At 43.4% G+C, this 72089-nt stretch overlaps 1 protein-coding gene across 1 annotated transcript; it reads left to right on the top strand.

Moving 5' to 3' along the window:
- The first annotated feature begins 37088 nt into the window (after window positions 1-37088).
- Window positions 37089-71763, top strand: PARP1 (poly(ADP-ribose) polymerase 1). Its single transcript, XM_048507669.1, has 23 exons — window positions 37089-37346; window positions 47865-48027; window positions 49253-49371; window positions 49680-49894; window positions 52131-52227; window positions 53261-53377; window positions 53701-53877; window positions 54701-54842; window positions 55480-55620; window positions 57231-57473; window positions 60329-60397; window positions 61092-61224; window positions 62138-62333; window positions 63299-63427; window positions 63990-64073; window positions 64716-64838; window positions 65299-65427; window positions 65822-65920; window positions 66952-67104; window positions 68672-68799; window positions 69140-69201; window positions 70319-70433; window positions 71292-71763. The coding sequence occupies exons 1-23, from the start codon at window positions 37227-37229 to the stop codon at window positions 71371-71373; spliced, it is 3036 nt and encodes a 1011-aa protein (XP_048363626.1). The 5' UTR covers window positions 37089-37226; the 3' UTR covers window positions 71374-71763.
- Window positions 71764-72089: the final 326 nt, after the last annotated feature.

Genomic DNA, 72089 nt, shown 5'->3' with positions numbered 1-72089 from the left:
CTCTACACCCTATTGTTGGACCTCCAGAGCAGTGGTTCTCAACCTGGGGGTCGGGACCCCTTTGGGGGTCGAACGACCCTTTCACAGGGGTCGCCTAAGACTCTCTACATCAATGTTCTCCATCTGTAAAATGGATAAATGTTAGGATTGGGGGTCACCACAGCATGAGGAACTGTCTGTCTGTCTGTCTGTCTGTCTGTCTGTACTTACTTACTTACTTACTTACTTACTTACTTACTTACTTACTTACTTACTTACTTACTTATTTATTATTTATGGGATCTTTATAACGCCCAACCCCCGAAGGGCTGTATAAAGGGTCGCAGCATTAGGAAGGTTGAGAACCACTGCTCCAGAGGAACTGGCTGGCTATAATGAGACAGGATGCTGAACTAGATGGCTCACTGTTGTGATCCTGCAGGGCTCTTCTTATATACGTATGTTCTCTGTGCAAGGCAGATTCATGAATTTTAAATGAAGCTCTCTTTTTTTTTTGAGCAAAGGTTAGTGTTTCACTATGTGGCTCCTTCTCATATTATACCCCAAGCCAAAATCTACCAGTCTTCATTTTTACTGTGCTCCAGATCACATCTACTAAAATTTCAGAAACCAAAACATTACAGCTACATTGGGAAAGATTTCCCCATACCTTACTCTGTTGGAGGAACAGATGCCTTCCCCTATATACCAACAGTCAAATATAGCATGAATTGACCCTGAAAGTAAACAAGTTGGAAGAAAATGATACTATTTCAAATGTATTTATGAATTATATTGCTCATGTTAGTAGAGGATTCATGTGAACTGAGAAATATACATGCCAGCTGAATCAGCCCCAAAATAAATTAGAAGCCAAATTTCATAATAATATTCATCTATAATCTAATAGGTTGAAATGTAACAGCTTGAACTGTTTCATGTGTAAAACAATCTTTTAAGAGAAGATAGGCTGTCAATTAGTACAAATGCACCCTTTGCCATAGTTTTGCCTAACAACTATTACAAATGAAAGACTTAATAAAATAACAGCAACATTCTTAGCTGGATCTTTCTTCTGTCGTAGGAATGTGACACCATTTGATATTTAGGGAAAGGGATAAAGATACTTATAAGTAATTTTGCATGATGAATTTGTAGCTCCAAATAATTTTGGTTTTACTGCTATTTGTTTATCATAATTCTCTTCTGATTCTGCAACCTGAGTCCAGAGTTTGTTTCCTGACACCACCTCAGGTCTCATCAGCTGAAACCTGTTTGATAACCTGGTGGTTTTCTTTGGTGTGAAGAAGCTTGTCTGTCTTCCGGAGGAATTCTGGAGGAATAGCTCTCTCATTAGATTCCACTAGATGTAATGTCCATGGGGTGTATGTGAAAATGGCCATGGTAGCCCCATAGAAGAGATCTGCCAACCCATCTGAGCTATAGTATTTTATTAATGTCATCTTTGCATGACTCTCCAAGGACAGCAGAAGCAGAACATGCTGTACGGTTGTGCGATGTGTTTAGCTATTAGCAATATTTATAAATGAATTCCAGAGGGGGGGAAGAGGCTGATTAAAGATGATGCCGCTTGCTGAACAGTTCATCACTTTGAAGAAAGCCTGCAGCAAGTGGGTGGATGTGCAAAGGGGGAAGGAGTGTGATTGATGCAAAGTGTCCTGTCTTCACAGGAGATCCCCCTCAACCTCCTGATAGCATGATTTGAATCTTGCATATCATTTTGTCTCAAATAACACATATCACTATGATCTGCTTGTTTTTCAGATCATGAAATATGGGATTTGGAATAACATCCATGAAAATTTGAATGTAGGGTTTGGGCCATTTTGGCTGACCAAGCAGGCAGGATGAAACTGTATGCTGAAGATGATCCACATGAATTTGATTTACAGACTTGGATCCCACAGAACGTGTCTACTGACAGTTGGGTGAAGATGGTGAAGCTTTCTCACTTTCTCCCTCCCACTGCAGCCCAGAATGCCCCCTGAAATGCTCCTTCTGGCTAACAGGAAATGCCCCCCTCCAGGAACACCAGGGGGAATCAGAGGTCTGCAGCAGGAGGGGTGAATTTTAAAAAATCATCCCTTCTTCCATTCATGGAAACTCTTCTGGATTCTTTCTAGGGTATTTTACATAAGCTATTTCTGTTGAGATGTGTGATAGGTCGCAAAGGGGAAGAATGTTTTCTGAGCATCAGCCTATACTTTCTGTCTGAAAAGGGCTCAACTTACAGGTTTGGTTAAGTGACAAGAACAATAACAACCTCATAAAAGAAGCACTAAGGCCATTTTTTCCACAGCAAAACTGTACCATTGTTAGCATGGGGTATACCTCTGTGCAGCCAGGAATTCTCCATGGTTCCCGAAGCTGCACAGTGTCTGCCCCCATGTTGCACCACCATTTTCCCTTTTCCCTAGGGCTTTCAAAAACCATCAAAATTGATATTCTTTTGAAATGCCCCATGTGACTCCGCTGCCGTTGAAAACACCACTGGGACTATTTTTCTCGCCTTGCCACTCTGGCCCTCCCCACCAATCAAAAGGCACTGGGTGTTTGACAGAATCAGTGCCATCCACCCCTTCCCTCCATCAGAAATCCGTGTGCTTTTGAGAGGGAGTGCACCCCCACCCTTCCCCTCTATCAGAAATCCGTGTGCATTTGAGAGGGTGGGCGACCTCCCATGCCTCCTCTCCATGAGAAATCTGTGTGCTTTTGAGAGGGTGGGTCCCCCCCTCCTTCCCCTCTGTCAGAAATCCGTGTGCTTTTGAGAGGTTGGGCGCCCCCACCCTTCCCCTCTGTCAGAAATCCGTGTGCTTTTGAGAGGGTGGGCGCCCCCACCCTTCCCCTCTGTCAGAAATCTGTGTGCTTTTGAGAGGGTGGGCGCCTCCCAAGCCTCCTCTCCATCAGAAATCTGTGTGCTTTTGAGAGGGTGGGTCCCCCCCTCCTTCCCCTCTGTCAGAAATCCGTGTGCTTTTGAGAGGTTGGGCGCCCCCACCCTTCCCCTCTGTCAGAAATCCGTGTGCTTTTGAGAGGGTGGGCGCCTCCCATGCCTCCTCTCCATGAGAAATCTGTGTGCTTTTGAGAGGGTGGGTCCCCCCCCTCCTTCCCCTCTGTCAGAAATCCGTGTGCTTTTGAGAGGGTGGGCACCCCACCCTTCCCCTCCATCAGAAATCCGTGTGCATTTGAGAGGGTGGGCGACCCCCCCATGCCTCCTCTCCATCAGAAATCTGTGTGCTTTTGAGAGGGTGGGCGCCCCCACCCTTCCCCTCTGTCAGAAATCGGTGTGCTTTTGAGAGGGTGGGCGCCCCCACCCTTCCCCTCTGTCAGAAATCCGTGTGCTTTTGAGAGGTTGGGCGCCCCCACCCTTCCCCTCCATCAGAAATCCGTGTGCATTTGAGAGGGTGGGCGACCCCCCCATGCCTCCTCTCCATCAGAAATCTGTGTGCTTTTGAGAGGGTGGGTCCCCCCTCCTTCCCCTCTGTCAGAAATCCGTGTGCTTTTGAGAGGGTGGGCACCTCCCATGCCTTCCCTCCATCAGAAATCCATGTGCATTTGAGAGGGTGGGCAACCCCCCATGCCTCCTCTCCATCAGAAATCTGTGTGCTTTTGAGAGGGTGGGCGCCCCCACCCTTCCCCTCTGTCAGAAATCCGTGTGCATTTGAGAGGGTGGGCGACCCCCCATGCCTCCTCTCCATCAGAAATCTGTGTGCTTTTGAGAGGGTGGGTCCCCCCTCCTTCCCCTCTGTCAGAAATCTGTGTGCTTTTGAGAGGGTGGGCACCTCCCACGCCTCCCCTCCGTCAGAAATCTAAATGGAGAAGCCATGGACTCGTGGAGATACAGCTGGGGCATAATGTGCCGGCCCTGCCTCAACTCCTGGGAAGAACTGAGGAGCCATGGTGAATCAGAAGCAGGGCACGGCAGGTACGCTCCTGGACCTACTACGGGGCATTTTTGACCGTGAAAAAAAGTCCTAACTTTCCCAGAATACCCCTGATTTGCCAGAATAGATGAAGCAATCCGGTTTATTGTTTAAAGCAGTAGCTGTGTCAACCTCCTGCAACTAAATCTACTTCTAAGTTGCTGCTCCAGCCTTCTTTTTCAGATAATAGGGCAGCATGATTTCCCAGTAAAATCTTTAAATAGGTTTGAAAATAGGTATCTGAATAATAGCAACACTTAGCATTTATACAGTACTTAAGAATGTTCAAAGAGCTTAACATACATTACCCAAGTAAGTTTTATGAAAAGGAATGAATAGAACACTGTCTCTTGGTCTTAGTACAACCATACACAGACTTCAAAGAGGCCAACAGAACTAAAAAGAGAGAGTGATGGGACTCTCTACACTCATTTTACTTTGATCTGCTATGAAAGTTGCAACCTCCAAATGTGGCCCGGTAATCTCTTGGAATTACAACTGATCTCTGGACTACGGGGGCCTGTTCCCCTGGTGACTGACAATGGCAGCTTTGGAGGGCAGAGACTCTATGGGTCACACCCCTCTGCAGGCTCTACCTCCAAATCTCCAGGAATTTTGGAGCCTAGAACTGGCAACTCTACATGTTCTCTCTGTGTCTTTAGACTGCTATTCTCGGGGAAAGTTCCTTCCAGCTGATCCTCTCGTTTTCCTCTTCTTTGTCTACCATAGGATCAAGATGTCCGCCTCTCTGTCTCTAGCCATCTTAACATAGACAAATAGGGTAGGATGCCATCTCTACCCCTTCCTATAATAAAGGACTACTATTTTCATTCTGAGGCAGCCTGCCTCCTGTAAACTGAATCCCTAAGCAGCAAAGCAATCCTGCTGTGCAAACACATACCCTAGCAAACAGTTTTCACAAACTTTAAAGAAAATGTATTGCAGATGCAAGGAGTAGAGCCAAGAGAGGCTGGCTTGCCTAACTAAGGGAACAATAATTCACACATGATGGTTTACACATTTTATGTCTGGATTTCTGCTCTGTCTTTCAGTCGGATGTGGCATGTGGCTTCCTTCAATTCCCACATGTGTTGTACCTAATTTGAATCAGGATACAGAAAGAAAGGGCTTCAGCCTCCCTCTGCCTTTGCTCTGTTTTCCCCACCTGATCAGCCCCAGCAGGCAGCACAGAGATCCTTGAGTTCCATATTCTGAGACCCGACACATTTCCTTTTCAAACTGAAGCTCCATTGAGCAGACTGGGCCGCCATAACTCCCACTGGATCATCTTCTCCTCTGTTCTTATCACATGAAGAAAAGTGTCGAATACAAGTGGATTACTCAAAATAAATTTTACATAGGTCAAACCAGCATTGTGGGATTACTTTCAAAAGGTTAATATTTATTAAAATATAATTCATCATTCATGATCTGTAAAAAAAATGCTGAAGTTCATATTAAAAGCACTAAAAGTTAAGTTGTTGGAAATTATGTTCCATTTATCGTTAAGAAGAAATGGCCTTCTGATGCAACATTGGTAATGAGATCAAGGAAGTAGAAGGGAGAAAGGACTTTTATATATATCTATATCTTGCTTTGATTATATTTTAATTTGGTTAGGTTTTAATTGGATCATCTGGTTGACTTGGACAGCTTTCAAGAACCTTAGATGTTATGCGATATTATACAGAACTGTCACTTCTAGACAACTGCTTTCCTCCCAATTGTAACACTAATCAGGAAGCAGGGGAAATATACTTCAAGATTCATACAACTATAGATGTGTCACCTTTTCTGAGACCTCTAGTCCATTTGAACTGCAAACTATCAGCATGGGGAATATCACCATGTCCCATTCAGATCTAAGGTTATCAGGTATACTGATTTGGCATGCTGTCATGCACAGAACTGCCATGTGGAAAATCTGTAAGTATGACGAAAGTATATAATTGTAATTCTTTGCTTTTATTCCCAGTTGTGCCCATTTTTGCATGGTAAACATGTTGCTTACAATTACTATAGAGGTAATAAGGCCTCCCATATGGAATTGAAGTGTGGCAATTAAAAAATGACAGTTTCTGAAAACTAATCTGCATCTGGGATCTACCAGATGTGGAAAAGTTAGTTAGCTGTTGACTGGAGCTGGATCAAAATAGACCAAATTTAATTCTTTTTAAAAATTGTATTCATTTATAGCCTGCCTTTCTCCCCAGTTGAGACCCAAATCAGCTGATATCATTCTCTTCTTCATTTTACATTCCCAACAACCCTGTGAGGTAAGTTAAGTGACGAGTATGTGAATGATCCAAATTCACCCAGCAAACTTCCACGTGGGGATTTGAACCTGGGTCTCTCAGATTCTAGACTGGCACTTTAACTAGTGTACCACATTGGTAAATTTATGATCAAAGCCATGGTTCTTTTTATTCTTGCAGCAATTCTGTCAATCTTGTATATTCTACCCTTGTTTCTTTTTCTAATTCTATCCCTATTTGGTTTTTTTACTATTCCTTTCTGTCAAGTTCAATAAAATATTCACCTCATTCTACCTTAAATGTAAAGCATCCAAGGAGCTATCAGTTTAGCAGTTGAAATCTTCTTCAAAATGAGCACCTTCCTTCATTATAGTCCTAATTCCTGCAGGATCATAATGCTAAGCATGTGCCACTACCACAACTATGAAAAATGAGGCAGCTTCACCTGAGACATCCCCTGAGAACAATGGTAGAGCTGACAGACTAACAGACACTCTAATGCTTTAAATCAATGCTGCAAATGTAGGATTAAAATGAAAAGGTAACTGGAAATGATATTGATCATAGGAAAGATGGATGTTAGTAATTTTCAGTTTGTTGCTTTTCTATAAATCACTATTTTTTTCCCAAGGTGATATGTGGATTCTCTAGAAAATTGTCCTTTTGAATCATGGTTATACTCCTCACACTGCTTCAGTCACAAGATACTGGTTGCCGTTTAAGTCCCAAAGTTTAGGAGATACAAAAATTAATCACTCTTATAGGATCAGTTTAGGTTTGCGTTGGAGTGTGCAAGGTTTCAAGCTTCACATCTATAGACATCTGAAAATTTGGATCTTAGTAAAACAACTTTTTGTGCATGCAGCTCATTATTTGGTGTTGCAGACAAATGAGGGATTAAAACCCCTCGCCCCCTTGTGAGAATCTGAGCCCATCCCTAAAAGAGGAGAGTATTTTTCTTTTCTTTTTTCTGGGAAGGAGAAATAGGCACTCGGGACAGCCCAATCAGAAATAATGAAGTCCTGCTTTCTGGTGGAAATCTTTCAGCCTAGGGGGGAAATGCTAGGTCAAGAAGACTTCCATCTACAAGCACTCCATGAGGTAGCTAGAGGTGACTGAGATAGGACAACATGTTTCAATAGGCTGTTTTTCAATCTCCTGTTATTTTTTAAATGCAGCATCAAGTCCCACCTTGTTGTTCTCCTTCAGTGAAATTTGTTGGCAGTGGAGACTGTTCAGAATATCCTTCCGGATATGCATCTGCAGCCAAGACAGAGCAAGAGAAAATAGGAAGTGAATTACTAGCAAAGCAAACCAGTGGCATTCCTACCACCATGAAGCAAATTTGTGCACTCGCTAATGAGAACAGTTCTCTAATATGTCTCTTGGGCTGCTGTTATTGAATTATTGCTGATTTTACAGTGTTTGGGAAAAGAAATTCCATCCAGTGAATCTTAATGATGGTGCAAACTTACCCCGCTGAGGCCATTTGAAATCAGGGTCATGTCCAAGTTCCCAACCTTAGGAGGACTACTAGCACCACCAACATTGCCTGCACAGGAGTGAACATAAGCAACTCAGCTTACTGGTCAGCGCCTGGACAATATTAATGTACTTAAGTAATCCATATTTCAATAAAATTTCTTACTGGAATCCACAGGCATCAAGTAAAGCAGATTTGCTTGATTTATTGCTGGGAGGACATGCAAACAAAAGTTCCTCTGATCCTGTGGCTACCTTCGTGCACACTGTGATGGATTAGGCTCTTATGGGGTTAATTTGCAAAGGTGCAGTTAGCCAGAGCAAAAGCATCACAGTAACAGCCAAGTGCAACCTGATTGGCTGGGCTCTAATGCTATAGCTGGTAGCCACAGATGCGCTGTCTGCTATAAAAGCAGGAAGAAGCCTGTCAGGAAGGAGTTGGGGAATTGAGACTGTGTGGAGAGAGACAGTTTTGAGTAGTCAGACACAGATCCAGAGGTGGGATCCAGCAGGTTCTCACAGGTTCCCGAGTGTAAATTACTAATTATTTGTGTGTGCCGAGAGGGGGTTACTAATTGGTGATTTTGCCACGTGATTTTTGCTTTAGTTACGCCCTCCTCTCAGCAGTAGCACGCATAACTTGAAGCAGTCTAGCAGGAGGTGCACCAGCGTGCGTGGCAGCCTGCGCCTGCGTTCATTCGTTTCCCGCCCAAGGGCCAGCGCAGCAGCTGCATCCTTGCCACAGCCCCGCCCCAGGAATGCCCCACCCCAGGAATGCCCAGCCACGCCCCCGCCCAGCCACACCCAGTCCCATTGGTGCTACGCCACAGTTTGAATCCCACCACCATGGGAACCTGTTACTAAAATTTTTGGATCCCACCACTGCACAGATCATGTCAGCCCACAGATCCTTCAGTCTGAGATCTTGTCTAGTGGCAGTGAAGCAAATGAGAGACAGAGGAAGGCCAGGTGGCCAGATTCCTCGAAGTGATCTCTGAGAGACTGAGAGGAAGGATCAGTTAACACCAGGGGCTACAGGCCTAGGCGGTGGGAGACGAAAGGGAAACTTATTACACGGAGACCCTCCTAACCCAGTGTAAAATTCCTTTGGAGATAAGGGTGGGCATTTTAGGAGAGGGTTTGGGACCGTGTGTGGAAGGTTTGCCCTTACAGAGTCACCTGTGCGTGTTAACACTAAAATTTGTACTGAAAGCCATCTTAGTGAAACTGCTTGCTCTGTAACCACTAAGTATCTACCTAAACTTATGTGCCTCTCTGAACCATCCTGAGAAGAGAAGTCTGTAAAATAAAAATTCAGTTTTTGTGTTTTAAACTTTCAAGAGCCTCTCTATATGTTCCATTTACTTCAGCTTATGGTGGCAGCATTTTATATTTATAGTTTAGTGTCCCCTGACAGGATTTCTGTTTAAAGGCCTGTGTGTGCGTGAGTTGAGGGCCTTAGGCCAATAAAGTCAGCTATCCTAATATCCACTCTCAGGAACAGGTTTCCCTCCCTTTTGGATGGCCTCTGTCTTCCCTCGGGGAGTGGGTGCTGTTACTCACACCCCTGGGTGCTCAACTCAGGGGTTGAGGCTCCTCACCACTCACATTAACACTATACTGGCATCTCCATGAAATATGTAGTGGAACTTGTTGTAGTACAGGCAAATCACTGGTGAATTTCCAGATATGTTTTATGCATGACCATCCTCTTGTAGTCTTGGTGAAGGGCTTTCGGTTTGGTGCAGCACTCAGTCACAAAGCACTTGTGACTCCTGACTGTCATCTCTGCTGCTACCCCCTCTAAAATTTCAGTGTTTCTGTGGGATGAGCCCAAGGCCTCCTGCTCCTGATGTTCACCCCAGATGGAGAGGAGATCTAGAGTGTCCTGCTCTCTTTGGGAGACCCCACACCGGCCTCTTGCTTTGTTGGTGATTGCCATTCTGGTCAGCATACACAAGTTAGCACTGTCCAATGGATGAGAGGATCACAATTAAAATGGCATATGAAAAACAAAATAGAAGCCTAGTGATTTTCCAGTTCCATGCCTTCAGATTTGCCACCTTCTCCCAGGGAGTCTCCCATTGGCTAGTGCAGCTGCAGAAGGTCTGGGCAGGGCCCAACATGGGTCTGAATATGGTGCAATGTGCCCTTGTGGCAATTCATACTTTTATGATTGGCCCCTTTAGAAAACAGCAAACAACCACAACAGGCCAAGATATCAGGGAACACCAATGACATGGCCACTGCTTTGCCCATGAAAAGCTCAGCAAAAGTAGCATGAAATCACACACACCTCAAACTAGCATCCCAGTAAGAAACACTGTATCCATTGTAAGAAATCTTACTGAAAGTCTCAAACAATAAACTGTAGCTAGGGCTGAGCTTGGTAAATTTTGAGTTTGGGTTTTTAAAATCTTGAAAATTTTGGTAAAGCTGAATAAAGCCAATACCCATCAGCTTTATTTTGCTTTTTACCAAATTTTTTAGGGTTTAAATAACCAAAATTTACTAAGGCGGTTGCTTGCAGAAAGCAGAACTTTCTGCTCTCTGCCAGAAACTGTCTCCCTCCCCAATCTGAAAGCCAGAAACCAGGTTTAATGAATCACCACCCCTAACTGTGGCTACTCTTGTGCCACCAAACTGAAAGCATCCAAGGTGGCGGGAGCCTGCTCAATAGTGTCAATAAGTGGGGTTTGGAGGTGGACAATTGAATTGGTGGTATCTTGCACAGTTTCTTGATGCCTGCATGGCCATACTTAATGGGTGGCTCATGGCCTGCATGGCCATACTTAATGGGTGGCTCATGAAACTACCACCTCAGAAGCATGTTGGCTGCCTGCACCAACCAGATACATGCAGTCAGGCACTTTCATCAATGAACAACCAACCAAAAACATGTCACCTTTCCCCTGCATACCTACGCCGGAGCACCAAGTGTCTGAGCCACAACCAAAGTACATCCACTTGCTGATTGATATTTTATCCTCCTATCGCTAGTCTGGAACCGCAAAAAAATTAAAAAGATGAAATAGGAGAGGGCACCTCACAAAATGTGGCTGCAAAATGAGGCTCCTAAAATGGAGGACAGTCTGCAACTGACCCACTGGAATGGAACTCCCTCCAGATCCAAATTTGATCAGTGCCTGGCTAATGGAGCTACCAGGTCCCTCCCCAAATGTCCTTTCTTGAGAAAGGAAAAGGGCCACCAAGATTCCTGTGTGACCGAGGAGGACTCCCCCTTTCCATTTTGGCAGGATCAAAGGGGGAAGCTGCACTGACTGACTTCTGGCAGGCACCGGCACTCAAGTGGCATGGGGGTGCTTGATCCATTAATCAAGCCTTTTCAGTTTCCCTCAGTGTTCAACATTCTACCGCTAAACTGTCTTCACTAAATTAAAAAAAATCACAGGTACTGGAAGAACCTCCAAAAAAACATCAAAAAATGGAGGTGGAATGGCAGTGAAAGTGGGCTGTTGAATGGGAAGAATAACTATGGTGTGTGGGGGAGAGGCAGGGAGAATGGAAGAGGAAAACATGTGGAAATTTGTTCACATCAGGATTTTCTTCACCTTCCCTGTGAAAGTAAAAAAAGTGTTTTGTGGGAAATTAGAAAAGTGAAAGTGTGGTCTGTGGTGAGGAGGGGAAAACACATGCATAAAGAAAAAAATTCAGTGGAAATGTACACTCAAAACAAAGGATAAGATGCATGCACAAAAGGCCTGTGTCTCTACTCCCGCAGCAGCAGCTGCTGCTGCTGGGATATGAGCAGCTTTATTATTTAGTACTGAGCTAATAAGTACTCTGAACCCATGGGATAAGCAAGGGGTAGTTTCAGGTGGAATATAAAACAAGTAGTACCCCAATGCTCTATATAATTTGTCTCTGAACAACTCCAAATCCCACTCTGAGGAAATCAAAGAATCTCAAATATACTTGTCATTCAAATCTATTCAAACATGGTTAATCTGAATATTCTTATTGCACTTGCATGCTTTCTTCTGAGCCTAGTATTTTTGAAGAATAACTGTATGATGCGTAAGAGGAGGATGAATGACTGAAAGTGTACAGTAGACCAACTGAAAAGTTGTCCAAACTTGTGCCTAGATGGTTCTGGAATGCAATGTTGATGAAATGCACATGTCCCAGAAGGCTGGAGAGCATCTCAAGTATGTGTACCTTTGTTCATCTGGGAAGATTGTTGTAGCAGCTGTCAGCCCTACACTGAAATAGGATGTCTCTGTGGCATTCTTGGGAACTGCTTCCTCCCACGGGAACATCATCCTTCGTTTGAAGCTACAGAGCATATTGAGCCAGACAGTCTTTTGGTTTGCTCCTCTTTCTTTCATCATTTGGAGAGCTGTGCACCAAATCTGACCATCTTGTCCCACAAGATGGGTAGTATTTATTAATGATAGGCAATTAAATTTTTTAGAAGTCCACACATTTACAGCTCCAAAGAGGTGTAAATATAACAGATCACAATATCAGATTTACTCTAAAGATCCCTTCCCCCAGACAGTTTATCACACATATTTTACTCCATTAGTGACATTTATGCAACTTTGGCTCTTCTGGTAGGACTTCAATAACAGACTAGTGTCCAAGTGCTAGCTGTAGATGCATGTTCTTCTATCATTCGTTTCAGCAGCAAGTGATGAGTTAGATATGTAAATTAGTTATTAATCACCTCAGAAAACACTTTCAACTGACAACAGAAAAGCAGTACTTTTCTGTGGAGATACATCACATATTTGGTTGAGAGACATTAGAAGTGAGTAATCAAAGCCCTGTGCAGACAACAAGCTGGAAAGACAGAGTTTGCTTCTACATGGAGGTTTTGCTCCAGTTTGACATCCAAGACAGTTGAAGTAAGGGTTTTTGTTATTGTTGTTGCTGAGCATCCACATTACACTCCCTAATAATCCACTATCACATCTTCTGGACTTGAGCATGAGTCACTGGGGGCAGTTGTGGGGGGAAAGAGTGAGTTGTGAATTTCCTCTAGTTGTGAATTTCCTCCATTGTGCAGGAGATTGAACTAGTTGACCATGCAGGTCCCTTCCAACCCTATGTTTCTATGATTTCTGTGACTGAGGCTCACCACCTGTTTTGTTCGGATCTTTTCCAAACCTGGGTATGATATCTGGGGAAAAATAGTCAGAATGACTGTGTAGATGGAAAGGTGTGTTTGCTAAGGTCTCACATATCTCAGCACTATTTTCTTTGCCTCAGCCCCTATGACTACAACTGAAAAAGTACAGAGCCCCCTAAGATTTAGGGGAATCAGCCTTGTGCAACCTTCCCCCTACTTCTTGCCCTCAATTAAAATATAGGATAGTGTGCGTAAAAGAGAGTATTTATTGCTGTGAGGTAGGTTTTGGTGTGTGATAGTAGGACACTATGATCTGAGGCAAGCGTTAAAAAGAACATGGTATGGTCAGAATTATGAGATCAGAGACTTTATGCTTGACAGCATAAAGACTTTATGCCTGATAGCTGTTCAGAGTTTTAACCTTCAGGGCTTTTCATAAGAACATAAAAAGAGCCTTGCTGGATCAGACCAGTGCTCAATTTAGTCCAGAATCCTGTGTGACACAATAACCAGCCAGTTACTCTGAAGGTCTAATAACACATTTGGCTGCCAAGCCCCCACTGAGGCAGAAGATCCATTACCTTCAGCTCCTGTTTCCTGCCGAAGAAAACAAATGGTCATTACATCAATGGCATTCCCCATTCTGGGGAAAACCTGAAAGTGATGTCAGTTCTCTCTAGGAATCACCAAAAACTCTGTTTTTACCATAGAGTTTCAGGCAATTCCCAAAGAGCTATGACATCACCTCCAGATTTTCAGCAGCAGCAGTTGGAATTTTCAGCAGCAGCAAGGAATTTTCAGCAGCAGCAGCAGGGAATTTTCAGCAGGGAATTTTCAGCAGCAGCAGCAAGGAATGCTGGGATACCTCTACCAACATTCTAAAGATAACAGTTAAAAATGTTGGTAGTTTTCTTCTCCTGCTCCCTGACTGACTGAGAGAAAGATGTTCTCTGTGTACTGCTAACCGATGCTATGTAAAATTGCCTTTGACTAAGATAAGCTTACTATCACAACGGAAATTGTAACAATCGATGAGCTGTGAATGAAACAATGTATTTGTGATACTTTGTTGATATGTACCCTGTTTATTTTTCTATCTTGGTTAAAAGTAAAGTTCTCTATGTTTATGAACTTCTGGGGTAAAAATGGCTGGTCTTCTGAAAGATAACTATTCTTATTTAACATGCCACACAATCCACATTTCTGCTCGTTACTCTGCTTGACAGTATTATATATTGTAAATATACCTGTTGCCCTTCACACTCCAGGTCTTGGCAGACCATATCTAGTGGTAACCCTAACAGGGCATAGAAGCCATAGTCTTCCCTTAATTTTGACTTCTATGACTGGTATTCAGAGGTTTACTGCTTCAAGGAGATGTGGTCCCCTTGAACCAGATAGTTTCTGACAGGCTTTTACAGCCTAAACACCAAGTTAGACCCTCTCACACACAGGGGTTATAACCACACCAGTCTGCCCTTTCCCAAAAAGTCAGACTGAATTATTACTGGTCTGCACATCACCAGAGACAGGTCTAACACTGTCACTCTATCTTATTCCTAAAGTGGAATTAACCTTACTCTGCACTGCTTTTGAGGCAGAGCTACATTCTTTGACTGCTCCCTTGCTGAGGCAGGGCAAAAACTGTAGACTTCAGCACCCAATTCAATTAGGTCTCTAAAAGGAGATTGGATGTCATGGCAGCATTCAAACAGGTTCAGGCAGCTGACTGGCTATTTTACCTTCAGGGGCTTGACAGCATCCTATAGAACAGTGGTTCTCAACCTGTGGGTCGCGACCCCTTTGCGGGTCGAACAACCTTTCACAGGGGTCGCCTAAGACTCTCTGCATCGGTGTTCTCCATCTGTAAAATGGATAAATGTTAGGGTTGGGGGTCACCACAACATGAGGAACTGTATTAAAGGGTCGTGGCATTAGGAAGGTTGAGAACCACTGCTATAGAAGCAATCTTGATGTGTAGTGGGGGAAGGGGACCTGTAGAAGCCAGGGTGGGGCCAGGTGTCCTGTTCTTGCTGTCTCCCTATATTCAGTATAGTCTACTGGTTGTATGAACAGGGGTTGAATGATGAGGGATTAAACATTGTACATAGATGTGTTAACTTGCACTCGCAGTACTTGGGTGTTTTGAAATAAAGTATGTGAGTGACACCTGATGACTGGGAAATGTTTGTTGCTATTTCTGTTTCTAAAACATTGGTGAGGATCTGTTTACAGGTACAGCATCACACGCTCATACAAAATCCCTCTTCCATATGCACACGCACACACAATTTTTGCTTAAGGCAGGTAGATAAGCCATCCAGTGGGCATGGTGCTGAAGGCTTGATCTATGTCTTGATCAAAGATCCTGCTGGAAAAGAAGCTGAGAAACCTGTAGCATCATTCTCTGATCCTAGGCTCTACCTGCTAAAAGCAACTGTCACTCAGGGCTTACCCCAGAGAGTTTTAACGTGGGCGTACCCTTTTGTTTCAAATCCCAAGTAACAATACTGTCCTTGAAATTAGATTGTTTCGTTTCATCAAGAAAATCCTTGGAGTATCTGGGTTTTCCCCCGGCAGGTCTTGTGTAAGTCAAAATTTTCTTTATGCATTAATGTAGAAAATTCAAAGCCTGACATTAAATATTCCCTTTTTCCACACAAAAAAACCACCCTGAATTTGACTGATTATAGTCAATTAGAGTCTCTTGCCGGAAAAAAGGCTATTAACTACAGCAGTGACATTTCCTTTTGTTGAAAGCAAGCATTTCCAAGTCTCTGTGATAAAGGCTAACTGGCAGTAATCTAAAAGCAAAGGAATTAGGCTTTATATATCATTCCAGTCCTGTCTAATGAACTAAAACAATATTAACCTTATTGTTAAATAACAGCACCAAACTTCATTATATGATGAAGAAACTATAGAATAAAGTGGGGAAAAATCTGGTTCATCTGAAGAGATGGTCCACAGTATTTCCAAATATTCTATTTATGCATTTGCATGAATGAGTCAAGTCAGCATCTGTGAAAGAACATGGTGATCCTGTAAATTTGAAGACAAATATATGCAGCCAATGCACATCCAACCCAAGCAAATCTACACATGCAGGTGCCTCTCTATTTTGCAAATAGCAGCAGGTGAAGGTCTACCATGCAGTATACACAAACCATATGGCAGAAATTGCATTGATATCCCCCCATGTTAATTTCAATTTAAAATGTAAAGGTTAGCCTCTTATAGAAGTTTGCCGTCTTTCTAGTGGTGTATAGAAAAAATAATCTCATTTTCATTCTTCCATTCCAATGTGCAGCTCAGAAGAGTGTACATAGTTCTTGCTTCTTCCATTTCCTCCCTAACAGACAACGAGAGAGAGAGAGAGAGAGAGACCGACCCACCCACTGAATAGCCCTGGATCATGTTCATGTTTTGATCTTCAAGGCCTTGTGCGGTCTGGGGCCCTCTTATCTTCAGAGCCGCATCTCCCCATATTGCCCACAGACAGTGTTTTGGTCCTCTGGCAGTAAGCTCTTGGTGGTCTCTGGCCCCAAGGACATTAGGTTAGCCTCAACCAGTTGGCCCTGGCTCCAGCCTGGTGGAACTCTCTGTTGGCTGACACCAGGGTCATGCAGGACCTTAATTAGTTCTGCAGGGCCTGTCAGACAGAAATGTTCCACCAGGCTTGTGGTTGAAACCATCCACTAGTCCAGTTTGTCCATCTTGCCAGCTTCCCAATTTTTACCTTGCACATTTTTAATCTATGTACCCCCTTCCCCTCTCCCTCCCAGCAATTTTAAGAAAAGGATTAAGTCAGGATGGGGGATGAAATAGATTGTTAGGTTTGAGGTCCCAGGACTCCCAATAGGTTGCCAAAGGTATGGATTTTAGGTTTTTAGTAATAGTTTATACTATACCATTGGAATTGTTTGAATGTTTTGATTCTATAAGTAAGCCGTGCTGAGCTCAGCTTTGGCTAGGAAAAGCAGGGCATATATATAACAAAATAAAATCAATACAATACAATACAAGAAAAGTTTTGTCTGGTAGTTATGCTGCTGGAAGTTAAAATGACTAAACTGAAGCTACTGGAAAATATTCACAGGAAAAGACAATGATAGGAAACATTGGAAGAAGGTAGGAAAAGATAAAGACCACCATGAAAGGAGATGAGATTGACTCAAGTTTGGATGATCTGAGCAAGGTTGTTAACAAGAAGATGTTTGGGAGGTCATTGATTCATAAGTCAGAAGTGACTTGATGGTACAAAATGCACATGAACAGGCCCTCCGTTCTTGCCCCTCTTCCCAAGCTTTTAAAGTGGAGGGAAAAGAATGTTGGAGTTTACTGCACAGAGAACACGCTGATTAAAAGGGTAAAAGGCAAAAGTGCATGAGGCCTGGGGTCTCCCTCTCCCTTCTCCCCCCTCCTAGTAGTAGCCTAATGGGGAATGGGGCATGCATGCTGCAGAATGAGCCATCTCTCCTGGGCAGTTGAGCCTCCCCCACCTCCTAGCAGCAGTCAAATCGGGAGAATGATGTGTGCATACTGCCAAGCAAGCCATCTCTGCTGGACAATTGAGTCTTTCCCACCACCTAGCGGCAGCCTAATTGAGGGAACTGGACATGTGTGCTGCAGAATGAACCGTCTTTGTTGGGCAACTGAGCCTCCACCATCTCCTAGTAGAAGCCTAATCAGGGGAATGGAGGATGCATGCAGCAGAATAGGACACAGTGACGTAGGTATAGATTTTCATGGGGGGATTCAGGGAGGTCACACCCACACCCACCTCTGGGGGCGTGGTCACGCCTCCCCAAGCCCTGCCCCCAGCCTCAGTGCTTATAAAAGCAGCTATCCGAGGCCAGAGACAGCAGACTCCCCTGCTCCCCCGCCCTCTTGCTGGCTGGGTTTCCAGCCAGCAGTCGGCAGTCCCTTCTGCCCTCCCCTCCAGGCAGAGGCGTAGCTACGAAAAAAGGAGCCTGGTACAAAATCTGAGTTTTGAAGGGGGGGCCCCCATGGGCAGCCACTGTGATGCTGGAATCCACCCCCAAACAGCATCATTTTCAATGGTGTTTAAACTAGGGAGCCCAGATTCTCCTTTTAAATCCATCTTAAAGGGAGAATCTGGGGTCCCCAGTTTAAACAACATTGAAAGTGATGCTGTTTTGGGGTGGATTATCCCCCACCCTGAAACAGCATCATGTTCAATGTTTAAACTGGGGACCTCAGATTCTCCCTTTAAATCCAAGCCGAGGAGGGTGGATTTAAAAGGAGAATATGGGGAAATTTGGGGGGTGCCTGCTGTCAGGGGTGCAATTGTTAAGCTAGCAGCACCAAAATTTCACGGTATCTTCAGGAGACTCTCCGGATGATACCACCCAGGTTTGGTGAAGTTTGGTTTAGGGGGTCCAAAGTTATGGATGCTCAAAAAGGTAGCCCCATCTACTATTAGCTCCCATTGGAAACAATGGGGATGGGGCACCCCCTTTGGGAGTCCATAACTTTGGACCCCCTGAACTAAACCTCACCAAACCTGGATGGTATCATCAGGAGAGTCTCCCAACAAATCCATGAAATTTTGGTGCTGCTAGCCTAAAATTGCGCCCCCTACAGACCAAAAACCGAAAAACATTTTAAAAATACAAAAAACCACAAATGCGGGGGCGGAGCTTTGGACATGAATTGGGAGGTTGAACCCGAGAAAAAAAAACCCTTACCTACGTCCTTCATGGGACATCTCTGCCAGGCAACTGAGCCTCTCCCACAACCTAGCAGTTAGTCTAGTTGGGGGAACTGGATTCATGTGCTGCAGAACAAACCATCTCTGCTGGGCATCTGAGCCTCTCCCACCTCCTAGCAGCTGTCTAATTGGAGGAATGGCTGTAGGCACACTGCAGAATGAGCCACTGCCAGCTCCTCCACCACCTCTCTAGACCTATGTTGCCCCCACCATCCCCAGATCTGGCCCTGTTGTAGAGATCTGGAAAACAAACCAGAAGTGAGCATAAGTATTAACATGACATGTTAAATGAAAGCAAAAGTTACACAATAGGAATCTATTTACAGTAACAGATAATAAAAACTATACACAGTGGTATAGTCCACAGTCCCCAACATTCTACCTCAGGCCTCCCTCTGAGCCACATCATTACAGTGCAGTCCTCTTTCCCCTTTACAGTTAATAGTCAGTTTCTCCTTTATAATATATCTTAGGAGAACTGGAAGTCCTAGAGCTTCCACCTTCTGTTCTCACAGTAGAACTTCTGTTTCTTCTAGAGTCTATAGTACACCATAGACTCTGCATTCTGAAGTTGCCATTTCCTCTGTGGGAATTGGTTCTTCTAGATATCATATATAATTCTGGAAGAACTCCTGGCTCTACTTAAGTTAGCAACCCTGTATAGCACTGTAATAGCACAAGAATCTGTAATGCTTCAAAGAAAAAAAAGACCAATGAGGGTTCTTTCAACATATACTTGCTGATAAGACTTCAAAGAACCTGAAGAGAGATAATAAATATTTGACTGAAGGAACCTCAGTGCTTAGAAGGAAACAGTACTTCTGTTTGCCTATTCTGATATTTGCCTCATGAAGCCCTCCCCTGAACCTGATTTGTGTGTCTCATTCCATGCCACTAATCCAAATGATAAGGCTTGCTCTGACTGCTACATCTGAAGGTTTGTCACTGAAAGACAAGTGCAAATGATGCTGTCTTACATTCTCAGCACTTGCCAACAGTAATTTATTGCACTTTTGATGAATGATGGAGATTAGTTACACAGTGGGTGGTTAGACAAAGGCCAAGGATGTCCCACAGTTCAGCCTCTGAGATAAATGAAGCACAGCATTGTTAAAGCATTATTCAGGACTTATCTGTGGGGAACAACCACCCACAAGGAAGTCCACTAACCCTTTCTTCCATCCCTGGGACAGCTCTCAGATTACTCTCATTCAGATATTTACTGCTTGAATGCTGCCGAGTATTCTCATAAGGCTGTACCAATTAAATTTTCTCTGGTTTCAGAGTATTCCCACGTGAATAGATTGCATCATACCCATATTTACCCCAGATCACAGACTTAAAAACAGAGATAGCAATTTTGAGAGCAGGGTGAGAGTCTCATATGGGGGCACTTCCACGTGAAAATTGAATCAGCACAGAAAACTAATGGGAGAACTTTGTCACCCTAAATGAATAGTTGAATCAGCCCTGGGTTCCATTATCCATTATCTAATTTTGGCAATGCTTCCTGGCAGTCAATTGTGATTACACATTAATCTTCATTTGTCTGTGCCTTTGTAGATACCGCTGATATCATCAAGAGTTTCATCAACTCGTTGATATAGTTTCCAGTATTTTTGTAAATAATGGGGCAAATACTGGTTCCTGGGGTCTGTTTGGGGCTCAAGGGAATAATATGAGTGAAAGATGAGAAACCATCTTTGCAATGCATTACTGATGGGAATGAAGCCCTTGTGTGCCTCATTTTCAAAAGGACTGAGGAGATCTTTGGGAACCCCATTCATGCCATCTTGTCCGGCATAGCCAATGTAAATTCTTCAAGAAGTAAGAACAAAATTTAACACAAAAATGTAGCAGCAATACAAAAACACCTGGCTAAAATTTCTTTGATAATTCCTAAGGGATTGCTGTGTGAGCCTACTATAGCAAAATAAATTAGAAGTACAGTGGCCCTTAAAGACTAACAATGTTTATTCCAGCAGGTGCTTCATTGAATCAGAACTTACTTCTTCAGATGCTATCAAGAGGAAATAATTTCCCACTTCTTTATAAAGAAGGTTACAAAAGGAGAAGGGAAACGTGGAAACTTATCTAAGCCAGGTAAATTTTGTTCGCTGCTTTCTAGACATTGAGGTTTCTTTGTATGACCCTGGTCCTCTGTACTGCTATGATGTGCTGTTTCCACAGAAGTTGCATCAACAAGAAGCGCAATCCTAGTACTTCCTCAACTATCATGTATCTAGAATCATATAGCTGGAAGAGACCCCAAGGGCCATCAAGTTCAACTCACTGCCATACAGGACCAGATAATCAAAGCACCCCTGACAGATGGCCATCCAGCTTCTGTTTAAAAACCTCCAAAGAAGGAGATTCCTCTACACTCTGAGGAAGTATATTCCACTGTCGAATAACCCTGTCAGGAAGTTCTTCCTAATGTTTAGGTGGAATCTCTTTTCTTGTACTTCGAATCTATTAATCCTTGTCCTAGTCTCTGGAGCAGCAGAAAACAAGCTTGCTCCCTCTTCAACATGACATCCTTTCAAATATTTAAACATGGCTATTATGTCACCCCTTAGCCTTCTCTTTGTTAAATTAAACATACCCAGCTCCCTAAGTCTCTCTTCATAGGGCATGGATTCCAGACCTTTTACCATTTTGGTCACCCTCCTCTGGACCTGTTCCAGCTTGTCAATATCCTTCTTGAATTGTGGTGCCCAGAATTGAACACAGTATTCCAGGTGAGGTCTGACCAGAATAGAGAGGTACTATTACGTCTCTTGATCTAGACCAGGGGTAGGGAACCTGCGGCTCTCCAGATGTTCAGGAACTACAATTCCCATCAGCCTCTGTCAGCATGGCCAATTGGTCATGCTGGTAGGGGCTGATGGGAATTGTAGTTCCTGAACATCTGGAGAGCCGCAGGTTCCCTACCCCTGATCTAGACACTATGGCTCTTTCCGCATGGGCAGAATAGAGCGCCCCAGGGACGGCAAAAACGCCGTCCCTGGGGAGGGGTTCGCACGGCGGGCACTGCTGCATTGCAGCAGTGCCGGCCTTGCCACCCCCAAGTGGTGCGAAGATGCTGCTTCTGAACCTCGCTCCCTGAGCGAAGTTTTTCAGAAGCAGCGTCTTCCAACCACTACCGTGCGAACGGCAGCAGCTGGAAGGCGCCATCCCCCCCCCCCCAGTCCCTGAACGCCGTACCTCATCTCCTGGCTTCCGGCGCGTCTCCTGGCTTCCGGCCTGCAACTCCAGTTCCACCGCTCCAGCCTGTGGGGGGGGGGTGTCTCCTGGCCTCTGCGACGCGCCAGAAGCCAGGAGATGAGGTATGGCATTCAGGGACTGGGGGGGGGGGATGGCGCCTTCCAGCTGCTGCCGTTCGCACGGCAGCGGTTGGAAGACGCTGCTTCTGAAAAACTTCGCTCAGGGAGGCTACGCCACTGCCTGCACCCTACTGGGACCGTCCGTGTGAATGGTTCCGGGGGGTGCATCTGCATTGTTTATGCCGACGCACTACCGCTCGCGCCCGTGCGGAAAGGGCCAATAATTCTATTGATGCATCTCAGAATTGCATTTGGCTTTCTTGGCTGCTGCATCACATTGCTGACTCATGTTCAGTTGTGGTCTACTAAGACTCCCAGATCCCTTTCACATGTAGTGTTGTCAAGCCAGGTGTCATTCATCCTATATCTGTGCATTTCATTTTTTCTGCGTAAGTGGAATGTCTTAAATTATCTCTGCTGAAGTTCATTTTGTTAGCTTTGGCCCATCTCTCTAACCTGTCCTGGTCATTTTGAATCCTGACTCTGTCCTCTAGGGTATTAACTGCTACTCCTAATTTGGTGTCGTCTGCAAATTTGATTAGCAAGCCCTCTATTTTACCATCCAAGTCATTGAGAAAAATATTGAATAGCACTGGGCCCAGGAAAGAACCCTGTAGCACCCCACTAGTCACTTCTCTCCAGGATGAAGATGAGCCATTGATGAGCACTCTTTGGGTTCTGCCAATCAACCAATTGCAAATCCATCTAACAGCAGCATTGTCCAGTCCTCATTTTACTAGCTTTCTTGCAAAAATGTAATGAAGCACCTTATCAAAGGCTTCGCTAAAATCTAGGTATACTACATCAACATCATTTCCTTCATCTACCAAGCTTGTCACTCTATCAAAAAAAGAGATGAGAGTAGTCTGTCATGATTTTGTTTTCAGAAACCCACGTTGACTTTTAGTGATCACACTGTTCCCTTCTAAGTGCTTACACACTGTCTGTCTAATGATCTCCAGAATCTTTCATGGTACTGATGTCAGGCTGACTGGACAGTAATTGTTTGGGGCCTCTTTTTTCCCCTTTTTGAATATGGGAATAACATTAGCCCTTCTCCAGTCCACAGGAATTTCTCCTGTTCTCCAGGAGTTCTCAAAGATTATAGCAAGTGGTTCTGAGATTACTTCTGTCAGTTCTTTTAATACCCTGGGATGTAGCTCATCAGGGCCTGGAGATTTGAATTCATTTAAGGTAGCCAGATATTCCTGTACAACCTCTTTATTCTGTGCTGAATTTCCCCTACTGTATCTTCTGTTCCATTTCCCCCTGGATGACCACTATTTTCTTTTTGAGAAAAGACCAAGGCAAAAGAAGGTGTTAAGTAGTTCTGCCTTTTCCCCATCCCATTAGCATTTCGCCATCTTCTCCATTCAACTGACTCTATCCTATCTTTTTTCTTCCTTTTTCTTCCTTTTTCAAAAAAACTTTTTTGTTGTTTTTAACCTCTCTAGCAAGCCTGAGCTCATTGTGAGCTCTAGCTTTTCAGGCTTTCTCCCTACATGTCCTCGCTATTTGTTGGAATTCCTCTTTGGTGATTTCCTCCCTTTTCCATTTTTTGTACATGTCCTTTTAAAATCTTAGTTCAGTTGAAAGTTCTTTAGACAGCCATCCTAGTTTCCTTAGACAGCTCCCATTTTTCCTGCTGATTGGAACTGTTTCAAATTGTGCGTTCAAGATCTCACTTTTAAGAAATTCCCATCCATCATGCACTCCCTTCTCTTTTAGTATTTTTAACCACGGGGTCACACCCAGTAGTTTCCTCAGCTTACTGAAGTCTGCTTTCTTAATGTCTAGGATGTGTGTCTGACTACATTCAGTATCCCCTTTACATTGTATAACAAACTCCAGGAGAACATGATCAGTCCCACACAAGGACCCTACCACTTCCACTCCATTAATAAGGTCATCATTATTGGTTAGAAGCAGATATAAAATAGCCATTTCCCTTGCTGCTGCTTCCACCTTCTGGACCATGACTGTCTGCAAGGCAAGTGAGAAATTTGTTGGACCTGATAGTCTTGGCAGAGTTTGACTCCCGATAAATATCAGGATAATTGAAATCTCCGATTACTACTACTTCTTTCCTTTCTGAAAGTTTGGTCATCTGTTCCAGGAAAGCTTCATCCGTCTCTTCAGTCTGGCTTGGGAGTCTGTAATAGACCTCCACAATGAGATCACTGCTGTTTTTCTCTGCCTTAATTTTTACCCAGATGCTCTCAACATGGCTTCCAGGATTTAAGTTCACATCTGTAATCATCCCTGATGTATAACACTACTCCTTTCCTTTTTGATCTGTTTCTCTGAAATAGGTTATACCCTTCAATTATTACATTCCAATCACAAGACTTGTCCCACCAGGTTTCAGCGATGCTTATTATATTGTATGTGCTTAGCTGTGTTAAGAGTTCAAGCTCATCTTGTTTATTTCCCATGCTCTGTGCATTAGTGTAAAGACAACAAAGGCCACGGTTCATGCCCTCTGGCTGCTTATTTTAGGTTTTATCCCTCACACTGGTGAGAAAGAAGCAATAAATAATTCATTAAAAACAATGGGCATAGGTCCACAGTAAGGGCTTTGAAGTGTACACAGTGCACATCCTGCCCCTACAGCAGATAAGTACTGATTCCTGAAGCTTGCTTTAGTCCTCTGTGAACACCCATCCACATTTCAGACAAGGCAGCCTGTACAACCAAACTTTCTTACTGAATGTTTTCATTAAGTTGGGATGTATCATGAGGGCCCTACTATCTTCAGGTTCCTAATAATCCTCACTCTTCCAGTGGCTATGTAAATGAGCTGAACTGCTGTTCATAAAGTAACCGCAGGAAAAGTGTGAAAGGGGATCTGCGTCTTTGATATTTGTACTGAAGCGAAGATTTTGTTATAAAACTGTTCCTCCTGCAATTTCCTGTTTGCCTCAACCATAAAAGGCAAGGGTGTTCATGTTCTCTGTTGTAGATGGTTATCATGGTTATGTGTGTGTGCATGCATGGGTGTGTGTTGTGCTGTCAAAATGCTGCCAATTCATGATGACTCTATGAATCCATGTCCACCACAATGTCCTATCTCAGGCCATACCTAAGAACAAAGGCTCTATTCCTGCAGGATTCAACCTAAAATAGGCTTCTTGAAATCTTTTCAGTGTTTGCTGGATAATTTCCACATCTTAATACTGATACTAGCTGACCAGACTGAATCCTCTTGAACATTACTAACCCATGAGTGAAGGCTTGCTGCAATTTTAAAAGTCCTTGTATGGGGGGGGGGGGGTGACATGAGAACTTTTTATCAGATATGAGGTGGGAGTTTTGTTTCCCAGGCATATGCCAACCCTTTTCTACTTGCAGCTGTGGCTGTAGCCTCCACTCACTCACTTACTCACCCACCTACCCACTGACACCCCAACACATACACATACCCCTGCCCTGTGGCACTACAATTGACTTCATTTCAAAAAGCCACATAAGTCAGGTGGTTTCAGGAGCCACAATGAAACCAAGTCCTTAAATTGTCTACCAACAAGCACAGGGACTGTGTGTAGCCATTTTAAGTCAGGGAGTAAGAAAAAAGTATTGGCATTCCTGACTCTTCATCCTCTATCAAATTCTATAAGAAGGGCTTCTGATAGGCTTCCCTAGGGTTTTTTTTTTATAGAAATAAATATTCATGCAGAAGGGCTAACAGAAATCTGATCAGCATACACTGTGAGCATCTGGGAGGTGGAAACAGCTGTAAATCTGTAATCAGGAAATGGGTGGAACAATTTGTTATGCCTAATTTACTCTTCTATGAGACAAGCCCTTTCCAGAAGGGCAGTGACATCCTCTGCAAAATGCATTAGAACACAGTGTCACAGCTTATGGGACTAAATAAACATTCAACATACATAACTTTATGGCTACCAATCTTGATCCTCCTTGATCTGAGATTGCAAATGCCTTAGCAGACCAGGTGCTTGGGAGCAACAGCTGCAGAAGGCCATTGCGTTCACATCCTACATGTGAGCTCCCAAAGGCACCTGGTGGGCCACTGCGAGTAGCAGAGAGCTGGACTAGATGGACTTTGGTCTGATCCAGCTGGCTTGTTCTTATGTTCTTCTTATGTTCTTCTTAATCTGTTTTGAATGTACATGCTGAAGTTTGCTTTATGGGGAGCAAATTATTCAACTGCATCAGTAGTTGGACTAGAAGGTATGATCTAACGGGGAAGCAGTTGTAGTGTTTCAAGAAAAGCAATGATAACTATCTTGACCTTTTGACATTTTCAGAGCTGGAATGAAAGTCATATCTGGAGAATGAGAGAAACTGTTCTGAATCTAGCAAGTGTAAGAGGAACAGATTGAATTGTTGCAGCTGGCTAGCAACAAGTATTCTCACGGGCTGCGGAGATAAGCTGTTGCTTTGAAAATGAGCACTTGCCTATATGAGCGTCTGCCTGTTTCTCTCGTTCAACACATATGTTTGTGAATAAACAGAAATTACAAATGCTCCATAGGACTCCTACTTAGTTCCCATCACAAGCAATAGTTAGATTTGAGTCCAATACAACCTTAAAGATCAGCAAGAGTTTTAGGATACAAGCTTTCATCACAAGGAATCTGTCCGTTGAAAGAATGCCCCCAAAACTTCCCACTGCTTGGGAAGCAAGGACTGAATTATTTATTTCCATTTCTGGCATTCAGTGCTGTTTGCAACATTTTACTGTGCTTTTGGCGCCATCTAGTGCAGGACCAGTCAATTCGACCTCCCATTTAGCACGAACTCAAGGAAGATACCTGAAGTACCTTTGGATGAAATCTGGCTAATGCTTCTTTAACAGTCATGGGTTTTTCCATAATGGCTGACTCAAGTGACAGAGGTGGGTTCTGAAGAGTTGAGTGTGTGGGGCAGTAGCTTCAGACATAAAGGGCCAGAGACGAAGGAACAGAGTTGGCCAAAGGATGCAGAGTCTCTGAGAATATGATATAGATTAGCAGATGTGCTGTCTTCATCCTCTTGGTGTGTCTCTCAGCTCCCAGATTTGTTCTGTTTCCATATTCTGAAATAAGGCTAACTTTATTAAAACACCGTAACTTATCAGTATTTCCTCTCATCTAACCCCAGCCACACTACCCCTCTGAGAGGTGGGGATGCATTCCATTGTACAGATTAGTGTGCAGGTCTGCAGGATAATACTTTTTATTTCCCATTGGAGCCTAGGATTAAAAAAGATACCACGTTGGATCCTATTGATTATTTGTGTGTGCAAGAAAGAGTAGTTTTCACCAGTTCCTCCTTCCTGATGCAGATCTCGGATTCCCTCTCCCCCACCACCCAATGCTGTCCCATTGCCTACCCCCCATCCCGCACTTCCTGGAGCACCATTCTGGGGAACACTGAGAGCTGTATAAGGAGGAGAAGTTCCTCTAGCAAAAAGCCTTCAATCAGCATAGATTTCTAGCAGATCCAAGACACTATGTCAGTGATGGGCAACCTTTTGAGCTTGGTGTGTCAAAATTTGCCAAAAAACCGAGCATAACTCGGGTGGTGTGTCACTTCGAGAAAAAAACCATAATTTTGCAATATTTATAGTTTAAATAACAAAAAATGTAATATATAACTGTATTGAATAAACCAAAAACTAATTATTTAACTTACCTGCTTAGTGACTTCTTTGTTCATCCATCAGTCAGTTTCTTTTGTTGGTCTTGATATTATTTAACTTGTGTGGGGTGCCGTGAACTAAGATAAGTGAGGGGGAGGGGGAATTCTTTAACTAACCTGCCTATTAGTGACTTTTTTGTTGCTGAATTTCATTGGCTAAATCTTCAATTGAAGGTTTGTATTTTGTACACTTCAAGCCCAAGCAAGTGCTACTAACTTCATCTGTCAATCTGTTTCTTTTGTTGGGAAAAATTGTGAGTAAAGCCATTGATATATTTTTCAGGGTGCTAAAAGTGTCTGGTAATCGGTTCCAGGCACTCCAAATTTCCTGTTCGCAGTGGCCCTCCTCTTGATTCTCCAAGCGGCAACTTTCCAGATTCTCAAGCTTTGACCTCAAGTTGACAAACACCTGAGCCCAGATGCTGTCTTGAAATTCTGCAAGTTGCATCTCCAAATCATCAATTTGCATCCATTGGAAACCATTTAATTCCAAACTACTGTAGACTACTACATCAGGATACTTAATTATTTTCATGGTCTGTTCTAGGCTTCTAAATTGATTAAATCTATCACTGAACTGGTCAAGGAACGAGCCTAAAATATGCTGGTACTTTATATGCAAGGGTTCCATTTCATTTTGTACAGTTGCACTGGCCTTCTCAAAATACTTTGTTACTCAAGGAAAATACTTGTAAGTTTTAGTGTCTACATCTCGCTTGAAAATTTTAAGTTTACTTTCAAAAGCTTCTATGTATCCAAACATAATCACAATACTTTTAAGCCAAAACTCCTTGTAATCTCTTTTAAGTTCAGTTCATTAATATGAACAGAGAGATCTGTAAAAACATCGAGGGTAATTTGGACCCAATTTACTTATCATCACTGAGCTGGAAGAAGAAAAGTTTCCCAGATACTTATCCTCAAGAAATATCTTAATTTCTTCAAAGCACTCCACAAAGCGCTCAAGAACTTTGCCTCGGCTCAGCCATCTTACATTATTGTACATCAGCAGTCCACTGTAGGTGGAATCAACCTCCAGTAAAAGTGCAGAAAATTCTCGCTTGTGAAGGGGACAAGCAGCTATTAAATTAACTATTTTTGTAAGAACTGACATTAAGTTGTTTAAGTCGGTGAATCCTGCCTTGGCACATAAAGACTCCTGATGGATAATACAATAAAAAGGCACAATCGGATATCCAATAGCTTCCATAAACAATTGGACAAATCCAACTTTTTTCCCCACCATGTTTGGTGCCCCATCTGTCATCACTGACACAACTTTAGAGATATCAATGCTTAGGTCACGGAATGTTTGTATAACAACCTTACATATTTTGCTTCCTGATGTATTTGTTGGCATTGATACTAACTTTACCAACTCTCTCATTGTGAGACCATCTCTCATTGTGAGACCACCAGAATATTGACCAATAATGGCCAACTGACCATGTGATGTGACATCAATAGTTTCATCAAGAGAGATTGAAAAATATTTACAATTACTTATGACTCTCTTTAATTGACGTTGTACGTTTGTGTTCAGTCTCATTATTCGGTCTTTTATGATATTTCTACTGAGTGATAACTCAGATATTCTCTTAATAATTGCATCTTTATTCTGCATATCGTGAAACAGAACTGGTGCACATCTTAGGAGAGTTTCTTTAATAAATTCTCCCTCACTGAGTGCTTTTCCATGCTGAGCTATGGAGTGAGCAATGCTCAAACTTGCAGATGTTAAATTTGTAGAGCCTTTTACAAATTTAAGGATGGAATTAGATTGGCTCTTATAAAGGTGTAGCTGCCTGGAAATGTATTCCTTCCTTTCATCCGCACTTTTTTTCAAGAGCTGGGAATAATTAGTTCCAAAATGTCTATTCATATTCCACGTTCTGCTTACTACCATTTCAGTACATAGAATGCAAAATGATCTGCCATTTTTTTCTATAATGCCATACATCTCGGTCCATGTCTCTTGAAAGGGTAGGCTACTGCTACCACCACTTCCTTTACTTAACCTTGTTTTTTTATTTTTTGGGTTCTCCATCAGGGGGGCAGTGACAGAAGATAGAATTAGAGATAGCCTGTTAGCCCTGCAGGCAATTAGGGATTAACTAGCCTAACTGACCACAAGTTGGCACATGTAACTGTCTTTTAGGAAAGGGCAGGGTTAATAAGCAGAAATAGGGGGTTAATAAGGATGCACAATGGTAATAGGGGTGAAAAGGAATCTGCACTATGCTGCAAGATGGCATTCCTTATGTAAATTAAGATGGCTGCCGCTATTTCTAATGGCGGGAAACGGGACCCATAGCACAGGCCCTCGCCTCTCCCAGCCTCCCCCTCACTTATCTCAGTAATGATGGTCAATTAGAAATCCATGACACCCCAGAACAGTAGATTGGTTATGTGGTTGCTGGTAATGACAATCACAGGGCCCCCAGAGATGCGTCCCCCACAGCATTCCAGCCAGACCAGCTTTGTGGATTTAGTGACACCTGCAGCTGTATCTATAACTGTAAACAATGTTGTCTCCAAATAGTTATTAAATTAATTCCTCCACTCTGTTGATGCTCAGTCTTGTCTCTAGTAATTACTTGGGGTCTTGCCTAGTCATTTCTATCTCACACCTATTTCATAAGTGCACAGTAGTGGTTTTGTTCCATAGTCTGGGTGATTATGCCAATAAATCAGATGTATACTTTAGGTGTGCTGACTTTTCAAACTACTTATTTTTTAGATGGAAATTATTTTCTCTTTAGAAAGTGAAATACAAATAATATTTTTCAGCACTGGACACACCAGTCTACCATCATCTTTTATTTTATACTTAGATCTTTCCTCAGCAAGGCAAAGTGCAGCATGGCTATAGCCAAAATGGCTGAAAAAAATGTGTCAGGCAGTGAATACTATATTCATTGGAGCAAATGTTCCCTGGGTGGGCATCAGCTGGGTATAAAGGTACACAAAGCTATTTTGCTTTGCAACCTTTTGACTTCCAAAGGTCCCTCTATCAGTGTAGTCGTGCCCGCGGAGTCAGCGTAAGAACGAGATGAGACGCGGAGATATCATCTGGTGGAGAGCGCCAGCAGCGGGAGTGCGGGGGTCCGTGGTCCTGGCGACTCTACCGCGTGCTAGTACCTGGCACCTTTTATTAGGGTTATCATGGGGGCGTGTAGAAGGGCGGACCGGGGGAAACCGGGGAGGAGGCCGAGGAGAGGCGGGAGACTGAGAAGATCATCATGTGATGCATGATCTCACCATGGCATTGCCTACGTCGCGGGGAGGAAGCATCAAGCTGTCTGGGCTCTAATCCCCTCACCTGGGGGGCAAAGAGGCCCATTGTCCCTTTGTCTGGGACACACCCTGGTGGTCGTAGGAGCCAGGTAGTTCCATGACCTGTGACTCATCCCGGGGGGGTGAGGGGCAGGGGAGTTGGTCGCGACCAGAAGATCGTGAGGAAGCGCTTGGCATTCCGGCGCTCTACTTACGATGCTGCTGAATCAGGCGGCTCATCCCTACATCTCCTCGCTTTTTTACGCTTTGTAGAAGGGAGGCCGAGATTGTGGGGGGCGATTTAAAGGGATTCGCCATTACCTCCTCACCGCTTGGCCAAGCTGGCTATCGAGGCTGCTTTGTGCAACACGAGAACCTGGTTGCGATGTGGGGAAGTCAGCGGGTTTCTTACACATGTTACAGGCAAAAGTAGAATCATCTGTGATCGAGCGCAGGCAAGCTCCAATAATAAAGCATACAATCAAGCCAAGGAGGAATTGAACAGTAGTACAGTATCTGGCAACTTATGCACTTTCATATGAATCAACCATAACAAGCAATCAATAGCGGCATGATTATCTGAGGTCGCTTGACGAAGTTCCTGTTGCTCGGAGGCCAGGGCATCCAGAGCGATGGAGGTAGAGTTTGTGGACTCCGCAAGGGCGCGGGCCAGAACGGCCGGTAGTCTTGGCGTCTCAGGAGATAGGTCCGGGGACTCCCACAAGGGAGGTCGCAAGGGAAACATACTCCGTCTTGGCTAGAGCCGCCGCGTCGCTCCGGCAAAAGGGGGGCCGAGGGGAGGGGCGGAGCGGCGTGTGGGCTCCCGGGGTGGAGCCTGAGGCAGAACGATGGTGAGGCGGCAGCAGAGAGTCCCGGCAGACGGATGCAACAGCAACAAATAACACAACTTCTAAAATTAAAGCATGCAATAACTTCAACGATCAGTTGGGTTACAGTATTCAACAATTCCTTTGGAGGTCAGCTCCAAGGGGCATCATATAAATGTACACAATAAGCATAGCTGAACAATACCGAAACTAGGGGATGAAGGGAAAGGGTGGCAGCCCATGGCTGCGTACTTGTGGCTGTGAGAGAGGGCATGTTCCGACAACAGTCGGGTGGCTGGAAACAGCGGAGGGTTCCGAGGGTTAAAATCCTGCAGGGGGTGACCGATTGTCACCGGCGGGGAGTAGTCGCGCAAGTAGGTGCTGATGGCTGCGGAATCCGCAGCAGTAGTCGCAGAGGTGGCAACTTTGGGGTTCTTGGGCGTCTTGAGGCAGCCCGGTTGCTGTGGAAACCTTCGAGTTGGGCTGGTCGCTGCTCTGGCGCCTTCGTAGGTCATCCGAGCCTTCAGGCCGCTCCGATGCTGGCGGTGGGTCTGTCGAAACTACGGGGCGGGGCTCTCCAGGGTCCGTCCCGTCCTCGTGGTGGGGCCTGACTTCGTCTGGTGTCGCTCCTCGGGCTGGCCGGACATGTCGGGCTGGGATCCATAGGGGGCCTGTAGGAAGAAGGACTGAAGCATACCCCCTTCCCCAGGTTATGAGGGGGGCCGGTCCTCGCCAGGCTCGGTCTGGGAGCTGATGGTAGTAAACTTTGGCGTGGGGGAGGGGATCTGACTGCCTGAAGTGTCTTTCTACGGGGGTGATCTGCTGCCCTGAGGGTAGGGCAAGCAAATTTAAATGGTTGATGGTGAAGAGTACTTTTGATACTGTCTGTTGGATGTGGCCTAGGTGGGGGGGGCTGCCTCCCCTTTCTTTAGTTTGTTTAGCTAGGATTTCCTTAACGCTATGCATTCGCTTCTTCAACGACATTGCTTCGCCCCGTGGCTATTGTAGGGGAATCCCGCGGTGTCAGCACGTACTTCCCCCAGTTGGTGCAGAACTGGAGCATGGCTGGCGAGGACATGCGTGGTGCATTATCCGCCTTTAGGGCGGAGGGGCTGCTCCATGACGGTAATGCATGCGAAGAGGTGTTCAATGACGTGATTAGTGCTTTCGCCACGGGAGTGCGGGTGGCCATTCCAAACGCACTCGGCCAATAGGTGTCTATGCAGTTTACATGCAGGTGTTTCCAAGGGCTAGGTTGCAGGGACCAGGGTTACGCGCCCATTTGCCATAAGTCATTTGCCAGGGCCCCTCTCGGCTTCATCACCCCGGGTTCTGAAGAGGGGCCGAGGCGTGAGCTACTTTGGAGCACGCTGCAGGGATTTAACGATGGATTGTGCCTGGTTGAGGGGGGATGCGGCAGTGATCGGGCGAAAGTGCTTTTGCCCCTGGTGGAAGCAAAGCTGTGTGGACTGAAAAGGGTCGGAAAAGAGGGTAGAAACGCGGTAGCTTATCCACGCTGGGCTGGTTCCTCGCTGAGGGAGCCCGGGAGTGGTGTGTGACTTCTGGCGACATGGCCCACCAAAGCACCGCAGAGGTTCTGGATGCCAGTAGATTCCGTGAATGACTTGTGGAAGATGACTCAGGAGGTTTGAGAGCTCGATTCAGGGAGCCACAATTTAGGCCCGGTAGGTGAGCCGATTACGCAGCTACCGCATTGTGAGTCTGGCAGCCAAGAGGCTGAAGGCGTTGAAGGAAGGTTTTAAGGGCTAGAATGGCTGGGTAGCAAAGTTCGCCTCCGGCTACATGTGAGGCTTGGGCGGTGTGTAGGCGGCTCTTGCCATTGACCGCTTCTTTGTTGAAACGCAATGGCGCACGACGCTTACCCCCCGCCGGCGCAAAACGGTGGGGGCGCCTCTGGGAGTGGGGGGGGGGCAGAGGCTGCTAGAGGCCGGACGTGGGACAAGAGAGGTAGAGTGGAAGGGAGAGTGAGGCGCAGGGATCCGGGGGGAGGTGGAAGAGGACCCTCCCTCATCGGCCCTCCAGGGCCAGCTGGAGGGATGAGGAAGCATTCAAGAGATGCTGGAACTCTGGATCTGTCTACTAGAGGCATGATGATCTTTTCGGGTCCTGCACACAACCATCACTCTCATGGTGCGCTTGACGCCTTTGGTTGATGAGATCCGCTGCAAAGCTGGCCTGGGGTGGGAAAGGTTTTTTTGGCGGGTACATGAGGTGGTGGCAGAGCCACTCGACCAAGAAGGGTTCGTGGGCGGGTTGGGTGTATCCCAAACCTCGGGTCGGGAGGGGGGGTGTCTAAGAGAAAGAGGGAGAGGGGGGGGTTGATCCTTGAGGTGGGGACTCCTCGGGATCCACCCACTCGGGCGGAAAGCCAAAAACTCCCCTTTACTCGCTTCTGGAAAGGCGCCCTTGTGCTTCTGGGTGAGCTGGATCTTGTCCCCGGATCCCAGCTGCAGTGGGAGTAGCTGCAGAACAGGGGGCTGGAGCAGAGGGGTGGTGGAGGGCGAAGAAGGGCGGACCCAGCTGAGGGTTCCGGAGAAGCTGCTGTAGCTGGAGGAGCCGCGGGTGTGTCTGGGAATTTGCATTTCTGGTAGGATGGGGGCGGAATAAGAGTGAAGTTGAGCTTGTGCCCCAGGTACAAGAATGGCTCGCTCTTTGCACCTTTTCAGGAGCCGCATGTGTAGGCCTGACTGTTTTAATGGGTGGTCGGCCAGCAAGCAGTACCACTCCACTGCAGGGGATGTTCTGGTGCGGTTATTAAGATATCATCCATATAATGGATGATTATGGCTTCGGGCCTTTACGCTAAAATGGAGCCATATAGGGCGTGATGAAACAAAAAAGCTGGACACAAGGTGGGGACTGCTGGAGCATTCCCTGGGTAGTACTTTCCACTGGGTACCTCGGGCCGGGCTGGCTGATGAGTTAAGGACCGGCACCGTGAAGGCGAAACGCGTCCGGTCCCCAGGAGAGAGAGGGATGCAAAAGAAGCAATCTTTTTAGGTCAACAACCAGGACCTGATAGTCCGAGGGGATAAGGTTGGGGTTGGGCAGGCCACACTGAAGAGGGCCCATGGGTTGGATGCAGGCATTTACTGCCCTGAGATCCTGGAGCAATCGCCATCGGCCACTCTTTTTTTTATTATAAAGACGGGCGTGTTCCATGGTGATGTGGAGGCTTCAATGTGGCCCGCGGCCAGCTGCTCCTCCACGAGTTGGTGCATGGCAGCCAGCTTCTCCCTGGATAGTGGCCACTGTTCTACCCAAACCGGGGTCTCGGTGGTCCATGTGAGGGGGAGGGCAGTGGGGGCGGATTCACTCATCTCGGACTCTCCCAGGGTGACGGAGCGGGTGGTGAGCTCTGGCACAGTCTGTTCCCTCCCTTTTCCCCAGGCGCGTAGGTGAGTCCCAGCTGGCCACTGATCAGGCTGCCCGGTTACTCCGCCGACGGCTGTGTCAGTGTCATTTGTACCCCGGGGTTTACCTGGGCCCTTGGTTTTTGTGGAGCGGGCGGCGGGTTGCTCCCGGGGCGGAGGGATCCGCGACGCGCAGCTGGTCTCGCGAGGCTGTTCCTGCAGGACACCCGCCCACATCAGGGTGTGAGCAGGTTCCGGGCAAGCGAGGTCAGTGGCCCCTGAAATGACAGGTAGTTCCTGCTTAGTGGCGGGGGTTCCATGAGAGAGCCCTGGGGGAAAGGCTCGAGGGGCGGGTGTTGGTCCTGGGCCGGGAGAGTGCCCAGATGGGGGGCATCCGACCCCAAGCCTCTCTGCGGGCCTCCGTCCCTTGGGGGGAGGCCCTCCGCCGTTCGGGCTGTGGGCTCCCCTGCCGGAGCCCCGTCCTCCTCCCCACTTCCGTGTAGGCTGACTCCTGAGCCAACCTGCAGGGAGGCAGTGGCAGGACTCAGTGGGGTGCGGCTAGAGCGCACACCCTTTGGTCACATGAGGAGGGGCCTGTGACCAAAAGGCATGCACCTGGGAACATGGGTGACCCCATGTCCCTATAGGCCGTAGGCCTCTGCATGGAAGTTCCTCGCTTCCACCAAACCCAGCTCCCCTCAGACTCCACACTTCAAATCTCCTGGTATTTCTCAAACCAGAGTGGCAAATCAAAGGCCAATAGATGTAATGATAAGCCTATGCCTAATAAAGGTAATGAATGAATGAATGAATGAATGAATGATAAGCTTGGATGGATTTAATGAAGTGTTGTACAGATTCTTGAAAGAAAGATTCAGCTGGGTAGCCATATTAGTCTGAAGCAGCAGAAAAAAAGTTTGAGTCCAGTGGTACCTTTAAGACCACCAAAGTTTTATTCTTGGTATAACCTTTCATGTGGCTGCTTCCAAGGTCACCAACCATTACCTATAATTGAGGAAGGGTTGGTTAGGGTTAGTATGTACAAGTAACTGAGCATTGAGTATGACTGGACTAACACCAATGGTGAAACATTTGAATGGCAACAAACTAGCATACAGCAGAGTAAGAGTTTACAAACAGATGCAGGAACTGAATGACATTAGCGAATGTGCAAAATAAATTATGAGTGTGCAAGGGGGGCAGAAAGGCTGTCCAGATCATGCAGAAAAGAACGTAGTGAAAGGGAGGCCCTTTCCGCACGGGCGGATTATGGCTCCCTGGGACAGGGCAGCAAACGGCGAGCCCCAGAAGCCCGTGCGCTCCTGCGGCCGCGTGCACCGGCTTCTGGGGCTCGCCGTTTGCCGCCCTGTGACAGGAGCCGGTGCGCTGATGCGGCTGTGCGGGCGCGCGCGGGCGCGCACAGCCTCCCCGTCCCGTCTGGTCACTTTAGCAATCTGGTCACCTTAGCATACAAACAAAAAAAAGGTAGTATGATGAATAAAATTTTGCTAGCTTTAAGGATGCCACTGGACTCAAAACTATTTTCTTGAAGGAAGGCCCATCAATGGTAATGGGGACTAAAAGGAAACTCCATTTTCAGAGGCACCAGTTCTCTGAATACCAGTGGTAGGAGGCGGGGGGGGGGGGGGGGCTTCGGTTTCTGTGTTGTTGGTTGGTTGGCTGCAGGGTGAAACGTGCTGCTGGCCTAATTGGACCATTGGTTTGGTCAAGCCAGGCTCTTATGTTCTTCACAGGGGAAGACATGAGCCTGGAGCCAGAAGTCCTATTCTATGAACAAGTACAGAACGGCAATTTCTGCAATTGGTACCCAAGGAGGCAAGCTCGTGTGGCTGACAAGACAATCGATCCCTACACCCCTGACTGTGAAGATATGCTCTGGTTACTTTTCCTCTTTTGAACACACGACCACCACCACAAGAAACCCTCCCCACTCTGGCGACGCTCGCCACACGCAATGACTTCTGGTCCTCGATGGTGCTTTAGGACCACTCCTGGGCTCGATGCAGCAGCTCAGAAGGCGTTCGGGTGGGGAAAAAACCTCCCGAATTCGGCTCGACGAATCGATCACTGATCGAATGAGAATTGAGCCGTGTGTGGCCGTGGGTCGATCGTTCGGTGTTCGCCTCTGAGAAGACAAGATCCTGGCTGTGCAGCAGCCCGGCTAATTCTTCGCGCCATTCCTGCTCTCTGCTGCCACCGCCTCCCCTCCTGCCCGCCAGAGCCTCAGCGCGGAGCTTTCTGTGGGGGGCGGCGGCAGCGGCGGCGTGGTCATGGCGGAGCCTGCTGAGAAGCAGTACCGGGCCGAGTATGCGAAGAGCGGCCGGGCTTCTTGCAAGAAATGCGGGGACAACATCGCCAAGGATTCGCTGCGCCTGGCCATCATGGTGCAGGTACGGCGGCCGGGGGCTGCCTTTCCGCCCTTCTGCCGGGGGTCCTGTCCTAGCGCGCCACGTTGTTCGCCGTCTGCTGCGGACTGGGCTCGGATCATCCCCCTTCGGTGCTGCCGCCGCCGCCTCCTTTTGTTCCTGGCACCCAGGAGCGGTAGCGACAGCCCTGCCTACCCCTGACCCGATTCCGCCTGGCCATGTGCCGCGTGTGAATCGCGAGCAGGAAGAGCCTCCTCCCTAGGCGCCTCGGTGAGGGTGGGCTAGTCGACCCCCTTGAACAGGCTCTCTGTCAGTAGACTCTGGGGCTGTGAGGCTCACCCAGTCTGCCGCAGCGTCCCTCCTCTGCCAATAAGATTTTACTGGCTTCCTCCCTGCAGCGGCATATGCGTTAAACATTTGCCCCTGGCAGGTTAACCCAGCATTTAAAAATAGTAGTAACCATGAAACGGAATGCGCTGTCAATACAATACAATTCTCAATGGGTTTACATAAAAGTAAGAGCCTCTAGATTAAACAGGGCATACTCTCGGGTAAGCCTGGTTAGTATTTCTGCTTGGCTGCTGATATTTCTCTGCCTCTTTTTACAGTTGTGTTTCCAAGCAGTAGAGTTCACTCTTGAGGGCTAGAAACTTAGTTTAGGTGTTCATACATGGAACATCCTTCTCTTAGAAACCTCCTTAAAGTGTGTAGTTCATTTTGTGGGTCATAAACCTTACATGAGGCTTCATGGATACTGAGGGTGATATTGGTGACTTTTTATTCTTTATCAGTAACTGGTCTCTATGGGAGTAAGCCAGTATCTTTAAAGTGCATCTGGCCAACGTGTGACATGGCAGCACTGATAATTATAGGGATTCATTGAGGATAATCTTAAATGTTTCTGTAATAGTACGAAAATTGCAGTAATTATGAATGAAAATTGTAATTACTGCAATGGTATGGAAACTGGTAATAAGGAGGAAATGCTCTCTTGTATATTTCAGTGCATTATTTATTAAACTGTAATTTTCTCTTCAGCTAAGAATCTTTCAGGCACATTGAGGTAAATCATGCTGAAAGCAACTTCAAATGCCACCAATTGTAAGTAAGGATACAGAGTCAACAACTACAAAAAGCCACCAGTATCCATGCTTCTTTAGGGATGTTCAGTGATGTTGATGTGCACTTTTTGCATCCCTATGGTAGAAGTCTGCATAGTTTACATTGGAAAACAAATTCAGTTTTTGACAGAAGTGTGATTTGTTTTTCATATAGATTTGAAGTTCTCTGGAATGCACATTGGGATGTGACTTGAAGGTGCACACACAGAGACATTTTTTTAAAAACGTATTTTATACACCATTTATCTTTTTCTCACTGCAACTCGTTTTGAGTTGAACTCTCACCTCATTGTTTAAAAGGAGAGATGAATGAACAACTTATAAAAAACTCACTAGCTCAGTGATGGCGAACCTTTTCGAGACCAAGTGCCCAAATTGCAACCCAAAACCCACTTATTTATCGCAAAGTGCCAACATGGCAATTTAACCTGAATACTGAAGTTTTAGTTTAGAAAAAACGGCTTGCTCTGAGGCACGCGTTACTCGGGAGTAGGCTTGGTGAAGCAACCATGCAACGCTTTGAACGGGTGAATCACAACCCTAGGAGGGTTTACTCAGAAGCAAGGCCAGCCTAGGTGTGTGTGTGGGGGGCGATTTTCCGCTTCCCCCACATGACGAACTCTGTGCATGTGGGCCCACAGAGAGGGCTCTGAGTGCCACCTCTGGCACATGTGCCATAGGTTCGCCACCACCTCACTAGCTGAATGTAGATTTTTAGATTCTCCATCTTATTCTTATACATTATTTGCTTGTGAAGTGACTGCAGCCACTCAGGTGGAAGAGTGGGGAATCAAACCTGGTTCTCCAGATTAGAATCCACCTGCTGTTAACCACACCACACTGACTCTCTTAAGACGTTTCACTCTTTTAAGACGAGTCCAGTAGGGCTTAGTATCTAATTAACTGTGCTTAAAATTTTAATTTGTCTGTTTGTGTGTGTACGTGTGTTGTGTCAGGGCTTGGAACAAAGGTGTGTTATGTGCATACACAAACCTTGACTCATGGAGAAAGGTAACAGAAAAAATCAAAAATAAAACATGGTAAAAAATTGGATCTGAGTGAATATTCCAAAAAATAATGAATTATGATTCCTACAAATCTCCCACAGGTTGAAAAAATGTTTAATAATTTTTGCAACTTAACTCATTAGCTCTATATCTAGCTCTTAATAGGGGGTCTCTGAACATTTTAAATGTCATTTCTGTGTTGATTGAGTAATAAAACAATAATTAAGTCTGCATGCATACATTTTCTCATAGTTTCTTATTTCAGTGTGAGTTCAGACCTTAGAAAGAACATATTAATTGGTAAAGGTGGGGAAAGTTAGTGGTTAAAACTGTGCTTTGGGCAAGCAGGAGTTTGCTCTTTTACTATTGGTCTATGACTGCTATGTCACTTGTATTCTTCAGGTTATTAGACATTATCTTAAGAGACTTGTTTCTAAGATTGTTATTGACCTAAATCTTTTATTATATACAACAGTACATGAGCAGACTGAATCTGTTTTTAGCTACAACTTGGCCTTTCAATTGATACACTACCGGGCTTTCCCCACTACAGAAGGGAGCTAAGGCCGACTCGGTTCCCTTCAGTGGAGGGCGATTCCAGGCTGTCCCCACAGCAACTGAGTTGGCCCCCTGTAACCGAGCTAAGTGGATGGGATCATCTTGGTGCCTGTTTCACTCCTTGATCGTGATTGGCGCTTGTGTTACGGCAGGAATTGGGAGCGTTCTTTTTTTTTTTTACAGTTTACAGTTACATGCGCTTTCTGCCCGCCACGACTCTCCCGTTCTGCACATGCCACAAAAGCGGCTCGTGATTGGTTGAACGGATGAGGTGTCGTTTCGATGCTTCCCCACTTCGAAGCGGTATCGACCTTGTTCCGGCAGAAAAGTGTAGTTCATAACTGCAACAAGGATGTTGCAGTTCTGGGCGGGTGGGGGGGGGGGGAACTGAGACAAAACAATGTTGAGCTCGGTGGCAGTGGGGATTCACTGAGGCGAACCTAGGTAGAAACCAGTTCAACTCTGTCAGTGGGGAAAGCCCCGAAATATATCTTCACACTTTTATCTGGTTCCATTGATTTTTTATATATTTGGTTATGTAGTGGGGATTGTGACTGTTAAACTTCCAAGCTCAGAATTTGACACACTCATTTATCATATGATCCAGAGTTTCCTTTGATTGAAAACTGGGGTTTTCAGCTGTGGAAGCTGCACACAGGAGCAAGGAGCCTCTTCATCCTTTTTCCTTAGTGAAGGAAAGCATAGCCTTTCTGGGCATCCTTTAGAGAGTCCTTAACTTGGACGCTCCAGACACTTGGTACAGGGAGTATCTATTTAGTTGGTCCAGCACTATGACAGAGGTGGAATTTGTAGTTGCTTTATATAGGGTTAAAAATAGTAGAATTGATGTATTGAGAAGTGATCTAATATAACAAATGGTTAGTTTATACTTCCCCCGCCTCCATACCTTCTCTGAAAGGATTCAGATATTAGCACAGAGTGAGACAAGATTAGAAAGGAACCCATCTGCCTGTCCTTAACTGACGGACACTGGTTTGCTTAAGCAAGTAAACCCTATTAACAGAATACAAAAATACACTGTTTTATCATTTAAACAATGTTTGAATTTGAATTTCACCTAGTTAATTAAACTACATTTTTCCCCTCTTGTGGAAGCTCAAGATGTCCCACCCCCCAAAATCCAGTTCCTAGGAGAGAAGGGATCCCCTAGGAACAGGATTTCAGGAGCACCTTGGGTGCCATTGGCAAAAGAAGGTGGGTAAAATCATATTTTACATGTGGAAACGCCCTTGCCCATAGCAGAAGCCAGCATACTGGAAATCTCACTCACTGTGCCTTTTGCCATGTTCTGTCATCTTTTTGCACTCCCACATTACCACTACATGTGAAAGAAATCTTACTTTTCCCACTTACAGTTCTAATAGCTACCCTTTTATACCACGAGAGGCCATTTTAAAATGATTTTCTCTGACATTTAATGAATTTTACCACCCAATGGAAATATCTATCGTTTATCTGCCTTTTGATGACTATCTTTCCTCTGATTGGTCATATATTTCTTTTGAGACTCTGCCTCTAAAATAAAAATATTTTTATTTTTGTTATCTGAAATTATCGGTTTTTCCAAGTGAGGGGCATAAATACTAAATTTTCTCCCATTTATATTTGAGTTAGATTTATTAGCATCTGAACTTGTCATTCAATTAAAACCCCCAGTATTTGTCATTCAATTAAAAACCCCAGTAATTTAGCACTGATATAATTCATATTCTTGCAACTGCCATGATGTCCATCTAAATAGAAAAATACACTGCCTGAATCATGAGTAGCAGCTCTAAACTGCAGAATTGATCTACCTCCCCTGTTCTGCAGTCCTGGTCTATAGCATCTGCATCTGCTGAAAAGTTACTTCTGAAGATCAAGAGCCTTTGAAGAACAGTATGAAATGCATCACAAGGAAGCTGTATGTCACATAAGAAGTTCCAGGACATCTTGTCCTTGTCACTCTTTCAAATGGAAGTGTCTTCTGCTTGTTCCAACCCAGAGCCCCCCCCCCCTTTAAGTCGGCTGTACTCCTTGACTGTGATAGAAGAACTGAAACTATCCAGTTTCCAGCAGAGTGAAACGCTGCAGAGTTGTAAAAAGAAGTTATTCTTTAATAGAGTTCCAAATATAAAAGTCAGGCTGCATAAAATTTATTTACAAAAGAGAAAGACAAAAATGTGCTAAAAAGCACTAGCAAGCAAAACAAGCTTACACAAAAGTTAACAAGGAAAAATACAGCAACACAGCTCAGCATACAATCATGCAGCATAAGGACAAGGAGCAAAAAGGAAAGGAAGAGAGGTAAGGAGCATGGAAGCTACACCATAATATACAACATTAAAGGTCAACATCAATCAACCAGTTAACTGCCCAGCTTCCTGCATTAGCACACAGTAACCAAATGGTGCAACTATCTTGCTCCTGCAATAACGTAAACATAAGAGATGCCAAATATTCTAATACCTCTCAGTCTTTACAAAGACAAAACAATGGAAAGATTCAACTAGTCAAGTTAACCTTCCCATTCAGCTCTTCGTAATGTCTGTGGTTCACAGGTTTGGTCCGGATGTCAGCAACCATTCTCTCAGTAGGGTAGTATTTCAGTTCAGTGGTGTCACTCTTCTGTAGATCTCTAACAAGGTGGCATTTAATGTCCACATGCTTGCAACCTGTATTAATACCTTCTTTCTTAGCAAGACAAATCCTAGTTTGGTTATCTTCATATACAGTCACAGGATAATTAACAATGACGCCAAGATCAACCAAGTTTTTCCAAATCAACTGTATTTCCTGACACCCCTGTTCTGCAGAAATATATTCTGCCTGAGTAGTAGACAAAGTAACCATGCTCTGTTTCTGACTCTGCCAACTTACCGCCCCCCTTTCAAGGAGTGTAACATAACCAGATGTAGATTTTCTACCATCTAGATCTTCTGCAAAGTTAGCATCTACATAGGCCTCTAATTGCATATTCCCATCTGAAGGCAACCTCAGCGTAAAGTCTTTGGTGCCTTATAAATACCTAACAAGCCTTTTAAGTGCTCTCCAAAGTGCTTTCTGTAGGACAGGCTGTTTTTCTACATAACACACTTACAACTGCACTTATATCAAGCCTAGTAATAATGGAAATATACAGTACCTTTCCCAAAGCCTCTTGATATCAATTACCCTCTGGCAAAAGGTTAGTATTGTCCTTTTCTTTCAAATAGCCAGGTTCCATTGGTGTAAACTTTGTTTTTGCATCTTCCATTCTCAGGAAACATAACAGATTTTGAATCTTCTGTTCTTGACATAACAGGAAGCTGCCATCTTCTTCTCTGTTAATTTGAACTCCTAGCTAGTGACTAACATCTCCCAGTTCTTTAATTTCCACTTCCTTATTCAAGTTAGTCTGCTCACTAGATGGGAGTTCACAGAGTTCTTCCCAAGATGCAGGCATTAATGCTCCTGACAAGGTAGGACAACCTTTCCGGTGGAATACCTGTTCTGATCTAGGAGATCAGAGAAAGAATTCTCTTCCATCTGCCTTGCTTCATTGTGGATACTGCCTTTATCATCTGGTGGATTTGGACAATCTAGCTCATCATGAACCATCTCTGGACTGACTGGAGCACTGTTGTGTCAGTTCCATGGGTTTCTTCAACACATTCTGGTCTACTTCATCAGATGTAGCAAGATGAGGTGTGCTATTCTCATTTTCATCTAGAAAGATTGCAACATCCTCTTCCTTAACATCAGTAATCTGGGACTGAGGATGTTTTTCCTTCTAAATGCCCTCTCTGAAGCTGGTGCTCTTACATTTTCACAAAAGTTCACGGCTCTTCTGTTGTTGTGTCCCATATTTTATAGGTTTTGCTTTTCACTGAATATCCAATGAAAACTCCCTGTGTGGCTCTATCATCCAGCTTAGTTTTTCTTTTCTGTTTTGGAACGTATGAATATGCTTTACTTCCAAAAGCGCTCATATGACTCATGTTTGGCTTATGGGCATGCCATCGCTCAAATGGTGTGGTATTCATGGCCTTTGTGTGTACTCTATTTACTATATAAGCAGCAGTGACCAAAGCTTCACCCCAAAATCTTTTCGTTAAACTAGAATCATGTAGCACTGTTCTTACCATACCCATAATGGTTTGGTTCATCTTCTCTGCCACACCATTCTTGGGTGATGAATAGGGTGCACTGGTCTGATGCATTATCCAACACTGCCTTAGATAGTTCTGCATCTCATGGCTACAATATTCTCCACCATTATCAGTCCTCAAGGTCTCTGGATACTGTCCAACTTGTTAAAGACAAAAGTCCTTGAATTTCTGCAAGACATCTGATTTTTCTTTGATTAGTTATACATAAACATAATGTGAGAAGTCATCTATGAAAGTAACAAATTATTTATAGTTACTCATAGTCACTGGCTGGATTGGCCCACACACATCACTATGGATTAGCTGGAGTGGTTTATTCCTCTTTCTTTCTGCTTCTTGTAGATAAGGAGCATTCTTAGCCTTTGCAACAATGCAGGATTCACACTCCAATGGGCACCCATCACATTCTGATATTTCAATCCCTTTAAGCAATCCTTTGTTCACCATATCTCCTATATATTGCTTATTCCTGTGCCCAAGACCTTAATGCCAAACACACAAACATGCTTGTTCAGTAGAGGTAACTGTTGCAGCATTCACGCACTCAGATTTGCAGTCTATATTACTTTGTATGTTCACTTCATTGTCCTTATTACAGTATAGAGATCTTTACATCTCTTTGCCATCAGCAGTACCTTTTGGTTCAGAGAAACTCTACACATTCCTTTAAAGATGTCAATAGGGCATTGCTTTTTCTCAAATAAGGATAAGCTCAGTACATTAACATTGAATTCATTTGAGAAGTAAACATCTGTAACATACAGTTTTCCTTTTTCATCAGCTATGCAGGTACTAAGGAAAACAGTGCCCTTCTGATTACACAAGATATTACTTCCATTTCCAGAATTGATCTTTACTGGCTCAACAGTGTGCCTTTCCATAAAATACTCTTCATTTGAAAATAGGTGCATGCTGCTACCACTGTCCAAAATTATATGTTCACTCTCATCATGCATAGATGCAAACAGTATATTAGGATTCCTTTTTGGACCTTTATATTCTCTCGTGAGAGGTTTTACTTCTTTATGCTTGGTGGCTACTAATAATTGACACCTCATGGCATTGTGCCCTTTAAGGCCACACCTATAACATGTTACAGCAGAATTAGAAGACCTTTTGTTTTCTTGAGATTATACTTTTTCTCTGACAGTAAAAGTAACTTGGCAACAAAACAGAGGCAGAAGGAGAAGATGGAGATTAAATGATAACCTTTTACTACAAGAAGTACAGAAACAACAAATTAAACCATTGCATGCTTAGATGGATGCAAAACTAAGGAAGAAATATCCTTTTAACAATGGGAAGCTTTATGGATAAAAGGTATAAAACTTAGTCAGCCAAACATTAAGAAAATTGGTACAAGATGAACATCACTCCAAAGGATATCAAGAAGATGGATAAGAGTTACTAAAAGAAATGTTGGAAATTTAAAGAAGCCAGTAGTTTTACCATATGTGGTAGATGTGCAGAAAAGTTTTAACATTTGGGGGAAAATTCATGTGGAAATTCAGGAAACATAAAAATGCACTGTCAGTGGATGCTTAGATTATGTTGTTAGTCATATTGCCAAAAATATTCCAGATAAATTCAGGAGTACTGTTTCATTATTTGATAACAGTGGCTAGAATAGTCCTTACCACAAAATGGAAGGCAGAAGAATGTCCAAGCTGGGAGAATTGGGAAAATAAACTAATATATGCAAGAATGGCAAAATTGATGAATTTTGTGAATAAGCAACCAGTCAAAGAATTTCAAGATAAATGGAAAGTGTATTATATTATTCCTCCCCTCCAAAAAATAAGAGTGCAATCCGGGGGCGAGGGGAGAAATGGACCCCTGGAAGCAGCACAGGGTTGTGCCAATGTTGGTGCCTACCATAAGGGGTAAATATGCCGGTAGAGGGTTTGTTATGCCAGTGATGGGACATTGCGCAACTGTGTGGCAACCTGCGCCCCTCCACTACAGGAGTCCATGTTGGTGCAGGTGGGGGCATTCTCAGGGGCTAAGCTGACTTAGTGGGCTCCCAGAGGGGCGGGCTCCCAGAGGGGTTTCAGCCCAGGAATGCTTCCTTTTTGCTGCACAGACACGCACCATCAAATAGGGAGGCGTAGGTAATTCCCAACAATGAGCTTTCCTGGGAGAGAAAAGAACTTTCTCCTTCTCCCTCAGCACCCGTGCTGCCAATTGCCACTTTGGAGGCAGTGCCATCCTCAGCTGCCGCTCTACTGTGCCCCCTCCCCTTTGGATTGGGCTGCCTGTGAAGTAATATGTATATGATTTATCATTAACTTTTATGATATATGTTAGATAGAAAAGGGGCTCAAAGAGAAATAGACAAATGATTAATTTCATTATAAAATATGTTAATACAACTTTAACTTTGTGAGAAAAATTTGAGAAAGTTATAACAGTAATCATTTTTCAGTGTTTGAATGTACTTTGGATTATTAGCACTTGTATTAAGAATAGCCAATATTGCTAATTTTTTAAAAAATTGTATGATATTATATATGTAATTTCATTTATTCTCTTCCTCTCTAGACTTAACTGTACCTTTGAGTTGCTTTTTATTAATTTCTTTATTAATTTCTAATTATTAAAAATGCTATTCAATTTTAAAAGGCAAGTGTGCTAATATTGACAGTGATAAAAGAGAAATTACTTCAGTTTAAATAAGAAAAGGTAGAGATTCCTTTTTTTAAAAAGGAAGAATTGAAATTCCTGTAATAAGGACGGGATATGTCTCTGCGCTCAGCAGTGCTACAAACTGGCTTCTGCTGTAGAGGCATTATCAACTAAATGAGATTACTTTCCTTCATGCAGGATTTCAAGTGCCTGGAATAGGAGCGTGGCATGTTTCACAGAGCTTTAAGCTTTACTTGCCCTCAGTGCATTCTGATTACAAATAATGTATTGTTGACTGTAGTGGGAGATCTTTTGCCATCACTACTCTGCCTCTTGAAGGCTACAAAATGCATGTGTGTCTCCTGAGGTGGTAGCCTTTTAATTGCATTCTTGTCTGCCTATTCATGGGACTTGAAGTGAGATTCCTTACTGTGTTGTGTCAAGGTGAAGCCAGGCTCCCACTTCACTGAACAGTATGGCAGACTGTAAGTTTAGAGTCCTAATAGTGCCACCCTTCTACAAGATGCTACATAGGTAAAATAAGGCCTCTAGCTCCGCAAACAAATTTCTAGTGTGGACATAGCCACTTTCCCTCTAGTTCAGAGGTCTCCAAACTTTTCTGTACAAGGGCCATATATATTTTACAAATATTCACAAGCTAAAAGGAAATCAGTTTTATAAATGAATGGATAATATTTAAATGAATGAATAAGTTTTGCGTGGATCTTTTTTGTAGAACTTTACACACTGCTAAAGGCTGTACTCTATATGTACTGTTCAGTTGCCTCTTTGATTTACAGATCACATGTTCAGCAATAGGTAATCAAGAACTGAGTCATAACACAGAGAGATTTGTGCAAACATGTATGAATCCTTCCTTGGTGAACATAGAACAGTACTTGACCAATGTTTAAATGTAAATATAGTCAAGATTATAAGTAAACATGTTCTACAAAGCTATAAACTAGCAGAGTGAACTTATAACTCTCATTAATAAAGGCTCTGTATACTCAGTTGTAATTTGGGATTTTTTCATGTTATGTGCGGTATGTGCATTCTGAGCATTCCTGTTCTTTCTAGTCCCCCATGTTTGATGGCAAAGTACCACACTGGCACCATTACTCCTGTTTCTGGAAACGGGCTCGACTTATATCCCATTCTGATGTGGATGGCTTCTCTGAACTGCGCTGGGACGATCAAGAGAAAATTAAAAAAGCCATAGAGACTGGTGACTCTGCAACAGGTAGGCAAATCACTAGTGATGGTCAAAGGGAGGTGCCATTTGCTTCATTAGCTTTAATACTGCAAAATATTTTTTTTCCTGAAACTCACGGGGAACCAGGTTTGTCAGTTAATCAAGTGTGCTAGGTGTGCAGGCCTGTTGCTCTGCCCAGAGGAATATCTGGCAACCAAACCAAATACCATTGGGATCTCCATGATGGCAACCATCACAGACAAGAAGAAACTGGCTTCTGGCAACCCAAGGAAGTGTGGGAGTGAAGAAGGTACCAGAGGATGACATCAGCTGGCAGCTCTGCCTGTCGCAAGCCCAACAGTGACTACAGGCATCAAGTTGACTGGGTTGAGAGGTGGGAGTGTGGCACACGTGTGCCTCAGGGCGAGGGGGGGCAGTTAACAGCATTTTGAATAATCAGGTACCAGATAACAAAGCTTTTACTGTATGGGACATTTGCAAAAACTTCTCGGGTGTGTGTTGGAAGCCAGCTTATGGCTTGAAAGGGACACTTAGAAGACACTCCACAGAGTAACCCAAAATACTTAAAAGTGCTTCTGTTATGTTATGCATGCAGAACCTCAGCCTTACACATCCTGGTAACTGGTGATGTTCACATGACATGCTAGAAGGATTCCTCAGAGTATTTACCATGGACCTTTGCCTTGAGACTCTTGCATTTATTGTTGCTGTGGCCACCTATCATCTACTTCATAAATAAAAACCATGTAATACCATTTAAGACCTATCAAAATAAATATTTTATTTATTTATTTATTACATTTGATAGACCGCCTACCCCCGGACGGCTCTGAGCAGTATACAACAAAACAACAACTAAAAACAATGTACACAATAAATAATTAATAAATAATTAAAATTCAGAACATAACTCAATATAATAAAGCAGCATTCTAAAACCTAGTAGAGATGATACTGATAATACTGTTGATGGCACCCGATCCCAAGGCCGGGAGGGGCCACAATACTCAAGTTCTCTTGTTCAGTCACCAAGCTAGCCAGTAAATGGGGATCATTCTAGAGTAAGTTACAGGAGGCTGATTCATTCTGGTTAAACACTTAACTGTTAACATTTGTGTAGGTGTGTTCGCTAATGCTTGATACATGAGCACTCATTATTAAAACCATCTTTTATTTGCCATGTGTCTGTTCTTGTGTAATTTGTTCAGTGCCATGCTTTAATTAGGACTTGGAACTATTTCTTCTTTTCCAGGTAAAGGTGGTGACCAAGAGGGAGGTAGCAAAGCTGAAAAAAGTTTACATGATTTTGCTGCAGAATATGCAAAATCCAACAGAAGTACCTGCAAAGGCTGTGAACAGAAAATAGAAAAGGTCAGCAGTTATTTCTTTTCTTTTTTTAACCTCTCACATGAATTGCTTCGGTTTTAAGACAGACATCTAATCGAAAGTTTGGAAAGAGCATTCTACATGAGTTTTGTTTGTGTGTTTTCTGTTTTCACGATGATAACTATTTTAGCCTACTGTTCTCTCAGGTTAGAAGGTTGGATAACATTCCTAAATTTAAAATGTCTTTGGTGCCTCTAAAATCCATGTCAGAATTGGGGTATTAAAGTCTTTCTTGAAACAGTAATACACACATCTTCACGATCTCTTCTTCCCTTTTTTTCCTTCTGCTTCAGGGTCATATTAGAATCTCAAAGAAAATGGTGAACCCTGAAAAGCCCCAACTGGGAATGATAGACAATTGGCACCATCTAGCCTGTTTTGTCAACCGTAGAGCGGATCTGGGTTTTCTCCCTACCTTTAGTGCCTCCCAGCTACTAGGCTTTGGACTGCTGAATACTGAAGATAAAGAGACTCTGAAGAAGCAGCTGCCAGCTGTCAAGGATAATGGGTAAGAAAAAGTAGCTTTCGCTATTGTGACATGGTTCAAGGAGCTGTAAGTCACTGCAAAATCCAGGTGTCAGAAAGTAAATGCAGAGCAAGTTTTCCTTCCATTCAGGGAAGAGATTGGCCAGGTACTGTAAGGGCTGTCAGCCAGAGGGCAATCTGGTAGTTCAGCAAGGCTTCTGGGAACTCTGTAGAGCAGTGGTTCCCAACCGTTTTTCATTTGCGTATCCCTTGGCATCCCATTTCCCTAAAATTGTACCCCATTTTAGCAAACTGATTGTATAATTTTTTGTGTACCTCCCAAATGCTCTGGTGCCTACCCCTGGGAGTACACATACCCCAGGTTGGGAACCACAGCTGTAGAAGATTACCTCCACAGAAGTAAGAGCCCAAAGAGTAGATGACTTATAGGATTCTTCTATGTATTCCATAGACACCTGGTAAAATCCTGAAACAGATTTGTGACTATATTGTGTTGAGAAAATAATGAACCTCATGGTTGCCTTTCAGTTTTTAAAAATCTGGCCCAATGCATCATTGCAAGAAGACCACATTTTAATGCAGCTGAAATTATTTAATTTGTCATTATTTCTAAAGCTTTTTCTCTCTGAAGTTCACAAATGACAGAATAGGCTGCACAGAAAACAATGCTAGTTCATCATATCCCAATTTTGCATAAGGAATATGATAATTAACTATAGCTAATTAAATCGTGATGTAGCCCACACTGTTTCAGTTAAGCAGTTTCAGCAGATTGCCATATTGGTCTGTAGTAGAAGCGCTTGATTTTAGTCCAGTAGCTCCACAAAGACCCACAAGATTTTCGAGATATGGATTTTCAAGAATCAAAGCTCCCTTCATCAGTATTAAAACAGGATTGCCCTCTTCTCCGATGCAAGTAGGCCTATAAACTGAAAAACAGCAGCACAATACAGCCTCCATTTGATTTTTCTAGGCTTTCAAACACAGGCAAATAATCACTGCAAGTTTCAGCAATTTAAATACTAGATACTGGAGAAGAAAAAGAGTTTGGATTTATACACTGCCTTTCTCTTTTGTAAGGAAACTTAAGACAGCTTACAAATTCATTTCTCTTCCTCTCCCCACAACAGACACCTTGTAAGGTTGTGGGGCTGAGAGAACTGTGACTAGCCCAAGGTCACCCTGCAGCCTTCATATGTAGGAGTGGGGAAATAAATCCAGTTCACCAGATAAGAGTCTGCCACTCATGTGGAGGAGTGAGGAATCAAACCTGGTTCTCCAGATTGGTCCCCACCTGCTCTTAACCATTACACCATACAGGCTGACAGAAAATAGGATTGTGAGGATGCTTATACAGTTCTAAAACCTTTAGAAGAACATACTTTCATAAAACAAAGTAATTTAAAAGAAAGGTAAACCAAAGAAGACCTCAGTCATGAACAGTTGAAAAACACAGGATGGTTTGTCAAATCCTATGGTATGGTGTGTTGAGTTTGTGAAGGTAAGCGACTCTAACAACGGCATGGTGTTATGACTCAGTATATTATTATTGTTTTCTAGCGAAAGCTGCTGTTTTGCTATGTTTATGCCTGTCAGCTGTTTCCTATGTCAGATCTGCATGTTTGCTTCTCTATGTTGATATATGTGAAACTCAAAATCTCTGTCACCCAAAACCCTCTGCCTTTGCTGGGTATGAATTTATATAAAGAACATAATGTGCCTGCTGTGATCATGATGACTGAAAAATGCTGTGCTGCTTATGATAGACATTATTGCTGGGAAGTAAGGGGTGATATCTGGAGGTGTCACAGATCCCGTGTTACATGATGCATTGCTATCATTACTCATTGTATAAGGAAGGCTTGAAATGTCTGAACTGGACTTCACTCGACTGATTATGAGCTCTCCTGAGTCCCTCCTTCTCTGTCCCAGTATCAGACATCAGCAACCCCAGGCATAAAGGACAGAGTTACTTCAACCCCCCTTTTTGATGGCACATTTTAAATATTAATTTGTGCCTCAAGGTGTTCAGAAGTAAACTCTTCCAAGTACTTTTAATTTGGAGTGCCAAGCATGCCTGAACAGATTGCAAGTAAATGCCAGCAGGAAGGCATCTAAAGAATGAAAATGGAGCTGCAAAAAGCCAGAGGAATGGCTTGTGCAAAGTGCTCAAGAGTAACAGAGGCCATTGAGCTTTGTTAAACAACTGACTGTGTTTGAGTAACTCTGCCTAACTTAGGATTGTATTTCTTTCTCAGAAAGAGAAAAGGAGATGAGGTGGATAGCAATGTGATCTCAAAAAAGAAGCCAAAAAAGGAAAAAGAAAAACAGTCTAAGCAGGAGAAGCAGCTGAAGGTTTGTTTCCTATGGATCATCCAGCTTTCTTCCTTTTATGGGGGAATCCAAGGCAATGAAATGTTTTGAACTGACAGGAGGCTGCCCTTTTCTGCATTGTGATTGTCCTGAACTGTGTTCATGATTACAAGAAGGAAGCAGGATCTGAAGGGGCTTGTGACATTGGCACAGTTTTATGCAGGAGTGGGGTTTTTTATTACCTAAAAGCCAGATCATTTGAAGTGCCGTGTGTTGCTTCTACAAAATAGGTTTCTATCTAGTGGAAGCATATATTATTTCTTAGCATAAAGGAGGCCCAATAAAATTGTGACTTTTCAGTTAGAAACAAGCACTATTTCCCCACTATTTCCTCTTTCCCTTAATTGAAAGCATCCATAGCTTTTCCCCATTTTCTGCTTCCTTCTCTCCTTCTAGGATGGCCAACATCCAGATGGAACCTGGAGATTTCCTGGAATCTCAGAGATTAGTTCCCCTTAGGGTTGTCACCTACAAGATGGGAATTGCTGTAGATTTGGAGGTAGAACCTTAGCTTGGGGAGATGCAATGGTGGATTCTAAATCAGGGTTTGATCTGCCTTAGAGTCTTGGTTTTGTTAGAAAGAAACTAGCTCCAGTCACCCGTGCGCACCTCCATTTGGATATTTAGGGTAATCAGAATTAGGGAGGGAGCAGCAAGGTGTGCCAGTCTTGGCAATGAGCCAGACTGTATTCAGATTTGAAGTGACTTCTGAATGCAATTTGCTTTTTCTATAAAGAAGGACTATGGAAGAGCATATAGTCACATGAGCACCTACCTGCATTCTGAAATGGAACATGAGTTTAGGTCCCCTTTCAGTAAGATGTAGGCTTTAGAATTACACATTTACAATTAAACCTAATTTTATTGATGACTGCAGCAAATTCCTGACTCTTATTTCATGCATTTCTATTAGCAAATGAGGCAGCCTTGCTGTTTAGATCTACTGGACCTGCTTTTCAGTAGGTCTGATAACAAAGAGACTTAAACAGTGAAAAGTACTATTCTGCATCTACAGGAACAGACAGAGTTGATTTGGAACATCAGAGATGAGCTGAAGAAAGCCTGTTCCATTAATGACCTGAAAGAGCTCCTGATAGCAAACAAGCAAGAAGTTCCTTCTGGGGAATCAGCTGTGAGTTGGAATCTGTTTTGTTTTCTATGTTACTATGAGCTTTCTTTCTGTAACTGTTAACACAATCTGAAAATGAATTGAGTGAAGAAAAACATGGTATCAAATTCTAGAAGAAAGCCTGTTCTAGTAGCCTCAAGGGCAACACGATTGGCCATTCACAGGTAACCTGTAGCTTCCAAACCTAGAAAGGTTGGTACACAACTAATCTAGCTACAGAGAGAATTCCTGAGATGATCCAGATGTCTGTGGACTTTGTGAGTGTCTTGGTGTGATACCCTAAATCCGTCCACTTTCCTTGGTATGACTCCTTTTTGTCTTTCTAGATCCTGGACCGTGTTGCGGATGGGATGGGCTTTGGGGCTCTGCTGCCTTGTGAGGAATGCAAAGGGCAGTTTGTGTTTCGGGGTGATGCTTACTACTGTACAGGGGACATTACGGCTTGGACTAAATGTGTTGCCAAGACACAGGCTCCCAACAGGAAAGAATGGACAATCCCAAAGGTAGTACACTTCGTTGTTGCCATTTATTCTTATGTTATGTAAACCTTTGTCAGTGACTGAGGAAAGCAGACCTACTCCTCCTTTCCAGTATCTTCCACTTGTGCCCCTGTTGCATCTCACAACAGCCTTAGTTTCAGCAACCCTTTTTTCAAATCATCCCATTCCCAGACTTGCCTTCCAGCTTTTTTCCGATGCTAGTGCAAACATCCTGCTTCCCCTGCCTCCAGTCCCGCTTTACCATTCCACAGAACAGATAGTGGAGCTGAATCTGGGTAAGCAGGCTGACTGTTCTCAAACTCTGTCCACGGCAGTGGCCTTGATGAACGGGAGGGGTCTCTTCTTCCATCTCCTTTGCCATGGGTGGAGGAGAGGATTTGTATTTCCCCAGATCCCTCAAGCAGTAGGCCTGCTAGAAATGTAAACTGCCCAGAAATTTTCAAAGTGAAAGAAAAGTAGGGGTAACCTGGCAACATATCAGCAAACCAAAAAAAAGGGGGGGGGAAAGATGCCAGGTAACAGGTGACAGCTTTATTGTCTTGTGAAGCCCGTATGTATTTTGCTACATTAATGGGATCAGAGTTCCAGCAAAAAGGAACTTTTATCCTCTTGATGAAGCTTATGTAACAAAACATGTAGCTGTCTCCTGTTACCTGGAAAATTTTGAAGACATGAACATCCCCCACTCCTGGGGGGGGGGGGGGACTGGCTGAAATTTTGGGTATGTGTATAAAAATATGGAATATTTCTTCTCATGCATATAAACCCTTTTTGCTGTCTTATATCATGTGTGTTCATTTCTCTTGTGTATGCTGTCCCAACACAGGAGTTCCGGGAAATCACATATCTAAAGAAATTTAAATTTAAAAGACAGGACAGAATATTTGCTCCAGAGGCTGCCTCTTCAAACTCAGCACCTGCTCCAACAGTGTGTGCTCCAGTTACTGAAAACTCTGCTGCACCAGCAGGTAAGCAGCCTACCAGATAACATCTGCAAAATACACTCATTACCGGGGGGGGGGGGGATGTCCTCCTCCTCAGACTTTCTGAAAGTTACACAGTGTAGTCATCCCTCAAAATCTATCTCCTTCATACATGTCCTGTTATTAGTTCGCTGACTCACCTTTCCATTTGTGCTTCATTAATTGTTGTTATTAGTTATTTATATGTATAGTGTAAATTATTGTTCTAAGGTTTCATTTGGGGACTCTGGGTAGAAAGGTGTCATAAAAATGGTGTAGATAAATTCAAATGTGTGTTCTTGGGTGTAACTTAGTACCCTCATGCAACTGTACTATGTGATTTCTGAGTAAGGAAGGTTGGTTGTCCAAAAGCACACAGACACACATCCCATCTAGAATCATTTTCTCATGTCTTTCCTAGAAGTGAAAACTCTTGATGCAAGGTTTACTTTCAAACAAAGGAACCTCAGTTGAAATTCAAAGTAGTGCTATACCATGTCAGGGAATGTATGCATACTCACATCTGCTTTATTATGTTCCAGAAAAGGAGGGGGACTGTGACCATTGCTTGATAAGTTTACTAGAAGCTTTCACAGTATGATCTGTCAATCTTATGCTTTGTATTTTATGTTGGGCCAACCAGATAAACCATTAGGCAACATGAAGGTTGTGACCCTTGGGAGATTGTCAAAGAATAAAGATGAAATCAAGTCTGCTATTGAAGAGCTTGGAGGAAAGGTGACAGCCTCGGTGAATAAAGCTAACCTGTGCATCAGCACGCAAAGTGAGTGATTGTCTTAACTGGTGTCATCAGGAAATGGAGAACCACCCATTATGAGAGATTATGGACTAGGAGTAAGAGCATTTCATTTCGTTCTGTGTTCCAACAAAAAGGCCGGTGCTGTAACTAATTTCAGGCAAGAGCCTTTTTATTGGCCTTTGAAGTCACAGTGAGAAGTGTCACAGATACAGTGATAAATGTAATGCATGCTTCAGATGAGTGTAACTGTGCTTCACCTTTAACATTGAGTACTAAAATATACTTGAACCATTGATACTTCTTTGGCAGATGTTAGTGGATATTTCTTTAGCCCACTCCGCACAGCAAATGTTTAGCGGGTTGCAATGGGGATAAAGTAACCCATTTTCCTGTTTTTGCATTTGCATGCATCCGTGCAGGCTGCGATTGGAGCCCATGGAACCAATGCGGGTTTCTGTTGCGCCTTCGCACAGAGGCGCGTCTATTTTTTTATTTGCCTCCCACCAGTGCGTAGCTATGCAGGCATGCACAAATGAACCCCCACATCCATGCTGACATCTCACGATACCACGATACGACCATCTGCACTTGCGTGGCTACGCAGATGTAAGCTGCAAAAAATTTTTTAAAGGAAAAGGGAGGCAAATAAAGTGCCTCCTGCCTGGATGTTGCTCGCAAGTGGCTCCAACCTGTGATTTTTCAATAGACTCGCAAATAGTGCAGTTCTCAAAAAATCCAGTTTGGGGAAAATAACACTGGGCAGACTCGTTTTAGGGGCGGGACCTGTGCAAAATGCCTCCCCAAAATGCGGGTTTTTTCCTGTTTATTGGCCTATGCAGAGTGAGCCAAAGTCTGACAAGTGTTTCATGTTTGCATTTAAATTAGGCACTGTGGTTTCTCTAAACACTTAACTGGTGATGGGTCCTCAAATATGGCAATGTCCTGGAGTATCTGAATGTAAGCCTCACTGGGAGAGACTGTGTGTGGGTGCTGAAGCTTATGGTAGCATGTGGGTATGAATGCTACTGAAAATGATTTTCCCCTGCTAACTGATCTTCACCCATACAGTTTTGACATGATGGTGGTGTAGAACGTTTTACACACTCCTCTGGGACTCCTGGGAGTACTGAGACGGCCCACATGATGGTTCTGACCCATTCAATGAGTACCTCCATATCCTACACTGAGCAAGGCACATTTGGTGCCAGGGTTTGGCATCCACTTGAACATGTGAAGCTTTCTCATTCAGATTCATTCTTGTTAGCGATGGCATTTCATGCTTATTTAGGAGATTTTTATTCTGCCTTCTCAAGGTGCTGGCAGCAGGGGGAAGAGGGAGCTCACCCCTCCCATGATTATCCCAGTCCCAAACCTCCCCCCGTGCTGCTGGTAGCCCTGAAGGAGGGGATGGGGTCTCTGTGTGGCTTCTGTCATATACTTTAAAATGCTGTAAGGTTCTTCCTGCAGTTTTTTTGCTGAGTCTGACCCTACTTGAGTGACTAGGTAGGCCCTAGATTGATCGTGAAACCTCTTAACTTGCAGAGCATGTGCTTACTATCATGCTGTGGGCTCTCTCCTTAGCAAAAGTATGTCATGCGTCTCTTTTTCATTTTTTGTTTTTTTTAATCTTCCAGAGGAAGTTGAGAAAATGAGCAAGAAGATGGAAGAAGCGAAGGAGGCACAAGTGCGTGTGGTGTCAGAGGAGTTTCTCCAGGACATAAAATCCTCCAGCAAGAGCTTTGAGGAGCTTCTGTCACTTCATGCTCTTTCACCCTGGGGCTCAGAAGTTAAACAGGAGCACAAGGAAGTGTCCATAGGAGGAAGATCCAGTGGGCATTCAAACACAAAAAGCACTGGCAAGAACAAGGACGAGCAAGGTGAAGAAAACATTCAAAGGGCATGTTGTCAGTACTTGATTTTTCCCATGACAGCTAAAGTTATTTGCTGCATTGGAAGGTCCCAAAGTGTTATACTGGTATATATTAATTGGATTGTTAAGTTTAATGCATTGAAAATAACCTTAGAAGCGAAGATGAAGAGCCTTAAAGAACCTTAAAGCAGACAGTGGTCTGACATGTCAAACCCCTTAATATTTAGCTGAAATTCATCTCTAATGTATGTCATCTGCCCAGTAATATAGGTATAGATTTTTTAATGGGGTGGGTTTGGGGAGTGTGGCCACGCCCCCACTGGCCCTTGGGGGGCATGACCACACTTCCCCAAGCCCCGCCCCCAGCCTCTGTGCTTATAAAAGCAGCTCTCCGAGGCCAGGTACGGCAGACTCCCCTGCCCTGTGCCCCCCCCCCCCCCGGCTGGGCTCCCAGCTGGCAGTTTCTTCTGCTCTCCCCTCCAGGCAGAGGCGTAGCTAGGGAAAATGTAGCTGAATCTGAGTTTTGTGCCCCGCCATGGGTGCCCCCCTATGGGATGCTGGAATCCACCCCCAAACAGCATCACTTTCAATGGTGTTTAAACTAGGGAGCCCAGATTCTCCTTTTAAATCCACCTTAAAGGGAAAATCCGGGGTCCCTAGTTAGAACAAAATTTAAAGTGATGCTGTTTTGGGATGGATTATTTATCCCCCACCCTGAAACAGCATCATTTTCAACGTTTAAACTGGGGACCTCAGATTCTCCCTTTAAATCCATACCAAAGGGGGTGAATTTAAAAGGAGAATCTGGGGAAATTTGGGGGATGCCTGCTGTCAGGGGTGCAATTGTTAATCTAGCAGCACCAAAATTTCAGGGTATCTTTAGGAGACTCCTGATGATACCACCCAGGTTTGGTGACGTTTGATTCAGGAGGTCCAAAGTTATGGACCCTCAAAGGTGAAGCCCCCATCTTCTATTAGCTCCCATTGGAAACAATGGGGAATGGGGGCACCCCCTTTGGGAGTCCATAACTTTGGACCCTCTGAACCAAACCTGGGTGGTATCATCAGGAGGGTCTCCCAAAAGATCCCTGAAATTTTGGTGCTGCTAGCCCAAAAGCTGTGCTCCCTATAGGCCAAAAACAAAAAAGCACTAAAAAATACCAAAAAAACACAAACGGGGGTGCAGAGCTTCAGACATGTAATGGGGGGTTGAACCCGGGGGGGAAAAAAACCCTTACCTACGTCCTTGCATCTGCTGGTGATTCTCAGCTTAGCTACCACTGGTGGGTTGAGATTCACAAAAGTTATACTTTTTGCAGCTCTTGTTCTGTGACTAGAGAAGATATTTTATGTACATTGTACCTTGACGTATCCCCCCATCTAAATAAAAAAACAACCTTTCAGTGTTTTGAGAGAAGAATGAGAAGGGAAATCAGTGGGGGAGGGAGTATGCAGTTTAAAAAGCAGCATGACCTCATTGCACCTCAGACCAAGTATGAAAAGTTTTCCTTTGACATTTCTGATCATTCTAGTATGCATGCTTTTTGGGTTGGGCATTGCAATTTTCCAGCATTACGAAGCATTATGGTATGAATGCCAGTCAAATGCAGCAAGTTAGAGGAAAGATGCCTGAATCATCATCATCATCATCAAGCCTATATTGGCATTAGAAAAAGAAAACTGAACAGAGAAAGACAGAAATTTCAACACACATTGAATCTGAACTTGATACTGCAAGTAAACATTTCAAGGGCAGCTACAGAAACATGCTACATTCCAATCATAATATATTATAATATTACAGTAAAGTATTAGAATAAGGTGGCATAATAAAGAAGAGAAAAGTTAATTACATTTGCTGTATACATACATAGACCCATTAATAGGTTATTTACATTCGATTATTTTGAGGAGAAAGTTTGCAACAATCTCAGGGTCGGTGTAGTTCAAAAGGATTGGAATAGCAACCGATTCTGCAAGAGCCATAGTAAATAATGGGATGGAATTTACATATCTGTCTCTGACTCTCTTGGTTCTTGGGCAGTGAAAGAGAGAATGGGCTATAGTTTCAATCTGAGTTTGATTGCACTAACATAATCTTTGAGTTTTTTCAAGATTACTGAACCTGCCACAAAGAAAAGAGGAGGGCATAACATTAAATCTGGCAAGTGCCAGATGCCTGAATCCTTTTTCCTCCCTCTTAAGAATACAGGTGTGTGTTTACTGAGTTATAAAAAGCCATTCGTATTTATGGTGAGGAAATTATTATTTTTTAATTAGGCTTCCTATCCTGTCCTTTTTCAGCTGAAGCCAGGCTCAGGGGGCTAGCCTTTTCCTTCATGTTTGAGGAACCCTTTCCTTCATCTTCTGTGGCTAAATCTTTCCTTCATTTAAATCTGTGGCTCTACTACCTCCCTGAGGAAGCAAGAATAAAGGGAGAGGATTAAATTCTCTAAACTGGATTGCCTGACTAGAAATCAAGTTTAAGATACAGAAGCTCCCTTAACATTAACAGAAGAATCTGTAAGGGCCAAGGCTTAAAGAATATGAAATTTTTATTTCTCATAATCCAGGAGTTAATTCTTTATGCAGTTCCTTTAGGAGGATTGAAAATGCTGCTCTTTGCATGAAGAGGTATGCATTAAAAACCCTTTTTCAGAGGGAATTTAACAGGATATATTTGGTTCCCTGCAAACATTTAGTCCTAAGGCAAAACTTCCTTGTTGGGATTGAAACCAGACAGGATAACTATTCCCCCAGATCTGCTATAGTTGTGAAAAGTTATACTTTTTGTAGCTCTTGTTCTGTGACTAGAGAAGATATTTTATGTACATTAACAAAACATTCAATTTTTGTTTATAGGAACCAGCAAGTCTGAAAAGACAATGAAGCTGACAGTGAAAGGAGGTGCTGCTGTGGATCCTGACTCAGGTAACTACAGAACACCCTTGTGCCTGTTATCCCTTCTTCTGATACTTGGGTCAGTTTTTGCTAATTTGGAACCTAGAGATGTTCTGAAGTTCAAGGCCCACCACCCACGTTGGACTGCCTGGCATCTTCTACAAGGCGTCTTCTAGCTCATTAGGAGCTCCTAGTTCATTTTAAAGACCTTCCCACATAATGCAAAACTGAGTAAATGTCTTAAAGCATGTCTTGGAATTGCCTCCCATGGACTGTACTGCTGCTTGTTTGCTGACTTTCTGCTTCTGCTACACAAATGAGCTGGACACTGATGACGGCAACTGTGAAGGACCAAAGCTGGCTGACTCTCAGGATTCTTTAACAAACTTCAAGCAGCATTCTCCAGGAAAGTTTATCCTGCTTGTAATGTGAATGTATACAATATTTTTTTTACTTTTGAACAGCTGTGTTCTTCTGCCTTATTGTGAGACTGGTTGAATGGAGGTGGTTTTTTTTAATGGAACTATCCAGATATTTTTTCATTGCCTAGCAGTTTTCAAAGTAGTGTTCACAACCACAGTTGAAATGCTATTTGTAGATGCCTTCCTATGTGAATCTGGGAAAGGGGAGGGAATTATCTTATTGTGTAATATGTTAAAATTTAATAATAGTGAGATCAAAATGGTTTTTTTTCCTGTCCTTAATTCATTGCTCATCCTCACAGGCTTAGAAGATTCTGCTCACGTCTTTGAAAAAGGTGGCAAAATCTTCAGTGCCACTCTTGGCCTGGTAGATATTGTCAAGGGAACCAACTCCTATTACAAACTTCAGCTGTTGGAAGACGACAAGGAAATCAGGTTGGATTTGCCTCTTTCCCGAATACATGCTTTTGTCTCCCCTGTTGCAATACAGTTTGAGTTTTGTTGTACATATTCCTTTTAACAATAGTTTCATAAGACCTGATCAGAAATGCCAAACTCAAAAATCAGTTCAATTTTTTGCTTCTAAGAACCTGAACCAGTTCTATCTGGAGCAGTGCCAGGCAAACCTAATTTGAAACCCTCCCTTTGTTATCTGAGGACTACATTTAAGGATTTTTACAAATCCTTTTTACAAAAGAATCAGTGACTGATTGGGTTAACTTTTCCCCACCCTGTAGACTTCTGCTGATCAAAACCACTCATTCTGTACTGCCCATGCTGGTTTTGTTCTGCAAATGAAAGCTTCAGCTGTGTTGGAATGTAAATGTTAGCATGATAAAATCTGCTGCAGAAATATGCAAAATTTCTAGGTTGCAGGAATCATTGACCAGTGAGTGGCATGAGGCTTTGACTGCTGCCTGTTTTGTCAAACCCCTGGAAGTCTAATGCAGCAGGAATTGGGACTTTTTTTAAAAAAAGTCAACATTTGTTAGTGCAGCTTTTAGGTCCCTAAATGAACACATGCTTTAGGTGTTCCTTCAGAAGGCTTCTCGGCTGTGTGGCTGGGGCCTGGTAGTTTTTACTCCTAACGTTCTGGCTGCAACTGTGTCTGACACCCTCAGAGGCATGTCTCGGGAAGATGTATTTCTCTCTGTGGCACAGTGTGGAGTGATTGTGTGGTGTTTTGTCCACCGCACAGGTGGGAGGGGGAGTGAGGAGAGAAACATATCATGCCATGACATGCCTCTGAAGATGTCAGCCATAGATGTAGGCCAAAAAATGGAGCAAAAACTACCAGACCAAGGCCACATAGTTTAATCCCCTTTTCCTGCTTCTCCGTTGTTTGTAGATACTGGGTGTTCCGTTCCTGGGGCCGTGTTGGCACAGTAATTGGAAGCAACAAGCTGGAGCAGATGCCATCGAAAGAGGAAGCCATTGAACATTTTCTGAACCTGTATGAAGACAAGACTGGAAACTCCTGGCATTCTACAAATTTCACCAAATATCCCAAAAAATTCTATCCTCTGGAAATAGACTATGGACAGGTATCTAGTAATGTTACTGATATCAAAGGGGAACTTGCTTCCTTGTCAAGGCCATCTATATAAAAGTTATTTTCAACTATGTAAAGAGTCCCAACTATAAGTGTAGGTGCTGCCAGTGTAGTGTGAGCCAGTGTAGTATAGCGGTTAGGGGCAGTTGGCTTCTAATTTATTTATTTATTATTTAGATTTTTATACCGCCCCATCCCCAAGGATCTTTTATACCACCCCATCCCCAAAATCTGGAGAACCAGGTTTGATTCATCACTCCTCCACATGAACGGTGGAGTCTTATCTAGTAAACTGGATTTGTTTCCTCACTTCTACACGTGAAGCCTGCTGGGTTACCTTGAGCTAATCACAGTTCTCTCAGAACTCTCTCAGCTCCCCCACCTCACAAGGTGTCTGTTGTGAAAAGAGGAAGGGAAAAGGAGTTTGTAAGCTGCCTTGAGACTACTTACAGGAGAGAAAGCAAACTTTTCTTCTTATCTATCACAGCTAGATGTGTGTCTGCTGAATCAAAGCACTGAAACATTTAAAGATCAACCTGCAAAATTTAACTGCTACAGCACCTTTTCTGTCATGGCCCACCTGATTTCCCGCTCAATAGTGCAGCTGCCAGAGCATCCCCTTGAGCATCTGTTCCACCAACCTGTCCATTTAGGGGTAGTATGCAGAGGTTTCTGGAGCACTGAGATCTCCAGGTTTGAGGAAGTTAATAGTTGAGAATCTATTTGTTTAAAAAATAATAATTTAGTGCCTTTTACTTATTTCCTGCTTTTTGCTTTGATTGTGAATCAAACTGGGTATTTGTTTGTTCTCTACAACCAGTGGTCTAAATTATTGGGTTAGAGTTCCCAGTTAACCAGGTAAAATAAGAGAACTGAACACATACTCCACCTCCAGCTTGGCTGGTTTAACTGAGCAATTCTGCCTATGGGTGTAATTAACACTTTTTTCCCCTCTAGGATGAAGAAGCAGTAAAGAAACTGACAGTTAGTGCCGGAACCAAATCAAAGCTTCCAAAGCCAGTCCAGGATCTCATTAAGATGATCTTTGATGTTGAGAGCATGAAGAAAGCCATGGTGGAATTTGAGGTTGCTAATAATCCTTGTTAATAATTATTTCATTCCTTCATTTGATAAAAAAGCAACACCTTTTTACACTTTGAGAGCCATAGCATTCTTGCAGTTCAACAGGCTGTGCCTCCTCTCTCCCTGTGGCAGAAGGGAGTGGCCTATGTATGAATTTACCTGGCACTAAACTGCTACTTGTATTCTGCAAAGAGTTTTCTGTGGCAGTTTATGAACCAGTTAATACAAGGAAATGCTATTTTATTACTGTATCCTTGACCTGTTTAGCTCAAGTTTGAAAATGGGGACATTAGCAAAATACCATTGATATTAAAATACTCAAAATGTGTAGGCAAACACTATTCAAAACAAAGGCTTTATAATAAAGGCTTATAAATATTGTTTTCTAACATACATAGATGGTACAGTCCTCTGAGAGTTCCATAGCACTTTACATTGTGATTGCTTAAATTAGCTTTTATGCAGAGTTGTTGTATGTCAGAGATTCCGGGTACTTGTTGTGAAAGATACTTCTACTGAAAAATTAAAGTTCTGCTTTAACTACTTCTATTTGTCTCACTGTCAGATTGATCTCCAGAAAATGCCTTTGGGGAAACTGAGCAAGAGGCAGATCCAGAGTGCATACTCCATTCTTAATGATGTTCAGCAGGTAAGCATGAAAAACTGTTGTGTTGATTGGGGGAATTCATAAGGCTTGCTGGGAGTGGGCTGATTTTAGCTACTTCTACAACTTACACTTAATGAAGGCAAGGTGAGGACTCCTGGCTACAGCAAAAATGATGGCTTTGTTCTGTTCCAGTTCATTGCATTTGAAGAGATTATTAATGTTTCATCAAAAAAGGCCTGGTCTGACTACATATCAACTGATTTGTAGGGTTGGGATCTGGCTGCAGAATAGCCCTAATTTGGTTATTTAGTATTACGTGGTGTGGTAGGAGAAGCATGTGAAATTAAGTTAGACTGATGACTTTTATACATTGATGCTGTTGCTTTGAAAACATCATACTGTCAGCTCATTTTGTAGTGTTCTTCCCTGCATACCAAGAAAGGGTCCAGGAGCAGGGACTCAACCTGAGTCAAAACTCTCTTTATCAGACACTGGCAATATCCACTCAGAAGAGAGAGCTTTTGTGGGCTATTATTCTGCGTAGGGTTGCACTGTAAATTATTCACGTTGGATCTGTTTTCCACTAGTGCAGTCTCCATTCTGTTGCATAGATCTGTTAAGCAAAGTATCTCAGTATTGTTGCTGCACAAGTTTTTGATTTTGCTTGTTTGCCTTCCTATTTAGGCAGTTTCTAATGGCGGAACAGATTCACAGATATTAGATCTCTCCAATCGCTTCTACACACTAATTCCTCATGACTTTGGGATGAAGAAGCCTCCGCTATTGAACAACCTAGAATACATTACGGTATTAACTTGAGTGCTGTATGTGCTTTCTGCGCGTTGCTATCGGTTGTATTCTTATTCTTGAAAACTATGAGATTAAGAACACCTGCTTTAGCTTACTTGCATGCAGTGTAGGGTTTCCTCAGCCAACATGGGATAGTGGACAGAATATGACATACAGGTTCAAATCTTCACTTGGCCATGAAGCTTATTGGGTGGTTGCCGTCTCTGAGCTTCATCCTTCATTCCAGAGTGTGAGGTGGAAATGTTTGTCTGGGAAGGGCAAATCCTGTACATAGGTCCCCAGCCCTTTGGGAAAGGATGAAATAAAAAGTAAGCAAGGCTTGTGCTTCTGTTGATGAAAGGACCTGCTGAGCTTGTAATTGACTTAATGATATAAAACTAGTTGTAGACTCCATGGTTTCACTGGGTCACAGAAAATGTTCAGTACACAAACAAACACATTGTCTTCTTCCTCCTAGTCCAAAGTAGAGATGCTGGACAATCTGCTTGATATTGAAGTCGCCTACAGCCTACTCAGAAGTGGAGGTCAGGACGGGGATAAAGATCCAATAGATGTGAACTATGAAAAACTTAAAACAGATATCAAGGTAAAATAGCACTGTCCACATTATGAATAGGACCTGAGTGACCTTTTCTAATGTTCTGTTGTGGGGTTTGATTGATAATGCTAAAAGCAACTTATGCAACACAGCTGGAGAAACCAAACAAATATTGTATTTACCCAAAAGGAAGATTAGGGCTTTTTTCAAGTGTGCTGTTGAGAAAGAAGGGGTCATCTTTCATTCATGCACAAACATAAACACTAACTTTTTAAACATATAACTTTATGTATAACTTCTTTTTAGGAGGGTTGTCTTCCTTTCTGGATAAATATGGTAACTCAGTCTGTAGTTCTGTGGGATGAAACCCTCACCCCTTTTCTTACATTCATTTTTGTCTCATATATTTTCAAAAAGCACATTTTGTCCTCTTCCCCCATAGGTAGTAGACAAGAATTCAGAAGAGGCCAAGATCATAAAGCAGTATGTTAAGAATACTCATGCCAGTACTCACAATGCTTATGACTTGAAAGTCCTGGAGGTAGGTTCTGATTAAAGATTGTCTATACTTCGAATTGAAACACAGAATTAGTTGATTTCCTTTCCTTTTTATTTGCTCTATGTTGAGCAGTTCGCTAATCTTTGCATTGAACTATGTTGTTTGTGTGGGAAGTTGTACTGTAGCATAAAGAGAAAGAACGTTTGTGACAATCCGGACAGAATTCGTTATGCTTCCCTTCTATATGAAACGACAGCTGTGGATAGCGGTGGCTGTATCCCATGCTTAGAATGGACCAGAGAATCCTTGGAAGTCTGTGCTGACTCAGCCCCTTTCAAGTGCAAGTGCAAATTCTTTTCCCTCACCTGCCTGACCAGGATCTTCTGGCTTCAGGCTGCACAGGCCTACACCTTACCTCTGCAGCCCAAGCTATTCTCAAGCAATAAGAGAGCAGGGCAGGGTGTGTGCAGCCACATCTGTGCCAGTTCAACTGTCCCAGAGCCATCTTGAACTTCTCACCCTGGAGAGGTGGAGCACAGTGGCCAAGGTAACAAGGATTCAACAGCCTGAGGGAGCATTCCTAGATGCCTTGCAAGAGGTCAAGGTCCAGCGAGAGAAAATGAAGTAGTACAGAGCAGCATGTTGGGGGATTTCCTAAGCCGCCCCCCTCCTTGATGTGTGCAATCTGCTCAAATTAGAATACATACATACGCACACCCAGCATCTTATTAATTCATAGTCAAATTTTACATAGTTATTATTCTCAGTGGAAATTCAAGTCTTCAGAACAGTCTTAAATTTTCAGTTGGTTTAATATAATTAGCAAATTGCAATTTTAATTGTAAATCCTTGCACCTTTTTTATCCCTAAAGCTAAATTCATAGTTGCTTTCAGATGAGAGAAGAGTGGTTGAACGTAAAACTTTAACAGAAAACTTGCTTAGTAGCATAGGACACATTCTATGTGCTCATACATGTTCATTATAATTTAAGGCATTTATTTTCCTGGTGCACTTTCTTTTCAAATGTGGTTTTGCTACACATTATTAAAAAAAAATTGTTCCCTTCCCACAGGTTTTCAAGATTGAACGCGAAGGAGAAAGTCAGCGTTACAAACCATTCAAGGAGCTACATAACCGGCAGCTGCTTTGGCATGGTTCTCGCACTACCAATTTTGCTGGTATCTTATCACAGGGTCTCCGAATAGCTCCACCTGAGGCCCCTGTGGTATGTAAAATGCTGTGAACTAACTGGTTTTTTGTAGACATCTTGAGTTTTTCAGTTTCCTACTACACTGGAATTCCTGGCCTATGGTGGCCCTGTACATTTAGCATACTTGTTTACCAGCAGTGCACCTAGATGGGGGAAAGGGGCAGTTCAGATGCATATAGCCTAAACTTGGCATTGATGCTACAAACTTGTGCATAGGCCACACCATTGGGAATGCTGCTTTTCAGGAGTTCCTGATTGTGGGGAGAGCACCTGCATGGGTAATCAGTTTGTATGCCCATATATCCTACTGCTGACAGTTTGAACACTTGAAGGTGAGAATAGCAGGTATGATTCTGCTTCGCTTCCTACATACTTTTCCTGCATACAGATATGGTTTCTATTGCTAATACAGAAATACACAGCCAAGAATATATACAAGGGGTACCATTTGGAATGTTTCAGATGTTGCTCTGGCTAGACTATATTGTTATGGCCTTTGCTCAATATGATAATATTGGTCAAGGCTTATATTTTATACTTGTATATCTTACATTTTCAGAACTCTGCCAGTATTCCTAAAACCTGATTTCTGGGTATTGGTTTGTCTCTGGAGCATCCTGAATTCTACTCAGTTTAATAATAATAATGAAAAAAAACGGACAAAGTATTGGAACACAATACACCATGATTTAGGACAAGAAAGTGACCATCATTGACATAGCAGTACCTGGTGACAGCTGGGTCATTGAAAAAGAACACAAGAAGGTCACTAGATGCCACGATTTGAAAATCGAGTTTCAGTGACTATGACAGAAACCAGCTGAGGTCGTCCCAGTGGTAATCAGCACCCTGGGCGCCATCCCAAAAACACTAGGGCAGTACTTGAAACATCTTTGAATTGACAAAATTAACATCTGTCAAATTCAGAAGGTCGCCCTGCTGGGATCCGCATGAAAACTATGCTGATACATTACAACTTCCTTGGCCTCTGGGTGAGGCTTGAATTGTAATGAATGACCAACAACCAGCTAAAGAACTGGCAGCTGTGAAATCTACTATAATAATAATAATAATAATAATAATAATAATAATAATAATAATAATAATAATAATAATAATAATAAATAGCCTTTGAGTTGCAGAGGTTCAAGCAACCCAAAGGCCATCTTGTCCAACCTCCAGCTGCAAGGCAGTATCATCTGTTCACTATCCTTTCACAAATTAATCTGTGCAATCTCGACCCACAGTGCTTATTGGATAAAGCAAGCTCTCTTACTGAGAACTGCTGTCCAATGTGACATGGAAAACATTTCTCCCTGGCCTGCAGGATGACAGTTGGTCATACCACAGGAAATAAGGAAGACAGTTGCACAGAATAGCAAGGCATGTTTCTTAAGCGTGACTTTTTCCTCCCCCCATCCTTACCACCTTCTACTGTTTTGTGTTTTTGGATAGGTTTGGCAGGACAAGAAGCTGCAGTCTTAGCTCAGCCACCCCTCCCACTAGACTGATAAGGCAGTGTTGGAAAGACTTTTTCATAGTATCACTTGCTGTTAAACTGCAAATGTTGTTCTCTCCCTAGACCGGCTACATGTTTGGTAAAGGAATATATTTTGCGGATATGGTGTCCAAGAGCGCCAACTATTGTCATACTTCTCAAAATGATTCTGTAGGCTTAATCTTGCTGGGAGAAGTTGCCCTGGGAAATATGTAAGTAATTTGTATTTATGAAAGCTTTGTAAAACTTGCAGGAGATAACCATCAGTGGAAGACTAGTTTTCTTTAGGAAGACTAGTTTTCTTTAGGAAAACATTCAATAGTTTTAAAATAATAACTTACTATGGGTTGTTTGAGAAGTGTAAATTGGTATATTGTTTGGCACAAAATGTGTGTCTTAAAGCATAGCAAGAAAACATAAGGCATGCTACACTGTTGCATCCTAAAGCAGCAAAATATGTAGCTGTGAACTAGTATTATCTGCAGAGTAGGTTTTTTGTTTGAGTGTTTGCATTGGTACCTTACTCTAAGTAACCATCATTCCGTTTGATAGGTATGAAATGAAGAATGCTTCCCATATCACCAAGGTGCCGAAAGGAAAACACAGTGTTAAAGGTAAATCTCATTTGAGTGTGTATGAAAAAGTGTTGTTATAGTAACTGTAGGTAAATTCTTGAAGCATAGTAGGGGGATGTTCCTTAGTATTATTTTAGTCTTAATATGATATTATGCTAAAAATCTAAAGAATTTGAGCAGTCTGCTTCAGTTGTCCAGGGCAAAGAATTTTAGTTGACAAGATGGTGGAAACAGAAAATGAAGTTTCATATATATTAAAGCCAAAGTACCATACCATGTAGACTGGGGACCAGAAGATGAGAGATGCTTGTTCAGCCATAGAGCTTGTTAAGTAGCCTTGATCCAAATTACCTCTTTACAATCTGTGAATAAAATGAGATAAGGATATATTGTAACCCACCATGAGTTCTTGGGACCTAGCAAGAAAAAAGTAAAACGAATCCAAAGGAATTTTGGATAATTATAAGACTATTAAATACTCAGCATTATTTTGTGAGTTTCAGTATGAGTTTTAAATTGTTAAACTGAAATTGTTTGAAGTGTTGGAAACTGTCCCAAGCCCATGTGTGGAAGGACAGTATATAAAGCTAAATAATAATAATAATGCCCCTTCAAAGGAATTACTTTTCCCCCCTAACCTCTGGAAAACTTGTGTTCAGCCCATTTGGATAGCACTTAAAATAGTCCCCTCAAGAGCAAATGACAAAGAGGGGAAGAATAAATACATCTATTTATTCACTTCATTTGTACCTTTCTTCCAGACAGGAACCCAAAACGGCTTGCTTCATAATTTGTCTGCCATTTTGTTCTCAGAAGAACCCCATGATTAAGGTTGGGCTGAGGCTCATTCCGCACATGCAGAATAATGCACTTTCAAACTGCTTTCAGTGTTCTTTGAAGCTGTGCGTAATGGCAAAATCCACTTGCAAATAGTTGTGAAAGTGGTTTGAAAACGCATTATTTTGCGTGTGCGGAAGGGGCCTGAGTTTTTTTGACCTCCATGGCAGACTTCCAGTAGATTCCAGTAAACTTCCATGTCAGAGTGGGGATTCCAACCTGTTTTACCACGAGTAGTTTTGACAAGCTCAAAGGGTTTTCAATGCAGAAGTGAACTTGCCAACATGAATGCTGTTTTTTGCTTTCCTTCCTAATACAGGCTTGGGCAAAACTGCACCTGATCCCTCAGCCACTATCTCTCTTGATGGTGTAGATGTTCCTTTAGGCAAAGGAATCCCATCGGGAGTTAGCAACACCTGTCTTCTATATAATGAGTATCCTTTGAAGCAATTTTTTAAGGGAGGGTATCATTCCATAATCACCATGACAAAGCTGGCTGCCTGTCTGAAGGAAGCTGCTTCCACCTAACTGAAGGCCATCAGAGAAGAGTCTTGGCCTCTCAAGCCGGGGGGGTGGGGGGGCATTATTTGTTGCTTGGAAAGCTTGGCATGAATGACATTGGTTTCCACTGCTATCAGGAAGGGAGTTGATCAGATAGAGGCTGTAGAGGCAAAACAGCTATTCAAATTGGGCACACTCTGGACCAACCTGTGATGCTTTTTGCAGCGGTACTTCTCATTAACCGATATTGTTTCCTGTAGGAGATAGGGATGTTATGTGGTACCTGGCATATCATTCAGGACACAACCGTCCTTGTCTTGACTGACACTATCTGTCAGGTGTTACAGTGCATCTGCAGCTACAGTATTTGCCAGTTTGCTTCTAGGTCTATTACAGGGTGCTGACAAAATGTTATGGAGGCTGCAGTCAGTGAGGGAATGTGACAAAATCACCCCTGCCCTCTTCTAGCACCAAAAAGCTTTTGCTATATTGTAGTACTTCTGCCAGGTTTTCTGATGATGCAAGAGCAAGGTGAGACATTTTCGTGATCTTCCCCATGCCCACTTCATCTCCTTGTCTCAGTGACGTTTTTGGCCACAGGCTGTTTGACCTGCAGGAATGACTTTTCAGCATTGCAGGGGGCTGGTGTGGGAAGAGAAAGGTGAGGGAAGGACCACCATCATAATCACTTTCTGCGAGTGCAAGCCGTAGAATCTTACTTCATGCTGATGTTCTTCAAGGTACTTCCCTTTAAAAAAATAAACCTTTCCTTAATCCATTGTTTCCCACAGATATATTGTCTATGATGTTGCTCAGGTAAACTTGAAGTACCTGCTGAAGTTGAAATTCAACTATAAGACATCTCTCTGGTGAACAGGGATTGGAAGGGACTGTTAAAGCGTCGATAGTGTAAACTTCTGAAATGCCTGAGCATCTGTTCCCATTGCTGAGGTACCAGAAATAGGTTGCATGGCTTTGATTGAACTTCACCAATTACCTTAGCAAGGCTTTTCTTTTTACTCCCATATAATACTTTGAAAAACATTTCCTTTCTGACCCTTCTAGTTTTGGGACTATTGTGTGTCTTTTAACTGACCCCAAAATCCCCTTTGATTTCAGCCTTTTGTAAGGGAGGAAGGGAGGAGAAACTTGGATTGGTTTACACATTTTTGGGTTTTCAAAAAAAATTCCTTAGTTTCTATTATGAATAAATGTTAAACGTGTTTATTTTGAAGTAAAAATAAAAGCTAATTTCATACTAAATATTTATTTGTAGCCTCACTTTTATTGATTTCAGTGTGGTCATGTAGTCAGCACACAGGGCAAATACTACTTTAATGTAGCTGGGATCCTTTTCTCAACCTGTAATCAATGGTACAGCACTAAGGAAAGCTAATGTAAAGGCACTGACAGGATTTCTTACAGTGACTGACAACTCCCTCTCTACCTATCAGAAGAAGAAGAAGAGTTTGGATTTATATCCCCCCTTTCTCTCCTGCAGAAGACTCAAAGGGGCTTACAATCTCCTTGCCCTTCCCCCCCACAACAAACACCCTATGAGGTAGGTGGGGCTGAGAGAGCTCTGAGAA

Source organism: Sphaerodactylus townsendi, linkage group LG01, assembly GCF_021028975.2.
Source record: "Sphaerodactylus townsendi isolate TG3544 linkage group LG01, MPM_Stown_v2.3, whole genome shotgun sequence".
NCBI lineage: Eukaryota > Metazoa > Chordata > Lepidosauria > Squamata > Sphaerodactylidae > Sphaerodactylus > Sphaerodactylus townsendi.
Note: the sequence above shows the minus strand (reverse complement) of the source record. Positions and strands in the feature narration are given on the sequence as shown.

Coding starts and splice junctions, on each gene's coding strand:
- PARP1 (XM_048507669.1), top strand. CDS start 37,227: ATGGCGGAGCCTGCTGAGAAGCAGTACCGGGCCGAGTATGCGAAGAGC. Junction 48,028..49,252: donor GACTGGTGACTCTGCAACAG/GTAGGCAAATCA, acceptor CTTCTTTTCCAG/GTAAAGGTGGTGACCAAGAG. Junction 65,921..66,951: donor ATGACTTGAAAGTCCTGGAG/GTAGGTTCTGAT, acceptor CCCTTCCCACAG/GTTTTCAAGATTGAACGCGA.